Raw genomic sequence first — 72,089 nt, forward strand, 5'->3', positions numbered from 1 at the left:
TCAGAAAACAATAACTTCACCACTCATGTCACTCTGAGTACCCACTTCTACAAGTGGGGACATACAATTAATATATGTCCATGGGGGGATTTTGTATCTATAAACTACAGAGGAAAGTGCTTCCAGAATGCAAAACAAGTCCTCTAAGTCCCATCAAATTATAGTGGCAATGATAATTAGCATTTGATTTGGTGAAAAATTACTTTATGCACTCAACGCCTGAAGTACTGCCAAAATGAGAGAGAATCAACAAAACAACACAGGCAAGCTAGATTCAATCCACAGTACATATTATAGAAGAGGCACTTAATGAGCTCGGCAAAGGGTGCTGCTTGCTCACCAGGTGAAGCTAATGAAAGACCCTTTGCCCAAGCTTGCCATGACAATGCTCTGCTAATTTTCTCGAGCAAAATCTGCTCTTGTGGTGAGTCACTGCCCTTTTACTGGCATTATTTTAATGATATGAGATAGAAGAAAAGGTCACAATTTAGATCAATGCCATCTTTGGATGACAGAGTGAGTGAGTCACCAAATGAAATTAACGCTGAAGCGTGGTTACCATTTTTGCTGTCCATACTCTCCCCTGATACTCTCCACAAACAACACATCCAATGAGATATTTCAGGAGAGCTGGTTGCTAGGTTTCAGCTTCATCCAAAACTCTGCATTTAAGCACAGGACAAGACATATGGAAAAATTTCAAAATACACTATATTTACCAGAAGGCAATCAAAGGACTTCAATGTCCACATGTTGACAGTGGTCATTCTAGTGACACATGAAATACAAAAACAAAAGAAAACCAGAACTTTAGAAATTCATAAACTTTAGAAATCATCTTAGCCATTCTCCTTAATTTATAGAAACACTGAAGTTCAGAAAGGAAAGTGACTTGCTTAAAAGATCACACACTTGGGGCCAGCACTATGGCACAACGGGTAAAGCCGCCGCCTGCAGTGCCAGCATACCATATGGGCACCAGTTCAAGTCTTGGTTGCTCCACTTCCAGTCCAGCTCTCTGCTATGGCCTGGGAAAGCAGTGAAACATGGCCCAAGTCCTTGGGCCCTGCACCCACGTGGGAGACCTGGAAGAAGCTCCTGGCTCCTGGCTTCAGATTGGTGCAGCTCTGGCCGTTGCAGCCAGTAGGGGAGTGAACCAGCGTATGGAAGACCTCTCTCTCTCTCTCTCTCTCTCTCTCTCTCTGTGTGTGTGTGTGTAAAACTCTTTCAAACAAAATAAATGAATCTTAAAAAAAAAATCACACACTTAGAAAGAAAATGAGACCAGAACCCCAGATCCTCCATCTTCTTAATTCATAAGTTTGGTTTTAGGGCTTTCAATTTCACAAAATATTCCTTACTACTGGAAATGGGAAGCAGCAGCCAAAACAAAAAATAAGACTTTTAAAAAACACTTGAAAGGAGCAGGCATTGTGGCGTGGTGGGTAAAGGCGCTGCTTGTGATACTGGTATCCCATATGGGTGCCGGTTCAAGTCCTGGCTGCTCCACTTCTGATTCGGCTCCCGCTAATGTGCCTGGGAAAGTAGAGGAAGCTGGCCCAAGAGCTTGGGTCCCTGCACCCACATGGGAGACCTGGAGGAAGCTCCTGGCTTCATCCTGACCCAGCCCTGGGCATTGCAGAGCCATCTTGGGAATGAACCAGCAAATGGAAGGTCTCTCTCTCTCCTTCCTTCCTTCTCTCTCTATAACACTGATTTTCAAAGAAATAAATCTGTACAAAAAATTTGAAGTTTGTCAGGTTTTTTATCTTTTCTAAAATACTTGTTAAATTATGCTGTAACATCTCAACAAAAAAGATATACAGGCAAAAATAACAAGCATATGAAATGATGATCCACACCGTATGTCATCAAGGAATTGTAAATTAAAACAAGGAGCTACCACTACACATCTACTAGGATGGCAAAAGTCCAGAATCCTGACAATACCAAATGCTGGTGAGAATATGGAGCAGCAGGAATTGGGTGGGGATGCAAAATGGCACAGCCTCTTTGCTCCTTGGTACATATCTAAATGAATCGAAAACTTCTGTTCACACAAGAACCTGCACATGAATGTTTATACTAGCTTTATTCATTATCACAAGCCAGGAGCAACTGAGATGTCCTTTGGTAGGTGAAGAGATAAACGGTAGTACATTCAGACAATGGAATAATGACACAATTAAAAGAAATGAGCTATTGAGCCATGAAAAGACATGGAAGCCTAAATGTACATTGCTAAGTAACAGCAGTCTATCTGAAAAGGCTATATACTGTTTGAGTCCAATTATATGTGAGTCAGGAAAAGTTTAGCTTTCTCCAGAGATTGTACAAAGATCTGTGGTTTCCAGGAACTTGGGGGTGTAGGGAGATAAGTAGTTTGAGCACAGGAGATTTTTAGAACAATAAAATTGCTCTGTGTGATACTGTAACGGTGGCGAGGTGTAATTACCCATTTTTCAAAACTCATAGAATATACAATGCCAAGAGTGAACTTAATGTAAGCTATGGGCTTTGGGTAGCAATGATGTGTTAGTGTAGGCTCATGCTGATGGTGGGGGAAGCTGAGGGTGGGAATGAGGGAGATATATGGGAACTCTGCCATTTCGGCTGAATTTTGCAATAAACTTAAAATTCCTCTAAAAATACATTATTTTTAAAAATGCTTAAGCTTTATTTTAAGACCTTTTACAACTCAAAGATTTTGGAATTTTGGCGGTAAACAGTCTATTGTGCTTACAAGTGACAGTCTGATAGAGTTCTAGAAATTTTAGTAAACATTGTTTAGAACATGAAAGATAATCACTTTACCTGCAAAGAAGTTTAGTAGAGAGATATCTCATTAAGCACCAAAAACCACATGACATGTTCATGTTGAAAACAAATATTCAACATACCAATATTTATTTTCTTTAAACAATTGTGTGTATTTTAACATGTGACCAGAGTGCAGGAATCTTACTCCTTAAGTTCAATGTGATAATCAAAGCATCTTTTTTTTTAAAAGATTTATTTATTTATCTGAAAGGTAGAGCCACAGAGAGGCAGAGGCAGAAGCAGGGGGGGGGGGGTCTTCCATCCACTGGTTCACTCCCCAGATGCACAATGGCCAGAGCTATGCTGATCCTAAGCCAGAAGCTTCTTCCAGATCTCCCATGCTGGTGCAGGGACCCAAGCACTTGGGCCATCTTCTACTGCTTTCCCAGGGCATAGCAGAGAGCTGGATCAAAAGTGGAGCAGCCGGGACTCAAATGTTGCCCATATGGGATGCCGGCACTGCAGGTGGAGGCGTTACCAGCTACGCCACAGCACCGGCCCCACATCTGTTGTTTCTGGTTAGAAAGGTCCTACTGAAACAGTGAGTGCAGTGGTCTGCACTTGAATTAAAGATAATCCTAAAGTTACACAAAGGATATTATAAAGAGAAAACACATTATTAGTAGTAACTATCAAAAAATGGTACAGATAACAGGAACATTGAATTATCACTTGTTATTATGGAACAGCTACAGATTAAATTTTTAAAGCCCATTGTAGTAACAGAAAAAAAATACATCAGGACTTCAAAAACATTCATGGAAAATGTAAATTATGAAAAAAATGCATGATTTCAAGTTTTTGCATCAAATTAACTCATCTTTTTTTAAAAAAATATTTACTTATTTGAAAGGTAGGGTTACAGAGAGTCAGTGGCAGAAGAGAGAGAGAGAGAGAGAGAGCGAGAGAGAGGTCTTCCATCCACTGATTCACTCTCCAGACGGCCACAATGGCTGGAGCTGTGCTGATCCAAAGCCAGGAGCCAGGAGCTTCTTCAGGGTCTGCCACATGGATACAGGGGCCCAAGGATTTGGGCCATCTTCCACTGCCTTTCCAGGCCATAGCAGAGAGCTGGATCAGAAGAGGAACAGCCTGGATTCGAACCGGCGCCCATATGGGATGCCAGCACTGCAGGCGGCGGCTTTACCAGCTATGCCACAGCGACAGCCCCAAACTTACCTTTTTAAAAAACTTTGAGAGGTGGAGAAAGAGACAGAGACTGTGAGAGGAAAAGAGAGAATTCTCTCATCTGGTGGTCCACTCCCCAAATTTCCACACTGGTCAGGGCTGGGCCAGGTTGAAGCTTGAGCCCAGGCACTCCAAACTGGGATGTGGGCATTCCACTAGGTATTTTAACCAGGAGGCAACTAGGCCAAATGCCTGCTCCATGTCTTTTAACTCCATTTTCCATGAGCATGACTGTTATGGGCTGAATTGTGTCCCCCTCAGTCATATGCTTAAGTCGTAGTGTCTAGGGCCTCAGAATGTAACATGTAACAGGGAAGACTGTGTGAGGATGTTGGGGAGGGCCGCCATCTACAAACCCCGGAGAGAGGCCTCACAAGGAACCAAGCCCACCCACGTGCAGATCTCAGACTTCAGCCCCCAGAAACCGGAAATGATACATTTTTCTTGCTTAAACCACCCAGTCTGTGGTCCTTTGTTGTGGCAACCCCCGGAAATTCATAGCCATGAGATCAAGAGAGCTACTGTCCCATCCTGTCTCTAGGTTCTGCCAATGTTCAAGGAGAGAGGAGCAGACTTTGGGGAGTTTGGAGGCATTTTAGAATTCTGTCTACCACAGACAGCAATCCCCATCACACCCTTTGGCCAAGTCATTTGGAAGAACTAGTTTAACTGGAACCAATCCCCTATGCATACACAGGGACAACTGTACTAGAAAAAAAAAAAAGCCTGGTGTTGTTGACTTGTTTCACATTGGATTTTTTTTATTTTTAATAAAAAACTTTTATTTAATAAATATAAATTTTAAAATTACAACTTTTGGATTATAGCAGTTCTTCCCCCCATACCCACCCTCCTACTCCCTCTCCCATCCCATTCTTCACTAAGATTCATTTTTAATTATCTTTATATACAGAATATTAACACTATACTAAATAAAGATTTCAACAGTTTGTACCCAAAGTATAAAGTACTGTTTGAGTATAGTTTTACCGTTAATTCTCATAGTACAACTCATTAAGGACAGAGGTCCTACATGGGGAGCAGGTGCACAGTGACTCCTGTTGTTGATTTAACAATTGACACTCTTAATTATGATGTCAGTAATTACCCAAGGCTCTTGACATGAGCTGCCAAGGCTACGGAAGCCTCTTGAATTCACAAACTCCAACATTATTTAGACAAGGCCGTAATCAAAGTGGAAGTTCTCTCCTCCCTTCAGAGAAAGCTTCCTTCTTTGATGGCCCTTTCTCTCCACCAGGATCTCACTCACAGAGATCTTTCATTTAGGTCATTTTTTGCCAGTGTCTTAGCTTTCCATGCCTGACACGCTCTCACTCACATTGGATTTTTAGGAAAGAAATGGAATGTAGAAATATGAACAGACTTCATTTTTCACAGCCCCCATTTTCATTTTCTGTTGTGAATATTTTAAAGCCACAAAAATCTGGCTCTATTTCTCTTCAAAATACATATTTCTAGAGTTTACACATAGCTAAGAAGATCAAATTCTGTTTGTCTTCTATTTCATTCTGTTTATGTGCATGTTAATAGGCCAGCACTAAACTTGGTAACTGGCTGCTAATTGCAGAATCACATAGCGGAGACAGCAAGGAAGAGACCTGCAGGTCCCACGTCTGTGGGGCATGTCCTGAGTGGGATGCTAGCTGAACAAGCACTGCTGTGGTCTACGAGAGCTCACTGACCATGAGAGCCCTGGGACATTGTACCACAGAGGGCGCCTCTTGCTGCCTGGCTGCTTTGCAAAGCAGATGCGGTGGTGGCTGGGAAAGGCGGCTGCATATTAGGGCTTCAGAGCACAGAGTCCTGGGAATAGAGAGCCAGAGATACAGAACCTTCTTCCTAAGGCAGCGCTGGCAAAGTCTGGTACAGGGGGACTGTGTGGGTGTCCTCGCACTTGCAGCTGTAAGGTCCTTCAGAGGAGGGCCCTGTCCTGTCCTCACACTGATGTGTGTACTACGCTTCTACTTACATGAATGGCCATACTCACATCCACAGCCCAACGGGTTTGTTCAGAAGTTGGACAAGGGTGTGCAGTATACTGACTAGAGCTCCCAGATGGCTGCATTTTGTCATCACGAGGGAGGAAAGCCTGCAGATGTCGCCAACACATGGAGGGTGCAGGGAGAATCATCAGAGCGGGAACTGCAAACGAGTCTACAGCTCAGCCCACCTCTGGCTCTCTGTCACGTCAGCCAGGTTAAACTGCATTTTCAGTTATTTGCAGTTGTTCAAGAACATCCCAAGACAAGTGCTAGGCGTGTTACCGGAGAAATTGCAGGGTTCTTGTCTTCGCGCAAGAAAGAATTCAGGCGTGAGACAGAGAGTAGTGGGAGGTAAAAGTAGCAAAGTTTATTAGGGTAGGGACATCCGTACAAACGGATGGGCACCTCTCCAGACAGGACCTGAGAGAGTGTGCCCAGTCGCTCAGACTCGGGGAGAGCGGGGCTGCATGGGTGAGTGGAGAGTACACCTGGCCAGGCCAGGCCAGCAAAGATGCAGAGAGCTGAGCGTGCAGTCCAGTTGAGGCTGGGGGTTTTTAAGGAGATGGGTCTTGCTTCCCCACCTCTGCTCCTCTTGGAACAAAGGGCTTTTTGGATGTAAATAGAAAAACTTCTCTTGAAGGTCTGAAACAAAGGACTTTATGGATGCAAATGTTATCAGACCTGAGGAAGCGAGCAGGGTGTTTGAGATGCAGATACTGGGCTGCACCTGGGAGATTGTGGAAGATTTATCAGGCAGGAAGCAGGAGGGGTGAAGGCCTCCACCTGGCAGGTTATCAGGTAGAAGGGGGCAGGGCAGGCAGGATGCGAAATCTGGGCTTCCCCTGAAACATTGTTAGGATGACTTTGAGATGCAGATGCATATAGATGTCTTCTCTTTAGGCCTGTCACACACACATAAGCTCATAACTGACTTCCTACCTAACAGGCACACTTACCTTTCCGTGGAAGCAATTAGGTAATAAACAAGGTAATTTCTTCCAGCAGTTAGTGCTGTGATTGTGAAGGAGGACTCGGAGAGGACGTGAGAGTTGAGACTTGAAGTGAGAAAGAACCAGCCACAGGAAGACCTGGGCGGCAGGGTAGTAGGCAAGGGGGATAGCTAACAGCTCCTGGGAGTGGCCGTGGGAGGCTTGGGGAACTGAAAGGAGTCTAGCAGCAGGCTGGCAGAGCAAAGAACAGAGAAAGAAAATAGGTCAGTGGCCTGGCTGGTAGGCAGCACATCTCACTAAGGACGTCTCAATCTCCTTAGTGCGACAGAGGGCTAGCAGGGGATTGTGAGCAGAGGCACGCCATAGTTGGTCTACTATTTTTGAAGGAACCTTCCAGCTGCCATGTGGCAAAGTGACAACAGGAGCAAGAAGGGCAACGGAAGCCAGTCAGAGGTTCCAGTTCAGATGCAAAGCAGTTTGGCCCCAGGTAGGAGCAGGAAAGTGGTAAGAGGTGCATAGATACAGGGTGCATAATTTACCATGTCCATTCCCTCAGGGCAGCTGGATGCTCCTCTGCAGGGCAGAAGCAATTGAGTTGCCAGGGTGTGAGCACTGCGGTTCACCTTCCTCCTGGGTTTTCTTTCTTTCTTTCTTTTTTTTTTTTTTTTTTTGACAGGCAGAGTGGATAGTGAGAGAGAGACAGAGAGGAAGGTCTTCCTTTTGCCGTTGGTTCACCCTCCAATGGCCGCTGCGGCCGGCACATCGTGCTGATCCGAAGGCAGGAGCCAGGTGTTTCTCCTGGTCTCCCATGCAGGTACAGGGCCCAAGCACTTGGGCCATCCTCCACTGCCTTCCCAGGCCATAGCAGAGAGCTGGCCTGGAAGAGGGGCAACCAGGATAGAATCCGGCGCTCCAACCGGGACTAGAACCCGGTGTGCCGGCGCCGCAAGGCGGAGGATTAGCCTGTTAAGCCACGGCGCCAGCCGCTCCTGGGTTTTCTAAGACGGTTAAATTAAGTGTATCTTTAGTGGGGGAAACAGCAGGGCATATGAAAAATGAAGTCCGAAGTTGCAAGCAGTGAGAGGAAAGGGATTTAGGGGCAGGTGAGCTGCTGTTAATAGAATGCATATGCCTAGGAAACCATTTCTGGTTTTCTCCATTACTTCCTTTACTTGTGAAGCCACAGATTTATGCAAATTCCTATCAGGTTTTCTCTAACACCACAGATCACAACAGCAAGGTTTCAAAACGAGGGGAAGGATCACAGGAGCTGCACAGCTCATTTTGATGCACAGTTCAGTTGTTTCTAAGTTGGTTGTTCCCTGTACTAAAATTTTCATTCAAGGTAATGCATATAACAGTGAAGCACAGTCGGTATCAATCATCCCGGCTCCAGAAGAGATCTCCGAATTATAAACTACACCATCAATACAGCATCACTCAGGCTTCTACTTTTGCCTAACAAAGTACGTGCCTATTTCAGGCTTTCTTCGGATGTCTTCAAGTCCAGCATTAAACTCACACATGTAGAAGCACAACTCAGCCTCCAGCACACGGTTTCTTAACCTGGCTGCACGTGGGATCACTGCCTCTTCCAAAGAGATTTCCAAGTCCCACTTCCAGAGGTTCTGATTCGGGTCTCAGTTAAGTTCTAGCAATGTGTATTTTTACAGAATTCTACAAGATTATTCCAACCAAATTTTAGAATCACTATTCTGGGTTTCTGCAATGTGAGCACCTGTATAACAAGTTCCCTGGACATTGCATAATTTGTATTTTTAATGCCAACATATCTCCAGTGGTATATGGGTGGTGATATTAGTGAGAGTTAGCTGGAATTCTCAGATGCACAGAAGGGAGCTATCAAGAGGGAGTGTGGGGCAGAGGATACGTGGCACTGGACAGCAGGGGGTGGCACGCTGGACATCAGGAAGAATTTTCTCTCTCCATATTCAATTAATTAGCCACAAGTATTTTCTCAACCTCACTCCTTCAGTGATGTTTAAAACCCATTTTCCCTCAAAAGAATTTAAAAGAAAAAAAAAACTTATGGAATAAGGAACTTTCTAGTCCTCACTGCCACACCAATGTGACAAGCTCATTCCTTTTTTTTTAGAAAGCTTTTATTTAATAAATATAAATTTCATAGATACAGCTCTTTTGGATTATAGCGGTTCTTCCACCCATTCCCGTCCCACCTCCTACTCCCTTTCCCATCCCATTCTTCACTAAGATTCATTTTTAATTATCTTTATATACAGAAAATCAACTCTATACTGAGTAAAGGTTTCAACAGTTTGCACCCACACAGACACACAAAGTATAAAGTACTGTTTGAAGACAAGTTTTGCCGTTAATTCTCATAGTACAACTCATTAAGGACAGAGGGCCTACCTGGGGAGTAAGTACACAGTGGCTCCTGTTGTTGATTTAACAATTCACACTCTTATGTATGACATCAGTGATCACCTGAGGCTCTTGACATGAGCTGCCAAGGCTATGGAAGCCTTTTGAGTCCACAAACTCTGTCAGTATTTACACAGGGCCATAAGCAAAGTAGAAGTTCTCTCCTCCCTCAGAGAAAAGTACATCCTTCTTTGATGGCCCTTTCTTTCCACTGGGATCTCATTCACATAGATCCTTCATGTAGGATATTTTTGCCACAGTGTCTTGGCTTCCCATGCCTCACTGCTCTCATGGGCTTTTCAGCCACATCCGAATGCCTTAAGGGGTGATTCTGAGGCCCGAGTGACAAGTTCACTCTTGATGGAGTACAACCAGCCATTCCTGTCTCAGCACATGCCTCTCCCCACCACCACCACCCACCCACCCACCCACCCACTCTCTCTCTCTCTCAATAAGTCTGAACCTCTCTGGCCTACAATTTCTCCACAGCTTTGCACACATTCTACATGGTACAGAGAGGCAAATAAACACATTTTTTAAATGAGCTCGACACATATTCTACATGTTACAGAGAGGCAAGCGAACAAATAAAAAAGAGAGATGTTAATAAAATGGCCTATTAATTGAATCAAGACACATCAAAGACACACTAGGGACACTTTTTTAATGACAACAGATGGTAAATTTATATAAATCACAGGCTAGAATATAATGGATACAAAAATTCATCCAGATAACAGTTAGAAAAGCATCACTTACAAAAGTAAATCTGATCCAAGTGGCTAAAGAACTCAAGCCCATCATTTGGATAATTACACATGGCCTGAAATGTAGCGCATCTAAATTCTCCCGCTAGTCAGGGCACTACTCAACACAATAGCATATTCAATGACAACAGTCATTTAAAGATTCTACCACTTTTAGCATTGACGTCAAGAGACATCTCGTAACAGGTTCACTATGCAAAACTCAAACGAGAATGTGTGAACGTTCTTTGCAAATTGTAAGGTGCTGTGCAGATGTTGTTAGCTATTGCTATTCTTACTGTTCAGCTCACTGAACATGAGAGAAAGGAAGACTAGTCTTGATAAATGACAAATATGACTTACAGAACATCTTAAAAGGAATGCAGCTATCACTTTCAAGTACACATAGCAACAACACAGGCAAGCAAAGTGTGGCCTGGAGTGATGTTGAAGAATTCCAGGCTGTTTTAAGAAATACATAAAAGGTGAAGACATTCATCGATTATGTGTAGTATTTACAGTTAGGTTCCCAAGGTCTCTGAAAACTTTTTTTAGGTGGCCCTTTCCTCTTGAAAAAGGCAGAACAGATCTCGTCAAGTGACTAACGTGCACTTTGAATCAGCTCTTATAAAAATTATCTTAGGTAGGAGCTGGCATTATGGAGTAGAGGGTAAAGCTGCTGCTTTTGACACCAGCATCCCATATGGGCACCAGCTCATGTCCAGGCTGCTCCATTTCCAATCCAGCTCCCTGCTAATGCCCTGGGAAAAGCAGCAGAGGATGGCCCAAGTCCTTGAGACCCTGCACCCATGAGGGAGACCTGGATGAAGCTCCTGGCTTCGGCCTGACCCAGCCCTGGCCATTGCAGTCATCCAGATAGTGAACCAGCCAATTGAAGATTCATTCTCTCTCTCTCTCTCTCTCTCTGTATGTGTGTGTGTGTGTGTGTGTAACTTTTTCAAATAAATAAGTCAATCTTTAAAAGAGTTGTTTATCTTACACCTGGAGGCAGCAAAGTCTGAATTAATGGACATTCTAATCCAGTGGGCAACACAAAGTACTTGACAGCAAGGAAATCTGCCACTGACCTAAAGGAGTGACAAATTCTGTACCACAGTTGAGTCATATCAAATGGGCCTAACAACAGCCTACAGCTTCACTTGGGCATAAATTACACAACATAAGCCTGTCTGGAGACAAGAAATACACACTAGACACATAGGAGCAGGATTTAAATCCTGCATTTCTTGTCCTTGCAGCCTTAATCTTTCTTTGGGTATACCTTACTTAACTGTTCGTACTGGTCTCTTTGGGTATGCTAACTGTATACATAAAATTAACATGACAATGGAAAATAAATACCAAACAAATCGATCAGTTGCTTCTTTCAGCAAAGTCAATGATATTTTTATGATAAATATTTTAGTGGGGCTGGCACAGTGCCATAGAGAGTAAAGCTGCCGCCTGCAGTGCCAGCATCCTATATGGGCACCGGTTTGAGTCCTGGCTGCTCCACTTCTGATCCCGCTCTCTGCTGTGGCCTGGGAAAGCAGTAGAAGATGGCCCAAGTCCTTGGGCCCCTGCACCCGTGTGGGAGACCTGAAAGAAGCTTCTGGCTCCTGGCTTCAGACCAGTGCAGCTCTGGCCATTGTGGCCAATTAGGGAGTGAACCAGCAGATGGAAGACCTCTCTCTCTTTTTCTCTGCCTCTCCTCTCTCTGTGTAACTCTTTCAAGTAAATAAATAAATCTTTTAAAAAAAGAAAACATTCTAGTTATTATTATCTATTAGTTACATATGCATGAAATACAGGCAGATTTTTATTTATGGCAATTTTAAATTTCTTCACTAACAAATCAAATTCGACTGATGGGTAAAATGGTATCCATTTGAAGAGCTTCTGACATCAGACGCATTCTACAGCAGACTTTTCATTTCCCGGCACACGAAGGAAAGAATGACATCATGGGGGCAAACTGGGAGTAAGGAAGGTGATGTGATACAGTCAATAGGTTAAATCAGTAGCTCAGACTGTAGCTCACTTCCAATTACACTTCCTAACTGAGGTTATTCTTTACAGTCCGATTTTAAACATTTTTAACATTTATAAGGGCTCAAATGTAACTTCCCTTTCCATACATCTTCAAGTATATACATTATGCAAGAGGAAACCAGTGTCATGGCTTGAAAAATAAATCTATTTCCAAATAGTATACATTATTTAACATAAGTAACAGCAGCAAACTAGTGAGTTAACAGATAAAACCTCAGGTAAAAAAAAAGTTTTGAAAACAAGTCTAAATATCAATCATGGCATCTGATTGTAACTTTCAAACACTTGGTACTTTTTCCAAGAAAAAAATTACAACCGCTTTTGCATGCATGCCTAGTCTATATATACTTGCTGAAAAATGTTCATATCATTATCTATTCAGCAAGTATATAAAATCCATCAGAACAATCTAATATCAGGTAGTAATATTTTACAAACATTATAAGATTCCAAAAGTATGGGTCTGGCATTGTGGTACAGAAGGGTAAGGTACCACTTGCAACACTAGCATCCTCTATCTGAGTGCAGGTTCTAGTTCCAGCTGCTCTGCTTTCTATCCGGTCCCCCTGCTAATGCACCTGGGAAGGCAGTGGATGATGGCTGAAGTGTTGGGGCCCCTGCCGCCCATGTGAGAGACCCACATGTAGTTCCTGGCCCAGCCCTGGCTGTTACAGGCATTTGGGGAGTGACTCAATGGATGGAAGATCTCTCCCTCTCTGTCTCTGTCTCTTTCTCTGTAACTCTTCAACTAAAAAAGAATATATTCCATTTGTCGATTTAAAAAAATCTCAAAAGTACAAGAAAAACTTTGCCCATTATAGAAAAAAGAAATTAAGTGGCTAATTCTAAACACAGCAGGCCATCTCAGGATGGCGGCATCTAGGAATCTACCACACACTGCCCCAGAGTCAAATGTCATCTTACTAAAATTGTACCATTTGCACACACAAAATAAAACAAGTTTTACATTTAGAATAACAGCTTACAGACGTTTAAATTGTAGACAATATTTAACCAGGAGCAAGAATTCAAAACAACCCTACAATTTTCCTACTAGTCTAGTGTTTTTCTTAGCAATTAAATAAATGAAAACGCACACTTAACTTTTATACTAAATCATCTCTCTTTCTCCAGCTCTGCAACATAAAAAATACTAAGTGTGAACAAACTGGTAATAGCAAAAACTTAAGCAAGGGACATTTTGTTCATGTTTCAGTAACAGGAAATGTAAATTTTCAAAGAGTTTAGGTAGAATGTGCTTTTTAAGAAAATGGACAATAGTCACTTATCTGAAAAAAAATTCAAGTCGCTACCAGCTATAGCTGACAGAATTTTAAGTGAAAACAAACTTTTACCATGTATCCAATTAACATTAAGAAATGGTTTTAAAAAAAAAAAAACAAAACACAGGCTCTAAACCAAAATAGTGGTTATCTCCAGGTGGCACTATTATGGGCAATTTTAACTGTTTACCTGTTTGAATATTAATTTTTCCAGTTTTCTATAGAGAACATCTATTATGGTTTATAATAAAAAATATACATTTGGGGGACTATTTTTAGATTGTACACAAATAATACCAAATGGTGAGAAAGAACACAAACTAAGGATACTAAAATAAAATCATGGGGTTTTTGGTTTTTCTTCCATCAGAAAGGACCTCAAGGATTATCTAACTACTATATATTTATAGTAGTTAGACATAGATTTTATATATATTTATATATATATGTTATACTTTCAAATATACAGACACACGGATATAACTTAGTTCTGACTAAAACAACCTGTAGATTGGAAATCACAAGAATACTTTTTGAGTAACAAAAATAATCTGTCTTCAGATTTGTGTATATTCCCAATATATGCAAAAATGAACACTTTTAAATGTAAATTCCTATCATATCATACAATATAATTTTTAAAAATCAAAAAAAGCAATCTTCAATAGAATTTCCACAAGCCTTGCAATTGAAGCCTACCATGAATGTTGAATGTAGGAGCAAAATTGACTATGAAAAAATTGGTCTGTAAAGCACACAGCTTCCTGCCTTCGGAAGGCAAGCTACGTGCCTGTGCCTGAAACACAGCAAGCTCTTCCCTTTGCTCCCTGGGTCCTTCAGGAAACCCAAGTTCTTTTACATGAATGGCTGCGATTTAGTCTAATCCCTGCCCCCTTCCCAATACGATAATACAATGACAGTGTCCTATTGACTAGGATTGATGCTTCATCCAAAATTCCTCAGGGTATTCAGATTAATTCCACTGTCCACAGTTTGAGCAATTTTCCATACAGAAATAAAAATTCCAAATCCAAAGACCAGGTATTTCCATAATTGCTAGGCAAAGTGTTCCAGTCTAAGGTGAAGGTAAGGTTTGCTTTGCTGTACACATCTTAATACATCCAGCAGTAAAACTCAAAAACTATAAGGCAAAATGTTATGAAAAGTTTTCTTTGTAAAGAATCAAATTCTTTCCTGGAACAATGTGTAACTAATGTAACATACTCATTTGGAGTTAATTTAGCTTTTCCAAACTTTCATTTGAAAATAAGAGAACCATACAGTTAAATTACACAAGCCATTGTATTAGAAGGATCAAAATTTATAATAGTCAAATGTGACTCCTTAAGATTGATTTCATGTGTTCTGTCAATTTTATTGAAATTCATCAATGCCCCCGCAGCATTTACCATATAAAAATGAAGTTAATGCTATCAAAAAGTGATGTTGACTTAATCCTGTTTGCCTTCACGCCACTGTCTTGAGCCTTCATTCCAGGCCACATACACAAAGAGGGCCAGCACCACATGGACTGCAACCACTGCAACAATAGCAGCGTAAAAGTAGCTATCCCTATTGGACATCCCAAGGGCACCTAGCAAGAGAAAAAAGTGGCCATTTTATTTCAAAGTTACCCATGTGCAAAGAACAAAGCATACTAATTTTATGAGCTACAGATGTATTTGACAATCAGGAACTAGAAAGTAACATTTTGGATGGTAATGAATCAAGCACCCATTAAAAGATTGAGTATCTTCTATACACTAAGAACATTGTTTTAAAAGAAACCATAATTACAACTCTGTTTAAGGACTTCAACACGAAAAACGGGACCTCCCTTTCTCTTCTTTCTAATGTTTGACACCAAAAGTCCATTCCCCCAAATTCCTTATCCCATGTCAGCCAGCCGGTGTACTCACAGGGATCCTAAAAGATTTGAAAGCTATTTCACAGAAATCATAAATAAGATGTCAAACCAATAAAAACTACAGGTGACGAAAACCTTTGCCACATGAGGACTCATAAGCAACATGATTTTTGAAAAGCAAAACAGAAGAAAAAAATAAAGATAAAAAGAGGACAAAAATGCACGGAACTTAAGTTAGTAAGGGGGAGAATGTCTTAAGGGTCTAAAATTACCTTCAAATATATAAGATTTTGTTGTGAAGTATAACCCAATAGGAACAGTGATCATTAAAGCTGTGAAGAACAGGAGTGTCTTCAGGGTAGATGCTAGCGAATTTTCACTTCTGGAATAGAGTAAACAGAGAATTAAAACTGACAGAGCCACACCCACATAGTCTTATGTCCCTAATGTTATAAGTATCCCCAGGTGAGACGCTGGAAAACCCACCCCTGCCTTAGGAACATAGGTCAGAGGAGGAGCAACAGAGGCAGGGAGACAGCTGTCTGTAGCTGAAACATGGGAATTACATTGTCATTCAGATGTAGTGTAACTAATTCAGAGCAGGCAGAGCTGTCTTAATAATGGAGGTCAGTTCTGCACACGATGCACAGTACCCTGCCACTGTCCCAGGACCTCCGGAAGAGCAGTCAGCACAGCCCCAGTGGCAGGGACATCCTACTGAGGTCAAGCCCATGAGGGCAAAGTGCCTTGCCAGTGTATCCAGAGATGAGCCCACATGGTGCCCTCAGCGTGAGCAGAGCTGCCTCTCTGCTCTCAGCCAACAGCAGCATGTACCCAGCTATGCCTTCATCTCCTGAACCAACCAGGGGACTCATCTCCCCCAGCTAGAGCTTTGTCGCTGGGGAGCAGATGGAGCGCTCAGCACTGGAGCCCATGTGCTCCGGCATGCTCCAGCCTAGCAGAGCACCTATACAGCCCAATGCCTCACAAGCACCCCTGAGCTCATGTGCTGCCCTTCCCCCGCAGGAAACAAACCAGTGGCCAGGCGCTGCCACACAGCCACAGGGCCCTGCCTCCCGTATCTGCCCAGCTCTCTGGAGTCTCAGTTGCTAAGACACCTCAGCCCTGGAGCCCGAGGCACAGTTGTGCCCACCCATTCTGGGGTCCTGATTGCCACTGTACCCAGCCTCAGAGAGCCTGGGCCATGCTATGTTGTACCACTCCAAGGTCGAGGGTCATGACTATGCAGAGTTCCCTCTCCTTGTGCCCGAGCTGCCACTGTGCTCTGTTGGCTCCAGCATCTGCACTGCAGCTATGCCCTGCTCCTCAGGGCCCAAGCCTCTGGGATGCCCCTTCCTCCCCAGAGTCATGTCAATGCTGCACCTTGGACTCTAGGGTCACAGTCATAGCTACATTCCTGCCCTTTGTGCCTTAGGTCCCATGGAGTGAGTGCCTCAGAGTTAGACTCCTCAGCTTGGCAAAACAGCTGTGTTTACGAAACAGCTGTGTGTTTTTTTTTTTTTTTTTTGAAAATCACTTTATTTTTTCATTGTTAAAGTAACATACAAAAGATATAAAGCAACATGCAAATATAGAGAATTGGAAAAACAGGAAAATAGAATACAGCATAGAAGAAAATAATAAGAGCTAGGACCAATACAAACTTAGCAGACATGGTTCCAAGTCCTTTACTGCATAACTCTTTGAGGTCGATAACTGTCACTCCACATTACCGACATGGAGGAAGGCCTGGAGCTCTTAGGTGGCATGCTCCAGGGAACACAGCTAGTCAGGACAAAGGAAAAATGTGGATGCACAGAGTATGCCCAACATCAGAGATGTACAGTTCGTTAGGTAAGCTGCATTCGAGGACTCACTGCCAATTGCTATGGTGACAACGTCAGTCTGAGTTGTCAATCATTCATTTATTTCGTAGATTTATGGGAACTGTGTTTTGCATATCATTCCAGGCTTGATTATCAAGACATTGAATCGTATATAAAGACTACCTGTTTATTTATCTCAACAGAATAACACATGTATAAATATCATAAACCTAGTAAGATTAGAAATGCTGAAGCCGCCGCCTGCAATGCCAGCATCCCATCTGGGTGCTGGTTCGAGTCTCAGCTGCTCTACCTCTGATCCAGCTCTCCGCTATAGCCTAGGAAAGCAGTGGAAGATGACCCAATTCCCCAGGCCTCTGCATCCTCGTGGGAGACCTGGAAGAAGCTCCTGGCTCCTAGCTTTGGACTGGCCCAGCTCCCGCTGTTGCAGCCATTTGGAAAGTGAACCAGCGGATGGAAGATCTCTCTCTCTACCTTTACCTCTGCCTCTCTGTATCTCTGCCTTTCAAATAAATAAATCTTTAAAAAAAAAAAGTTCTCTTTATGACAAAATCCAAAACCAATGCTTCAAAACTTATGGAATGTAACTTATTAATTGGAGAATTTAGCGGCCCTGCACCCACATGACAAGTGCCACAAGAGTTCAATAAGGCACAGAGGCCAGAACCCCAGCTCTACAGCCTCTCTAAGCACTGGGCTCTGGAACATCAGACCCTTCACCACGAGGGATCCCTTCAGCTAAGTATCAGCAAGGTGAGGAAAATGAGAACAGAGGGTCCCCAAAGGTCTTGACATTAATCAAGGATGCTAAGGAGCTACCCCGCCACCACTGCTGCCACAAACTCCTGCAGCCTGGGCCACCAAAAACCCACAGTCATGGCTGACATTCGTCACAGCTGAAGCAGTTACATGGCGACTACACTACTGTGCCCAGTCAGAGCCAGACACAATCCAGCCTGCATAATCACACCTCATAAGCCATCTGCAGGTAAAAAGCTTCTGCTACAGAAGCCACTGTATAAAACTCCGAGGCTGGGCCTGGCGCTCTGGTGTAGCGGGTAAAGCCACCGTCTGCAGTGCCGGCATCCCGTATGGGCGCTGGTTCAAGTCCCGGCTGCTCCACTTCCCATCCAGCTCTCTGCTGTGGCCTGGGAAAGCAGTAGAAGATGGCCCAAGTCCTTGGGCCCCTGCACCCACATGGGAGACCCAGAAGAAGCTCCTGGCTCCTGGCTTAGGATCGACCCAACTCCAGCTATTGTGGCCATTTGGGGAGTGAACCAGCAGATGGAAGACCTTTCTCTCTGACTCTCTGTCTATAACTCTGCCTCTCAAATAAATATTTTTTAAAAATAACACTCCAAGGCAACTATTCAGCCAAATGTGCAGACATCAGCATAGGGACATTATCTACCATAACCATAAGACACTTTATGTAAGCCCCATGGTAACCACAGAGCAAAAAACGACAAACGAGAGAGTGTATCAAGCATCAATCCAATGTTCAGCACTACAGAAAATCACCAAAATCACAATGGTAGTGAATGGGGAAAAGAAATGAATAAAGGACCTACAGGATAACTATAAAACCCTGAACAAAATGATAGGAATAAGTCCTTACCTGCCAATAATAATCTTTGCTGGAAATGGATTAAATTCTCGGTCAAAAGACAAAGAGTAGTTGAATGGATTAAAAAAAGATCCCCCTATATGCTATCTATAAGAGACCCATTTTAATGAAAGACACACATAGGCTGAAAAATGAAGGAATGTTAGATACTTCACGCAAATAGAAGCCACAAAAAATGAGGGGTAGCTATACTTAGATCGGATTAATCAGACTTCAAGTCAAAGACTGTTATAATAAACATGTGATTATTTAATGACAAAGGATTCAATCATCAAGAAAACATAACTGTAAATACAAATGCTACTTCAAAAAGTTTATGTAACTAAAAGATTTTGGTGTAAAGTCTGTGAAATACATGTATAGTTTTTCACACTATGCATAGTACACATTTCCATGAATTTTTTGAAGACCTCTCATATATTTGCACCCAATACCAGAGCACCTAAATACATAAAGCAAATATTAACAGATATGAAGGAAGAAGTATATAGAAATATAATAACAGTAGGGAACTTCAATGTTTCACTTTCAATAATGGATAGGTCAACCAGGCAGAAAATTAAGAAGGAAATACTGGGCCTGAACTATACTTTAGAACAAATGGACCTACAGACATATATAGAACTTTCTATCCAACAGCAGCATTATACACATTCTTCTCTAGTACCCATGGAACATTCTCCAAGATACAACATGTAGCAGGCTACAGAACAAGTCAACAAATTCAAGCAGATTGAAATCACATCTAGTATTTTTCAGACCACAATGGTCTTAAACTAGAAATCAACATTAGGTAGAAGTTTAGAAAACCCACAAATATGTGAAAATTAAACAACTTGCTCCTTAGCAATGAATAAGTCAAACAAGAAAGCAAAAGAGAAAATGTAAAAGTATCTTGAAACAAGAAGATAAACACAACACACCAAAACCTATGGTATGCAGAAAAAGCAGTTCTAAGAAAAAAGGTTATAGCAATAAATGGCTACATCAAAAAAGAACGATCGCAAATAAATATTCTAATATTGGGCCTCAAGGAGGTAAAAACCTAAACCCGAGGTTAGCAGTATGTTTTAGGTATGCAACTTACAGGTTATCTAACTTGATAAAGAATCCAGAGAAAGGGATAGCAACCTATTATTTTGTTGGATTATCTCTCTTGAGTATCTACTATCTTGTCTGTTTTTTACAAAAGTTTATTATTGAAAAGATGATCTGACACCTTCAAAACATTTCAAGCAAAACCACTTTACAACCCTACCACCAACACATAACCTTCATTTCTAGTCTCCCTACCCCCACTCTCCACACAGCATACCTTAGTGAGTTGTAGCCTATCTTCAGTTCCTTCTAACTGCTCACTTTCACGTACACTTCAACAATTTGACTACTTTTCTTGGTTATGCAGTCACTAATATGAAGCTAAGTACAGTCATGTGTACATGTTCTGAGAAATGAAACTGTTATGTGTGGGACAGCATTGTAGCATGCTGGATTAATCTGCCTATGAAGCTGGCATCCTATATGAGCATGGGTTGGTGTCCCAGCTGCCCCACTTCCAATCCAGCTACCTGTGAATGCACCTGGGAATGCAGTGGAAGATGGCCAAAGTGCTTGGCCCCCTGCCACCCGTGTGGGAGGCCTGGATGAAGTCCCAGGCGCCTGACTTCAGCCTGGCCCAGCCCTGGCCACCGTAGCCATTTTTAGGAGTGAACCAGCGAATGGAAGATCTCTCTTTCTTCATCTAACTCTGCCTTTCAAACAAATAAAATAAATCTTTAAAAAATAATTAAGTGTGAACATCACACAAACTAAGATGACTAAACATCACTAGGTAATATAATCTTATGAGACCACCTTCATATATGCAGCTTATCATTGATCAAAATGTCTCTATGTGGCTCACAACTGTATAAGATCAAAGCATACAAATTTGAAAACTAGCAAACTTCCTCTAAGTGTGTATAGAGCATTTTCTCCTTGGCTTGCAGCCCTGGCCACTGCTGCTGTTAGTTCTTCTGGCACAAACCGGCCTGGGTAGAATCAGTACTTTATTCCAAAACAAAGCAACTCATTTATTTGACTTATTTTGTATATCTGATTGAGTGTTACCACAACCTGTTACAAATGAAAATTGGGGAAGATGGGAATTCAAGTCATCCTCACACAAAGGAAAAAAATCAGGATGAATCTTAGTGTGCCCACAATCATTGCACCACCTAGAGTTTCCCCGTTTCATAAAGCCTCTGCAGCTCGTCTAGGGGCAAGCAAGACTCACAGCAGAAGTCTTACAGGGCAAGATTCCACTGTGGTTTCCAACAGGAAACACTATTAACCCTCTAGTAGAGCCACACTGTATTTTGTAAAGATGTATTTAATGTATTTGAAAGGCAGAGTTAGAGAGAGAGAGAGAGAGGGAAAGAGAATCTCCATTCACTGGTTTACTACCTAAATAGTTGCAACAGCCTAGGCTGGGCCAGGCTGAAGCCAGAATCAGGAATTTCATGTGGGTCTCCAAGGTGGGTAGCAGGGGCCCAAGTACTGGGCCATCTTCTGCAGCCTTCCCAGGCACATTAGCAAGGAGTTGGATCCGAAGGGGAGCAGCCAGCAGTACTGGCATTGCAAGCGGCACCACAACAGTGGTCTGGAGGGCTACACTGCATTCTAAGTGGGTTTAATAAAAATTTCTGTTGCTACCATGGGCTTAATCAAACGCCAGTTCACATTAATTGTACGAGCTAAATCTGATCTTTGGGTAAGTCACTTATTCTGAGTCAACTTCCTCCTCTTTGAAATTGGGAAACTAAGCAGTTAGAGGGACGAAGTCTCAAGCACTCAGATAACGCATGTAGAGCGTCTGTACAGAGCCTTGCACACAGATCTCAACGAGTGGTAGCTAATTCCTTGTTCACTCCATAGCCTGCTGAGGTGGGCCAGAAACACCTGCTTTCTATCGGATTCCTTCTGCTCAGCCGCCGATCCCCAGCCTACTGATTGACTACTCAGGTGAAGTAATCCCACATGAAGGCTAGCCCCTACGCGCTTGCGTTCGTTCATTCATACAGCAAACATTTATTAAGCCTCGGCCATGCAAGCCCTGGAGGGGACCTGGAGATGAAGGATGCCGAATCCCTGTCCTCAGGAAGCTAACCCTGCAGTGGGGAGACAAACTGTGCTCTGAGGATCTCAATGTGGATGAAAAAAAGAGAGGAAGTGTTAGAAGCACGAGCAAAGGCCGTTACCCCACACTGACCGACAGCACACGACCTGGGATCCGGTTCCAGGCGAAAGGCTGGGGTCGGGGGTGGCAGACACGGTGTACTCCAATCTGCTCCCCCGCTCCGCTATCCTGCAGCAGGACCCAGAGGTTCCGGGGCCCACACCCACCCCATGCTGCTCGGGCTTCCCTTAGGGCCCACTCCAGGCGGAGGCCGGCCACCTCCAAGAGCGGGCCTCCCTCAGGGCTACCTGAACTCGGGCGGCTGCAGCGCGTTCAGCGCCGCTTTATCAAGGCGCTCCATGGCGTCGCGGTGCCGGCAGCGGGCACTCGGCTGGGAGCTGGGCGCTGGGCGCTGAAGTCGGCGGCCGCTGGGCTGGGACAGATCTAGGTTGGCCGGGCCGGAAGCGCTTCTGCGCTCCGGACAGCAGCGCGCAGGCGCGGCGCGGCGCGGTGACGCAAGGCTGCAGACTCGAGCACTGGGGCCGGGTGGAGTGTCACGTGACTTACCGACGGGGGCTCCGCGGCGTGCGCCCTGCCAGGGGCGGCCTGTGCTCCAGGAGCTGGCCGGGCGAGTAGCCCAGCCACTCCACATTGAGCCGGGACTTGCCGCGCAGCATGGTCCTCCCTGGCGGGCGGCGTCGCCGCTGGCCCCTGAGTTCGCGCGAACACCTCTTGTCCCCGTCTCGGTCGCTGTCGCCCCAAGGCGACCCGAGCAGATGAACGGCGAGGAGAGACGAGCAGGCTGTGGTGCTAGGCAACGGAGCAGTTCCCGAGATCGACAACAACACACACAAAAGCAATGTACATTATTCCACCAGCCGGTGAGCAAACGCCTCATTAATTACTGCCCGCACTGGAAGTCCAGCCGTGGGAAGCGGGGAGGAGGTAGTTTTAACACTCACCGGAGTCGGTAAAACTAGAGACGGCAGAGCTGAAAGAGCCCTTGCTGAGAGTGACCGCTCCAGCCGCCTGGCCGGTGACCCCAACTTCCACTTAAAGTTAAAAACATATTTTGCAGCTGCTCAGAAAGCCGCCAATGAGACAACAGGGACTCAAATAGTAAGGAGAGATGGGCCTCCCGAGCCTGCGCAAGCGGAGAGAGGGATCCTCAAAAAGGGTGTGTAAGGCTCGGGTCAGGCTTGACAAATTTAGGTTTCCACTGGCTGCTGCGAAGAGGACAGCCCTTACAAGGGCGTCGCCGGGAAAGGGTTGCTGACCACACATCTATTTTCTGCATCACACGGCAACAAAGACCACATGTGAAATCGGGACTAAACCAGCAGCTGAGAGCGGCGCAAAGGGCTGTGGACGGGGCAGCAAGAAGCCTAGTTTTAGTACGAATTTTCCAATTCCTCCCCGGTCTCGTGCAGACCCTGAGGTGGATAAGAAGTCACTGCTGTAAGAATTCGGGCCAGAACCAGAGAGAATTTCGCTCCGGAGTCCACTGTGACCGGCAGACCAAATACAGGCTGCCAGCTGGTTTTAAGCTGAGAGTTTTTTTCCCCTCCCCATTTTTAAGGAGCTGAAAATCAAAAGGAGAAAAACATCTCACTGACATGAAAAAATAATATGAGAGTCAAATTTCAAAATCCATAAATAAAATTTTATTAGAACTCAGCCATGCTTATTCAATTTATATTGTCTACCATGGCAGTGTTAACTATTTATGACAAGATGTTACAGTTCCCAAAGCTCAAAATGTTTACTCTTTTGTTCCTTTACAGGAAAAGTTTGCTAACCTTGCTGGAGCTAGTCATCCAACAATGCCATCCTTAAGCCCCTAGGGAACCCATAAATGTAGTAATGCAGGCTTGGAAAACACTTGCCAGTACTTTAAAAGACCTAATGAAATTATTGTATTTATTGCACACCATCCAAAGGTACATAAAACATCACCTTTGTTGGATTTTCAATACTAATTACTGAAATAAACCATAGTGAAGCTGGTAGACTAAATCGTTGAAAACAGAATGAACACAAAGGGAGGGATCATGTATCCCCAATGCCTACAATACCGTCTGGTACATGGTAGGCATTCAATAAATGTTGAACTGAAGAATTAGGTCCACAAGAGGATGAAGAGCAAAAAATGTTCTTGGTAATAAAGTTTGGAAGCCACTCATGACGTTATTGCATTGTCTTGTGGTGCTGCCGTAGCAAAGTATAACAAACCACAATGGAAACTAATCCTCTCCCGGTTTGGGAGCTGAATGTCTGAGACCAAGGTATGGGCAAGGTTGGTTCCTTTTGAGGGCTATGAGAGAAGGGGCTGGTCTGTGCCTCTCCCCAGTTTCTGGTGATTTGATCACAGTCTGGTGCGTTCTTTCACTTGCAGAACAATCACTCTGATCTCTGCCTATCTCCCCATGTTGCATTCTCCCAGCATCTGAATCTGTGTCTAAATTCCCCTATTTATAACCCCAGTCACCCATATGACTTTGTCTTAATTACATCTGCAACAATGCTATTTCCAAATAACCTCACAGCCCAAGATACTGGGGGTTAGAGTGTCAGCATATGAATTTTATAGAGGGACACAATTCAACTAGTAGCAGTGCCAACGAGGAGACTGTGGCTCAGACAGGGGAATGCATCTATCTACCCAGTAAGGCCTTGCTCAACTCCTGACTCCCAGCCCAGCACTTTTACATTACACTCTCACATTAGCAGCCTGTGTGACAATTGTGTAATAATGCAAAGAAATGAGATAAGTGAGATTGGACGTGGGACAAACATTATCTAGTCTAATCTTTTTTTTATAAACTAAAGCTCTCATACCTCTTGCTGGCAGACTTACACACTGTACTGATGTTTACTTCACAGAAGTAGAGATGAAACTTTTAGAATAAATTCAGACGCTGTAAAGAAAGAATTTAGCCAGCACTCTGCCTCTCAAGAAAGCCTTGAATCTTCCTACCTACAGCAGCTGCTATAGAATTAGAAGCAAGTGGAGCCCAAACAGAGCCGTTGTCATGGGAAGGAAATAGCATGTCAGGGGTTATGGTCAATACAGAGGAAACCATGGTAATGCTGTGGTTATTCCCCCAATAATCAGAAAATGACTCTCAGGCTGAAAGAGCCCCAGTATGGCAGTTTGAGTTTAGTTGAGAAAACTGAGAGCTAATAATGGGAAGCAACTTGCTGCAGATTCCCTGGGTCAGTGATAAGACTAGAGAATGGATAGTCCCTGGCTCTCACTCTATTGTCTTCACCACCATTTTGTTGTCAACTGCTGTACCTTCAGGCTGCTAACATAGAAAGTACACACCTGAAGTCGGGTTTCACAGCACCCTCTGATTTGCTTTACTGACCCATGAAACCGTAGTCCTCCAAAGTGCTCTTTCTGGTGGCTGGTTGGCCATGAGGCTAGACGGAATAGCTTTGTACTGAGACAACAACTGCTACTTTCTGAAGCTTGTTCCTTCATAGCATGCTGTTTTATAAAGTAAGATCTAAGAAAATAGGCTCCACTATAGAATCAATGAAACTCCTGCTGAGAGGGAGAGAGGAAGTGGCTTTATAATGGAGAGTGTGGGGCTGGAGGCATTGTGGCATAGCCCATATAGCCTATGCCTGCAATGCCAGGATTCCATATGGGCTCCGGTTTGAGGCTTGGCTGCTCCACTTCTGATCCAGCTCCCTCCTAATGTCCTGGGAAAGCAGCAGAAGATGGACCAAGGACCTGGACCCCTGCACCCATGTGGGAGACCTGAAAGAAGCTCCCGGCTCCTGGCTTTGGCCTGGCCCAGCCCTGCTCATTGGAAGCTGTTTGGGGAGTAAACCAGTGGGTGGAAGATCTCACTCTTTCTGTTTCTCCCTCTCTCTGTAACTCTGTGTTTTAAATAAATAAATAAATAAATCTTTAAAAAAAATACAAGTTGATAAAATATGCCCCCTGGCAAAACAAACTAGTACAACCAGTTCAGCTTCTAGAAGAAAACAACAAAACTAAGGGGTTTGAGCTAGGTGTTATTATAGTAAAAACCTCCACTGTGGGAATGTAAACTGGTGCAGCCACTGTGGAAGACAGTATGGAGATCCCTCAGAAATCTGAATAGAGACCTACCATACGACCCAGCCATCCCACTCCTGGGATTTTACCCAAGGGAAATGAAATAAGCATATGAAAGAGCTATCTGTACTCTATGTTCATCACAGCTCAATTCACAATAGCTAAGACATGGAATCAACCCAGATGTCCATCAACTGTGACTGGACAGAGATTATAGTATATATACACTATGAAATACTACACAGTAGTAAAAAAAATGAAATTTTGTCATTTGCAACAAAATGGATGCGACTGGAAACCTTTATACTTAATGAAATTGGCCTGTCACCAAAGGACAAATACCATATGGCCTCTCTGATCCGTGCTAACTTACAGAGTACTCAAAATGTGATCTATAGTAGTGAAACTGACACTTTGAGATCCTATGATTTTGAACAATCCTAGCCTTGACTGTAGGGGAACAATGTTTTCTTTGTTTGCTTGTTTTTATTCTTATTTTTTTCTTCATATTAATTGGTGAACTCTCTACTTGGTGTAGGGCTAATCTATGAGTATAAAAATTAACTGAAAATTGATCTTTGTACAAAACAAGAATGGGAAGAGAAAGAGGAAGTATGGGCAGGAATGTGGGTAGGAGGTGGGTACGGGGGAAAGAAACATCATGTTCCCAAATCTGTATGTATGAAATGCATGAAGTTGTATTTCTTTTTTTTTTTTTTTTGACAGGCAGAGTGGACAGTGAGAGAGAGACAGAGAGAAAGAGAGAGAAAGGTCTTCCTTTTGCCGTTGGTTCACCCTCCAATGGCCGCTGCGGTAGTGCGCTGCGGCCGGCGCACCGCGCTGATCCGATGGCAGGAGCTAGGTGTTTATCCTGGTCTCCCATGGGGTGCAGGGCCCAAGGGCTTGGGCCATCCTCCACTGCACTCCCTGGCCACAGCAGAGAGCTGGCCTGGAAGAGGGGCAACCGGGACAGGATCGGTGCCCCGACCGGGACTAGAACTCGGTGTGCCGGCGCCGCTAGGCGGAGGATTAGCCTAGTGAGCCGCGGCACCGGCCGAAGTTGTATTTCTTAAACAAAATAAATTACAAAAAAATTAAAAGCAGAAACAGTAAAAAAAAAAAAAAAAAAAAAAGACTCCACTGTCATCACACACACCACCTCCCAGCCAGCCACAGTGAATTCCAATTTTTTTAAAAGATTTATTTATTCGAAAGGCAGAGTTACGGAGAGAGAGAGAGAGAGAGAGAGAGAGAGAGAGAGAGGTCTTCCATCCACTGGTTCACTCCCCAAATGACCACAACAGCCAGAGCTGTGCTGATCCAAAGCCAGGAGCCAGGAGCTTCTTCCAGGTCTCCCGCACAGGGCAGGGGCCATACTGCTTTCCCAGGCCATAGCTGAGAGCTAGATCGAAAGTGCAGCAACCAGGACTCAAACCAGCACCCATATGGGATGCTGGCACTGCAGGCGGCAGCTTTACCTGCTACACCACAGGGGCCTCCTGCAGTGGCCCCACCACTGTAAAGTATGAGTGTGAAGCTTCATTTTACAGAGCATATTCACAATCTGTACCATTTATATAACATGCCTATTTCACAGGTGGTAAAACTGGGCCAAGGAAGATGTTGGAGTTTGGGGATGGCCTCATGGCTCCTGGTGTTTCCTGACTCCAATCCACTGCTCTCAGTTTTACCTCAGGTGGCTTCTTGCAGCTCTACCTACAGACCTAAGCTGGGATGGAAGAGCCAGTAAGCGGACATGGCTTAGGTGCATGGGTCAGGACTGTCCTTACCCAGCTGACCTGCCTGTAGCACACCAGTAGAGCCCATGACAAGAGAAAGTAAGCCCTGGGATGTTGTGAGACTGGTCCTACTGCCAGCCCAGTGTGATACTGTTATGCCCAGTTCAGTTGTCCCCAAAGACCACCAAGGAGCCGATACTGCTGTAAAGCACACAAGAGTTTTATTGCAGGTCCGGGCCTGGACTCTCAATCAACACCAATGCAGCAGGTCTGAATTGAGAGCTCCGACCCTTCAGTTCACAGGGTTTTTATAGGGTTTTCAGAGACATTCTATACATTATGGTACCATTTAGCAAATCATCTCATCTCGCGGGAAATTTAAAGGACATCTCTTAGAATTGATTAGTGCATCCAGTGGCGGGAACGGGCCTACTAAAGGTGGTTGGATGGCTTTGGGGTTGATGCCTTTTGAATTGATTGGCCGAAGCACAGGGTCCGAGCTGCTGGGGTGTACGTGCCGCCTGCAGGGTCTCGGGTAGCTATCAACCACCTTATCTGCCCTGAGAAGACACCAGGGACTCTAGGTATTTCTCTGTTATCTGTTAATCGGCTGTTGCTAGGAGAGTTTATTGCAAGGGGGGGGGGTTATTTATTTACTTTTAGGAGTTTCTGGCTCAGAGTTCAGGGCCTGGTCAGGCCCAAGTTACAAGATGGAGGCCTAATTAAAAATAGTTACACCTTGATCCAGGCTCAGGTCTCACAATACCAGCTCAGCCTAGGAGCCCATGTCCTCTGGTACACTAGGGGCTTCATAGCAGAGGAACCCTTCGTGCAGGGCAGGACTGTAGCTGTGAACCCAGAGGAGGATTCTGGCCCAAGTGCTTTCTTCACAAGTTACCTCACTGGAAGAGATGGGGCAAGGACACCTTTAGGACTGTGTGACAATCTAAGATATATGCATTTTATGCCAAACGAGGGCCAGGCTTGGAGGATGTGCAAGCGACCAGTGGCCAGATGGGAAGGTGAGCCCCGGGGCTTGCCCAGAGGCAGAGCCTGGAGGTTGGGGAAATAGTGCTCAGGGCAGGGGTGTGAAATGTAAGGATGTCAGTCTCCTGTCCATAGGGTCTCCCTGAGCACCAAGTGGGTGGGGCTAGGAAAGCAGAGCGATTCCTGGCTCCAATTCAGGCCACTCTGGTTCTGTGTGGCTTTCTCCGGCAAGGGCCAGCCCCATAGGCAGCCCCACCCACCTATAGCCCATCTGGGAGGGTCAGAGTCTGGGGCAGGCTACAGGATTAAATCTTGATCTCCAGCCAACCATCCCTTAAGTTGGTGCAGCCAGACTAAGCTGCAGTCCCACTGTACATTGAATCAAATAACTACATAATTGATGAATGAGTGAGAGAAACCCAATGGAGTGTGTGTGTGTGTGTGTGTGTCCACCTGTCCCTGAGTTTGTGTACATTGTTAGCAGGAATGTGATAAAAAAACAAAACCACCACACTTCTCAGATGGTTGTTTTATTGTTCTCCATTTTTACTTTTTCCATTATTGGGTTGAAAATTAGAAACACAGGAGAGAGAAATGCAGTTGCATTGAAAAAATGAAACCCACAAAAAGCAAGGCAAGGAGAGGCTGGTGACTTGGGTACATATAATACTTATAAAGGACCTAGTAAAAGACATAATAAAAGATGAAAAAACACCCCGGGGCCTGGACAACCGTAGGGTTCTCTGTACGTGTATGTGTGACTTTTTGTACATTTCTGGGGGAAATGTGATTAAAAACAAAATCCCCCATTCCATAGAGGTAGAACAGAGAATATTTTATTGCATAGATTCAAACCAGAATGTCATGGGCATACAGGCTACTGGCTAAGAGGGTTGCAGAGTCCAAAAGACATCTCAGATAGCTAAGCGACTACACACCACCACATTTGAGAGGTTTTGCTACTTGGAGTCAGGTGGCAGGAGTAGTTAGTTCCATCTCCTCCCAGGACACTGTGAGAACAGACATTAGCTTGCTTGATGATTACACTTCAATCAGATGGCTCTCAGTCCATCAGAAAATATTCCTGTCCCATGAGAACAGCAAAAGGCTTATTTACTGATAGAAAGGATTTATAGGAGCCTGCATAGTGGATTAAGCCACTGCTTACATGTGGGTGCTGGTTCGAGTCCTGGCTGCTCCACTTCTGATCTAGCTCCCTGTTAATATCCTGGGAAAGAAGCAAAAAATGGCTCAAGTACTTGGGGTGCTTCATGCATGTGGGAAACCCAGGTGAAGCTCCTGACTCCTGGCTTTGGCCAGGCCCAGCTGTTGCAGCCATTTGGATAGTGGACCATTGGATAGAAGATCTCTCTCTCTCTCTCTCTCTCTCTCTCTCTCTCTTTCTCTTTCTCTCCCTCTCTCTCTAACTCTGTCTTTCAAATAAGCAAATAAATCTTAAAAAAAAAGAAGAAAGGGTGTGTAGATAATGTCACTGCAAAAATGTAATGGAAAATGGTATTACTAGATATGTTGATTTTGTTGCCAAAAAACCCCTTTAAAATCCATGCATATGAGGAGTCCTCCAAAAGTTCCTGGAAAATGTATATATTGAAAAATTATGCAGGTATTTCACAGTTTTTGTACCAAAATAAACATCTTTTACTTCCCTTTTTCATGAACTTTTTCAAGTACCATTGTACAATTTGAAGAGAACAGAGAAAAAAAATGAAAGGAAAAGGAAAGGAGGCATACCCTTTCATATTTGTCGGCAGGAAGAATTACGTCTTTTAGGTTGTGTTTGCCTTTGCAACATAGTTGGCGTGCTGAAAGCCGAGAAATGGAGAGGGGCCTCGCGTGCGTGATGCCTCCTTTTGCTCCCAGATCAGATCCTACCCAGTGTGGCCACACCATTCCCAGCTCCCCAGGGTGCTCTTTTCACACCCTCTTTTTCTCTTCGCTGCATGCTCCAAACTGCCCTTCACCACACACACATCATGGATGACTTTGTAGGACAGACAGAAGAACATGCTGGTCCTGAATGGTCTCAACCTGCATCTCAGCTGAAGTTGTCACCCCCATTTCTGCCACTTCTCAAGGGCCATCCCCTTTGTAGCTTCTCCCGTGGCACTTAGAGCCTTTGAGTCAATGTTTCATCTCTTTAAGAAAAATTTTATTTATTTTGAAGGACCCTTATGGGGGAGAGGGACAAGAAACTAGGCCTGGGCAAATATCAGGGGCTTCTTAAGAGGATAGATGTTCCCCAGAGTCTAGCGGGCAGGACATTCTCTGGGAAGGAAAAGTCAATCCCCTTCAGAGAACCTCTAGGCACGCCCAGAGCAAAACTGCCCCTCCCCTCTGGGAAACCTCTGGGCGCGCCCAGAGCAGAGCTGCCCCTCCCCTTCGGAGAGTCTCTAGGCGCACACTTATGATGTCACTGCGACCGGCCAATCCTGTAACACCTCAGCACTCTCCCTCAGCATTCTCCGGTATGCTAATTGTCCCTCCGAACCAACCAATCCCGTGCCACCTCTGCATTTTATACCAGCACTCTCCACCAGCATTCTTCGCCAGCATTCTCCCATATGCTAACGGTCCCTCTGAACTGACCAATCCTATGCATGCGTTAGGAATATGCTAATTCGTTGCCTATATAACCTGTGTAAAACTGCCGCTCAGGGCTCCTCCTCACTGCCTGAGGTGGGGGCCCGTTTGCGCAAACGTACAATAAATACCTCATGCTTTTTGCATCAGCTGGTTTGGAGTCTGGATTTTTGGGCGTCCTCTCGAGCAAGTGGGCATCTCTACTACTGAGAGGTCCTACAATTTATTTGAAGGCAGAGTTACAGAGAGAGAGAGAGAGAGAGAGGTCTTCCATCCGCTGGTTCACTCCTCAAATGACCACAACTGCTCGAACTGGGCAGATCTGAAGCCAGGGGCCAGGAGCTTCCCCTGGATCTCCCACACAAGTGCAGGGGCCCAAGGACTTGGGCCATCTTCTACTGCTTTTCCAGGCCATAACAGAGAGCTGGATCAGAAGTGGAGCAGCCAGGACTAGAACCAGCACCCATATGGGATGCCGGTGCTTCAGGTGGAAACAACTTACTATACCACAGTGCCAGCCCCAATGCTTAATATAATGTTTAACATAGCTGGTGGCTTTTTCATCTTTACTGCCCTTAACACAGGCTTGAGCATTCGCCCTCAGCCAAAGTTGTGTGTGGGGCTGCATTGAGAATCTTTCTAGGGCTACTTCTCTGGGTCCCATCCCTCATTCCCTTCTGTTCCTCTGCTCCTCGAACTCTACTGTGAGAATGTTGAAGCCAGAAGAATGAAGATTTACAAGACCTGTTCTGACTGCAGTTCCCCCAAGAATCCCAAGGGTACATATCTGGTCTAACACACTTAAAATGGAAATGGGCCAAACTTCATGCATCCGCACCTTGCCACATATACTCCAGATTCTGAGGAACCCATGGTGTGAAGCCCTAGGGAATCCAGGTTTCTGCCCAAAGAACTATGTCTAGCACCCCCTTGTGGTAGACAGGTGGACACTTCCAGCCCGAAGAAGCTAGAGTAGGAGGGTAAGAAGGGACCCGGCTTCCTGGAGCAGCCTATCCAAGCTGGCTGGGTCACGGGCATTTGTCAACCACAAATGCCAACATTTGCAGCACAAAGTAGCTGATCTGTGGCTGGCGCTGTGGCATAGCAGGTAGAGCTGCCACCTGCAGTGCCGACATCCCATATGGGTGCCGGTTCAAGTCCCGGCTGCTCCACTTTCAATCCAGCTCTCTGCTGTGACCTGGGAAAGCAGTAGAAGATGTCCCAAGTCCTTGGGCCCCCACCACCCTCGTGGGAGACCTGGAAGAAGCTCCTGGCTCCTGATCAGCACAGCTCCATCCATTGTGGCCAATTGGGGAGTGAACCAGCAGATGAAAGACCTTCACCCATGCCTCTTCTTCTCTCTCTGTGTAACTCTGACTTTCAAATAAATAAATAAATCTTTAAAAAAAAGTAGCTGATCTTTTGGAAATTCCAATTTGGAGAAATTGTGTGATCAGTCCGATTCTAGATCTCGCTGAGATCTGGCTGCTGAAAGTTCAGTGCCAAGAGGCAGCCTTGTCACTCCATATTGCTGCTCACCTGCCGCCCGTTTTGCCTAAGGAATGTCACCTTCACTTCGGTGCCTCACACTCCATTTGAGCATATAGCACAGGCATCTGACTTGCCTCATGTCTGTGGGCCAGCTTCAGATAGCCTGCATTCCCTGGTCTCCCTTCAGAAAGGCCCTGAGCCCTAAAAGACAAGCTGGAGCAAGTGTTGCCTCCAGGAATGTGTGGGCTCAAAGAAACCTTCCCTAGAATTGCAGACTACCAAGTGGACAGCCAGTCTCTATTTCCCCCAAGGAGTTCAGCACCTCCCAAGACAACCCAGTAGTTTGTCATGCCTCCATGGCTTGACATGAGTAACCTGTCAGCAATGGAGTTCAGCTGAACTCTGTTTACTTTCCCCAACACTTGCTGGTGAGCACTTACCCATGGCATTGACCTGTGGTATCTCACCCATGTGTCCACAAGGCAAACGCACAGGAGGCAGTGGTGAACAGTGGGGTTACAGCGGGAAGAACTACAAGTGCTGAAGACCTGGATTTGAATCTGGGTCCCTCCATCATTTTGTAGCTGTGAAATCCCAGATAGGTCAATGTCCCCTTCTGAAGGTTCACTTTCCTCATCTGGCAATTGTGTTTTTTTTTTTTTTTTTTTTATGAGGGCCTGACAACCTAATAGGTACAGTGGTCACTGGATAAAGTGCAAAGTTCTGGTGGAAGAGGCAGCAAGGCCATAGGAGAAAAAGACCTGAAACAGGGGTTAAAAGATGTGGACACAAGTGTCTGGGCTGCTGTGTGACCTTGAGCAAGCCTCTGCACTTGTCCCTCTGGCAAATGGCAGGAATAGATTTGAATGGGACGGCGGCAGTGATCTAAAGGTCACCTTCCATCCATAGACTTTTAGACCTGCCGTACAATAATGGCCTCTGCCCCCTTGGTGGGTAGGGGGTGGAGACGAGGGGTTCTCAGCCTAGGGTAGGCTACGACGGTGGATTATGCTAGATGGCTGGGCTTGTCCTCCAAAAATCAGATGAGTTTGTGTTCTCCAAGCCTGTGGGTGAGATCAGGCATATTTTTATAGCACCTAGTATAGGTTTGTGTACACAGTTGGACTTCGCTGAACGAGTGAATGAATCTTTCTTTCTTCGTATAACAGGGAAGGCCTGTAATGGGGTGTTATCCTTGGCCCCTGACATCAGGCTAATGATGGAGTCCCACAGTCAAACATTTTTGTGTGTAAATATCACTTAAGTCTGCACAGCCGTTGTCAAACACTGAGGTCCTGACAGAAGCCAGTGCACCAACCTGGAAACATTTTTATGGTAATCATTTTCCTACAGAGCTAGGAGCTTCAAAAGGAGGGCTTTCAAATACTCCCCTAGAATGCTGCAGCTGGAAGGGACTTCTAACGTTACAGAATCCAGCCCTTTCAGTTCCCAGATGGTGAAGCTGGGGCACCGACTGCAGGGAGCTACGAGGCAAGGCAGGAGGTGCCTTTCTTTGCCTGAGGCCTGGCACATAGTAGGAGCCCACCAGAGGCTAGCGGCTGCTGGTGCCTGCTCGACCATGGTGGGGACTGGGGGACAGTCATTGGAAAGCAGGTACCATGCTGGTGAGGTGAGATTAACAGGGCCCAGATTAGACCTAAGGGTAGCTACAAACAAGAAAGTGATAAAGACTGCAGATGAAAATGAGCTCTTGTGGGCAGAAAGGGAGAAAGAAAGAGGAGAGCAAATGAGGAGGGAGGCCTACTTGGGCAGGATGGGATAGTGAGCCCTGAGCACGTATGCCGCTGGAAGCTCAAGGAAAGACACTTCCACTGGGGAACACTGCATGGTCCCACACTTCTACAACTTAGGGCAGACCCTGGGTCCCCCCTCTCTGGCTTACAGCCATGGTGCTGAAAGCCTACTCCATAGCCTCCATGGGGAAAGTCCCTTCCAAGGACACTCTGCCCCAAATTCTCAGTTCCTACAGACTCCAGTATTCTTTAATTTTCTTTTCACTTGGAATGCATTTTATTTGATATCTTTTGAAATCTTGTCCAAACTTAATAACCCAATTAAAATATCATCTCTTCCATGAAGCATTTTTAATGTCCAAGACCTAATTCCTCGTGCCTATGACTCTAGTTGTCACTCTTTGGCACTCATCAGTGTGCCTTGTGTCAGAGCATTAGTTTATTGCACTTTGAGAATTTGTCTCATGCATTTTTGTGGCTCTATTCCCTGTTATCGTAGGTGCTCTGAGACCATCCATGGCCCAGGCAAGAATGTGTGGAGAGGGCAGCCAGCATCAAGGAGGGCAAAGAAAGGAGGGATCAGGGAAGGAAGGAAGAAGAAAGGCAGTAAAGAAAGGAAAGAGGAGGATGAGATGTTGGAGAAACCCAGGGCCTGCTAGGGAGAGACGTGTTGGGGTGGGGGCGGGGGTGTGGGACTAGCGGACTGGATTCCCCACATGGGGTCGGGGGAGTTGCTTCACAATTCCTTTTATCGATTTGGCATTGCATTCACTTATTGAGTGCCTACTGTGTGCTAGACACTGTTTTCTTTTGGTTTTTGGTAGTATATCCTACTGATTAAGGGTAAGCCTTGGTTCAAATTCCAATTCTATCCTTTGCTAGCTATTTGACTTTGGACATGTTATTTAATTCTCCGGGCTTCAGATTCTCTGTCTGCAAAATGAATATCATGATAGTACCTACTTCAGAAATTATCGTGAGGATTAAGTAAGTTAATTGATGCAAAGCACATAAAACAGTGCCTGTATTAAGCTCTATATTAACTCTGATGATGATTTTAGGCACTAAGAATAGTTATTTTGTTGACATCAGTGAGCAAGACCGACAGAAAGCTTTGTCCTCATTGAGCTCAAATTGTCATGGACGAGACGGACAACTAACAGCAGCAGCTTGTTAGGAGATGAGAAATGATGTGGGGAACACGGAGCCAGAAAGGGGCGTTGGGAACCAGAAGAGGGTGTTTCCATTTTAGATGTGATGGTCAGAGTCGGCCAAATGGAGCAGAGACTGTGCATTGACTGCATCAGCTTGAATACGCAGCCTAGGACTGGCAGCTCAATGCCTCTTCAGCTTTCACTAAGCCCTCCAAGGTGGCTTTTGCTCGTAATCATCCTTCAGAGAGAGAGGGAGATCCAGAGAGAGAGACAGAGCGAGAGAGAAACTCTTAGGGGCCAGGTGCCTTGAGAGCGAAAAGCTGTTTGCTGTTGAGTTAGAGAAGGTGTAGAAGTTGGCAATGAGCCAGGGCCTTTGCCAGTACAGCAGGGTAAACACTTGTGGCCACGTCTGGCAGCTGCAGGACCTCTGCGGAGCAAACACGACCATTGCAGCTGGCACAGAGGCATGTTGGGGAGCCAAAGCCCTTTGGCAGTGTTAGTTAATGAGGGCTTGCAGGATAAAGCTCTCCTACCTTTCCGCTCCACGAGACCACATCACTTTTTTCCTAATCTGGGCTTCCTCTTCCCTGGGAAGCTTTCGTGGCACAGACTGGGAGTGCCCTGAATTTGTAATGAAGCATCAAGTACAGATGCTCTTGCCATGAGACATTCAGTGAGTCTTTTGCTGCGTTTCTTGGGAGATGACTCCAGGACATATTGTGAGAAGATCCAAGAGCTCCAAGAGCAAAGCATATCCCAGTCTGTGCCCCCAGGGCACCAGGCATACAAAAGCTATATTTAAAAGTCACTTTCTGGGGCTGGCACTGTGGTGCAGTGCGTTAAAACCCCAGCCTGCAGTACCAGCATCCCATATGGGCACCAGTTCAAGCCCCAGATGCTCCACTTCTGATCCAACTCTCTGCTATGGCCTGGGAAAGCAGTAGAAGATGGCCCAGGTCCCTGGGCTCCTGCACCCATGTGGTAGACCCGAAAGAAGCTCCTGGTTCCTGGCTTCAGATCGGCTCAGCTCTGGCTGTTGTGGTCATTGGGGGAGTGAACCAGTGGATGGAAGACCTCTCTCTCTCTCTCTCTATCTATCTCTCTCTCTTTCTCTCTCTGTAACTCTTTTTTTTTTTTTTGACAGGCAGAGTGGACAGTGAGAGAGAGACAGAGAGAAAAGTCTTCCTTTTGCCATTGGTTCACCCTCCAATGGCTGCTGCGGCTGATGCGCTGCAGACGGCGTACCGTGCTGATCCGAAGCCAGGAGCCAGGTGCTTCTCCTGGTCTCCCATGAGGGTGCGGGGCCCAAGAACTTGGGCCATCCTCCATTGCACTCCCAGGCCACAGCAGAGAGCTGGCCTGGAAGAGGAGCAACTGGGACAGAATCCGGCACCCCAACCGGGACTAGAACCCGGGGTGCCGGCGCCACAGGCAGAGGGTTAGCCTATTGAGCCACGGCGCCGGCCTGTAACTCTGTCTTTCAAGTAAAAAAAAAGTCACTTTCTAATCCAAACACCCCACCCCTTTGCTTCTAGACTTGACCCCCCACTTCTTTTCCTGTTCTATTTGTACTGACTGCAATGGTAGCTGTGTGATTTTTGGATTGGGTTCCTCAAGAACTCAACTTGTACATGAGTAAAGTGACAACACTCGGCTGACCCATCTCTGTTGCAAGGCCTTTGTATTTGCCATTCCCTTGCTATTCTCTTTGCCTGGAACATTGCTTAGCCCATAGCTTCACACAGTTTTGGCTGAAGTAGCTCCACTTTGGAGAGTTCTCCGTCTACCGCAACTAAAATGGTCCCCCATTAACCTTGGTCCCTTTATCTTTCTTTACTTTGAAGTCACAGCAATTTAATAAAAATACCATGTTGTCTGATTGTTCTACTAGAAGATAAACTCTCTAAGGACTGAGATCCTGACAACCATGGATAACAATTGTTAATATTTTTATGTATTTTCTTCCAGATATGTAAACATGTGTGCATGTAAGTGTATGCTTGTATGTGTGTGTATAAATAGACACTGCTTTAGCCCATCCTGGCTGCTGTCATCGACCACCAGGAACCTTTATCGCTGGAAGTCTGAAATCAAGGTGCCAGTTTGACTGAGTTCTTGGTGAGAGTCCTCCTCCAGTCACAGACAGCTGTCTTCTGCTGTATCCTCATGTGCTAAAGAAAGAAAACCGTCTCCCTCCCACCTCCTCTTATTAAGGCACTCATCCCATTGATGATGCCTCCACCCTCACGGCCTGATACCCTCACACTGGGAGTTAAGATTTCAACACACGAAATTTGGAGCGACACAAATATATTCAACGCAGAGCAAGCACACATAACATAATTGTTTTTTCCTTAACTGCTGTTTCGCATTTTTCCACTTAACCATATTCAAGGAGAGTTTCTAATATCAATCAATATTGATCTTCATTGTCATTTTTCAACTTAGTGTTTGTACAAATTTAGAATTTCTTTTTGTTTATTGGAGTGTAGTTTACTTATAATAAAAATCATACTGTTTAGGTATACAGTTCTATAACTTTTGATAACTTATACAGTTACCACCATAATTAAGAGAGTGAATTTTTCTATTATTTTTCCCAAATATTGTCTTCAAACACTTGCCCCGTTGTGGCCAATTGCCCAGCCTCTACATTAGATCTCTGGTAGCCAATGATCTGCTTTCTGTCCCAATACTTTTAGTTTTTGTAAAATTTCCATGTGAATGGAACCCAGTTAGTAAGTAGATTTTTGTGTCTATCTTGTTCACTTAAGATGGTTTTTGAAATTCATCTACATTATTACATATAGGCTGGACACTTAGATTATTTCTTGTTCTATGTGTGTGATCATGAATAAAGCTATTATAAATACATACAGATGTTTGTTTGTTTGTTTGTTTTGATGGACGTGTCTTTATTTCTCTGGGGTAAATACCTAGAGGTGGAATTGCAAGATTGTATGGTAAATGTGTGTTTAACTTTCAATAAATTGTCACACTGATGTCCCTCATGATTGTACCATTTTACATTCCCACCAGTAAAGGATAAAAATTCAAGGGGCTGGCATTGTGACATAGTGGGTAAAGCCGCAGCCTGCAGTGCTGGCATCTCATATGGGCGCCGGTTTCTGTCCCGGCTGCTCCACTTCCAATCCAGCTCTCTGCTAATGGCTTGGGAAAAGCAGTGGAGGATGACCCACTTCTCCTGGGTCTCCATTGTGTGTGCCCAGACCATAACAGAGAGCAGAGAGCTGGATAAGAAGTGGGGCAGCTGGGACTCGAACCAGTGTCTATATGGGATGCTGGCACTGCAGGTGGCGGCTTTACCCACTATGCCACAGATCCGGCCCCTTATTGAGGTTTTGATTTGCTTTGCCCTAATGACCCGCGATATTGAACATCTTTACCACTCTTGTCATCTCATTGGTGAAATGTCAGTTAAAATCTTTGCTTATTTTCTAACTGCACTGCTTACTACTGAGCTATATTAGGTCCCTAAGGCTGCTATAAAAAATTACCACAGATTTAGTGGCTTAAAACAACAGAAACTTTTTTTTGTAGTTCTGAAAGCCGAAGTCAGAAATGAGTCTTATGGAGTGTCAATGAAGGTGTCAGTTAAGCTGTGAGTAGGACTGGTTCCTTTTAGAGATTCCATGGGAGAACCCAAACCTTGGCTCTTCCAGCTTCCAGTGGTGGTTGCTGGTACTCCCTGGCTTGTGGCCACGTTGTCCCAATCTCTGCTTCCGTGGTCACATTGTCTTTTTCTTTTCTGTAATCAAAACTCCTTCTGGCTGGCGCTGCAGCTCAATAGGCTAATCCTCCACCTGTGGCGCCGACACCCCGGGTTCTAGTCCCAGTCGGGGCGCTGGATTCTATCCCGGTTGCCCCTCTTCCAGGCCAGCTCTCTGCTGTGGCCCGGGAAGGCAGTGGAGGATGGCTCAAGTGCTTGGGCCCTGCACCCCATGGGAGACCAGGATAGGCACCTGGCTCCTGCCATCGGATCAGCGCGGTGTGCCGGCCGCAGCGCGCCAGCCGCGGCGGCCATTGGAGGGTGAACCAACGGCAAAGGAAGACCTTTCTCTCTGTCTCTCTCTCTCTCACTGTCCACTCTGCCTGTCAAAAAAAAAAAAAAGAGAGAAACTCCTTCTGCCTCCCTATAATTGGGGATTTTGTGATCACATTTAGGAACTGCTTGGATAATCCAGGATAATCTCTCCATCTCAAAATCTTTGATTAAATCACATTTGCTGAACCTCTGGCATATAAAGCAACATTCATAGATACCAGGGGCTAGGACCTGGATAATTTTGGGGGACGTTATTCAGCCTCCCACATGAGCTTAGAGAGTTCTGCACTGGCCATCAATCCTTTGTAAGACAACTGATTTGCAAATATTTTCTTACTCTCTGTGGTGCTATTTTCATTTTCTTAACACTATCTCTTGAAGAGCCCAATTTTAAACTTTTTATTTTGATGAAATTCAATTTGTAGGTTTTCCCATTTTTTTCCAGTTTGTTTTGTACTTTGTGTGTCCTGTCTAAACAATTTTTTTGCATAAGGCAAGTTCAGAAAGAGTTTCTTATATGGTAAATTTTATAATTTGGGGGTCATACATTTAACTGTATGGACAATTTTGAGTTAGCTTTTTGTAAATGGTGTAGGATATGGATCCAAGTACATTACTTTGTGCCATCTGTTAAGAAGACTATACCTTCTTTGTTTAGTTGCCTTTGCAGTGTGTCAAAAGTCAGTTGACTATGTTTGTTTATTTCTGGACTTTGTTATGTTCAATTGATTTATGTGTCAGTCCTTTTAGCAATACTACCTTGTCTTGTTTACGCTAGCATTATAGTAAATCTTGAAATTTGATAGCCTGAGTCCTCCAAAATTGTTTTTATTACTGATACCTTTTAAAAAATCTCAACTTGCAATTGTTTTTGCTAGTGTATAGAAATGCAATTGACTTTTTCCATATTGTACATTGGCCTGACACCCTGTTGTATGAGTTTTTAAAAATAGATTCCTTGAGACTATTTTTTTACATAGACACTGATATTGATTGTCACAGAATTTTGTTTTTCTGTTCCAATTCAAAATACTATTTCTTTTCCTTACTTTGTTGCATTGATTAAGAGCCTCAGTGTGATGTTACATGGCAGTAATGAGTGTAGGGGAAGCATCCAGTGTTTTATCATCACCTATGATGCTTGGAGCATATTTTTTGGTAGATGACCTTTTTCAAAACAAAGAAGTTCCCTTTTCTTGTTTGCTGAAAGGTTTACTATGAATAAATGTGTGATCATGCGATTTTCCTTCTTTGGACTGTAAATAGAATGGATTACAACGATTTATTTTTTAATGTTGATTGCATTCCCTAAACATCACTTGTTCACGATATATTATTCTTTTTTATATTCCTTGATAAATTAGCTAATATTTTGTTAAAGATCTTGACACTATGTTTGTGAGAGATATTCATTTTTAGGTTTTTGGTTTTGTTCTTTATATTGCCTTTGTCTGGTTTAGATGCTAAGGTAATGCTGGTATCTAAGAAGTATGCTTTTATCTCCTGTCTTCTGGAAACTTTTGTAGAGTTGTATTATATTTATTAGAAATGAATCACTAAGTCTAGCTCAAGGAGAGAGGACAGCACAAGAACAGAAATTTGAGGAGGTGAGGATTTTTAGAAGGCATTTTAGAGACTGCCTAGAGAGGAATGTTGCTGAGAGACATGAAGAACCCTGCCATTGCTTATAAAGAATTATGATTATGGGTTCACTTCTACTCTTTTGTCCCTGTTCTTCAGCTGTCTAATTTTCCTTAGATTTATAAAATAGCGAGCAAATAGAAAATATTTATAAAATATGTGTAACATGAAGAATAACAACTCAGCCAACACACACAAAACTACCACTTAGTTTATTTTTTTAAAAATATGGGCTTGCGCTGTGATGTAACGGGTAAAATCACGGCCTGCAGTGCCGGCAACCCATATGGACACTGGTTCAAGTCCCAGCCCCTCCACTTCCAATCCAGCTCTGCTAATGGCCTAGGAAGGCAGTAGAAGATGGTCCAAATGCTTGGGCCCCTGCACCCATGTAGGAAACCTGGAAGAAGCTCCTGGCTCCTGGCTTCGGATCTGCACAGCTCCGGCTTTTGTGGTCATTTGGGGGAGAGAACCAGTGGATAGAAGACCTCTCTCTCTCTTTCTGCCTCTGCCTCTACCTCTCTGTAACTCTGCCTTTCAAATAAATAATCTTTCAAAAATATATATCCCTTTCTCTCTCTCTCTCTCTCTCTCTCTCTCTCTCACTCTCTCTCTCTCTCTCTCTCCCTCTCAGGAATAATCACTATTCTATGGGGTTTTTTCAATCCTTTTTTAAAATGAACCCAGAATATTTTCACATATTTATTGGATAGAGTGCGATATTTAAATGTGTGTATACAATGTATAATGATCAAATCAGGATCATTAGCATACCCATCATCTCAAAAATTTATTATTTCTTTGTGTTTGGAACGTTCACAATCTCTTCTAGCTATTTTGAAGCTATTTTGAAATATACAGTAAATCATTGTTAATTACAGTCATCCTACTGTGCTTCAGAACAATAGAACTCATTCTTCCTATCTAACTATATTTTTGTACCTGATAGCCTCATATTTCCCTCTCCAAGCTCTGTTAACCATTATCCTATGCTCTACTTAATGAAATCCACTTAATTAACTTCCTTAGGTGAGAACATACAGTATTTCTTTCTGTGGTCTTTCTGTGCCTGGCTCACTGCACTTAACATAATGTTCTGCAGGCTCATCCATGGTGCTGGAGAAAAACAGGGTTTCATTCTTTTTTGTGAATGACTAATATTTCATTGTGTATATGTACCACATTTGCTTTAGTCACTCACCTGTTGATGGATACCTCGCAGTAGTGAAAACACACTCAGCATCCCTAGTTATCAGGGAAATGCAAACCAAAACCATAATGAGATACTAACTCATTTCAGTTAGAATGGCTATGATCAAGACAAAAACTCATAAATGCTAGTGAGGATAGAGAGAAAGGGCATCCTGTATACATTGTCGTTGGTAATGTAGCTTTGTACAGCCATTGTGGAAACAGTGTGGAGGGTCCTCAAAAAACTAAAAATATGACTACCATATAATCCAGTAATCCACTATTGGATATATACTCAAGGGAAATGAAATCTACACTTGCATGTTTGCTGCAGTACTATTCACAATAGCCAACAAACTGAATTATCCTGAATGTCTATTGAGCTATTTTTGTTATTCCCTTGAATTTTCTTAAATTTCATGCACATATGTGCTTTTTAAAACATTTTTATTTATTTATTTGAGAGGCAGAGCTACAGACAGATGGAGAGACAGAGAAAGGTCTTCTATCCACTGGTTCACTCCCCAGATGGCCACAACAGCTGGAGCTGAGCTGATCTGAAGCCAGGATCCAGGAGCTTACTCCGGGTCTCCCACGTGGGTGCAGGGGCCCAAGCAATTGGGCCATCATCCACTGCTTTCCCAGGCTGTAGTAGAGAGCTGGATTGGAAGTGGAGCAGCCGGGACACAAACCGGTGCCCATACGGGATGCTGGTACTCAAGCAGAGGGCTAGCCTACTATGCCACAGCACCCCTCATATGTGTTTTTAAACTTCATATTGCTTAGTTTTGTTTACTTTCATATTTTATATTTTACCACATGTATTATTGACTTGCTTTTTGTTTTGCCAAAAGTGGTACTGCTGAGATTCATCTATATTGTTGCATAGAACTGTATTTCATTTATTGCCTTAGCTAGGTAGAATACCATTGAATGCATTTCCTGTAACTTACTAAGGCTTTCTAACTAGCAATGCACATTTGCTACAGCCAACGTGCACTCATGAATATTCTTGCACATTTACATGTCTCCAGGTGCACAAGTTTCTCTTGGAGATAAACATTTATTCTGATGGATGCGTGTGAAGGGCTAAACTGCATTCCTTCCAAATTCATATGAGGGAGTCCTAACACCCAGTACCTCAAAATGTGACTGTCATTTAAAGTATTTAAGAGGTAGTTAGGGTAAAACAACAGGAAAGTATGGGTGGGTCCTGATCCATTGTGACAGGTGCCCTTATGAAAAGAGGCGATTGGGGACAGTCACTATAGCACAGCCAGTTAAATCCTATCACTTGGGATTTTTTTGTCCCATATTGGAGTACCTGGTTCAAGTACTGGTTAGACAACCACACTTCTGATCCAGCTTCCTGCTAATGCACCTAGAAGAATCTGGGAGGCTGCTGATGGTAGCCCAAGTACTTAGGTTCCTGCCACTCATGTGGGGGACCTGGATAGAGTTCCAGGCTCCTGGCTTCAGCCTAGCCTAGCCCCGGCTGTTGGTCAACCGACAAGTGGAAATTTTTCTTTGTCTGTGTGTGTGTGTGTCCCTCTCCGTGTCAATCTGTCTTTCAAATAAATAAACTTTGTTTTTTAAAAAAGAGATTAGGACACACACACACACACACACATATCACACACAGAGCTAAACATCTGCAAGCCAAGCAGAGAGGCCTCAAAAGACACCAAACCTGTCAACATTAGGATCTTGGACTTGTAGCCCCAGATTATGAAAAAAGACACATTCCTGTGGTTTGATATCCACTCAGTAGTATTGTGCCATGACAACCCTAGCAAACCCTAACAAAATGTGCCTATTATGCTGTGATTTTAATTTGCCTTTATTGAGTGTGAGCGTTATAGATGACTTGGGCTTCACCCTCCATGAAATGCTCTGGAATGTCATTTGCCCATTTGTTGTCATTGTCACTGTTGGATTCTTTGCTTTTTCCTTGTTAGTTTTTCTACCATATTTCTTTTTCGTTTTTTTTTTTTTAAAGATTTTACTTATTTATTTGAGAGGTAGAGTTACAGACAGTGAGAGGGAGAGACAGAGAGAGAGGTCTCCCATCTGCTGATTCACTCCCCAAATGGCCAAAACGGCCACAACTGCACTGATCCAAAGCCAGGAGCCAGGAGCTTCTTGCAGGTCTCCCACGTGGGTGCAGGGGCTCAAGCGCTTGGGCCATCTTCTACTGTTTTCCCATGCCATAGCAGAGACCTGATTGGAAGAAGAGCAGCCGAGATTATAACTGGCACTCATATGGCATGCTGGTGCTACAGGTGGAGGATGAACCTACTGCGCCACAGTGCTGGCCCCACCATCTTTCTTTATATATCCTAGACTTTAATTATATGGCAATGCATGTATTACAAACTATATCTTCTCCAATGTGTGGCTTGTCTTTTCACTCTCTTAATTCTTCACCTTCCTCACTGCTCCATGCTAAAATACCTTGTGTTTTTAAAATTTTAATAACAATAATTATGCTGGAACCCACTGAAAATACAAGAACTAAAGCATTAGTGATAATTTAAATTCATCTATGGTTTTATCATCTATTCGATCTCTCTACCATTCATTTCCTCAAAATAATAATAGCAGCTAATGCTTCTATAGATGTCACTTATGCCAGGCAATGCTTTACGTGCTTTGTGTGTTTCAACTCATTTTAGCCTTACCATAACCCTGTGAGTTACCTATGCTATACACACAAGGCCACTGAAGAACAGAGAAGGCAAGTAACTTAGCAAGGTCACAGAAGCATTCAGTGACAAAGTCAAAGTTGGAACCCAATCTGTCTCCTCGTTAACCATTTGACTACATTCTGTGTTTTTCATTTAATTGCTTCTAAAAACTTTTCCTTATTTATGTACGCCTTACTTATATACTCTTTAATCTTGCTTAGTTTATTAACTTTATTAGAAAAGCACTATGCCATATGCCATCCCAGGAGACAACATATGGAGTTACTCTAATGAACAGAAGTTCTTAATAGTAGCCTACATTAAATTATCAGTCTTTTCCCTTGTGGTTTATGCTTTTGTGGTCTTGTTTGTTTAAGACATCTTTCCTCAATACAAAGCTAGAAATATATGGCCATGTATTATCTTCTATAAAAGCTCTAACTTTGTCTTTCACTTTTGTGCTTTTAAATTTTTTTTTATTTTGAAGTAGTTTTAGGTTCACAAAAAATGGGGGGGGGGAGATCATACTGTATGCTGCACCCAGCTTCCATGAATGTGATTCACCTAGAGTATAGTGATCAAAACTGGAAAATGACATTGGTATGGTACTATTACCTTTAGATGTTACTCAGATTTCACTAGTTTTACATACAGATTTTTCTTTAAATGAGTTTGTTTCTTTATTTGAAAGTCAGTGTTAGAGAGAGAGAGAGAGACATCTTTCATCTGCTAGTTCGTGCCCCAGATGGCCATAACAACCAGAGCTGGGCCAGACTGAAGCAAGGATCCAGGAGTTTCCTGCAGGTCTCCCATATGGACAGCAGCGGTCCAAGCACTTGGGCCAACCTTCGCTGTTTTTCCTAGGCCGTTAGTAGGGAGCTAGATGAGAAGTGGAGCAGCCTGGTTACAAACTGGCACCCATATAGGATGCTAGCATTGCAGGTGGCAGCTCTACCCACTATGCCACAATGGCAGCCCCACATACAGACTTTTTCATTTGGGTGTACAGTTCTGTGAAATTTGACCCCATCTCAATCTGCATCCTCTCTTGTCCTACCTTGCCCTCACCTCTAACTTCTGACAGTCACTGACATCATCTCCATTATTATTGTTTTATTACATTGAGAATGTAATATAAATACAATGATACAATATGTAATCTTTAACACTGACTCTTTTCCTTAACATAATTCCACTGAAATCCATCCAATTGTTGCATATATAAATAGCTAGCAAGTAGTATTTCACTGTACGGATGGACCACATTCTCTTTATCAGCATTTGCGCTGACTCCAGCTTTTGACTATCAATCACAAGTAAAGCTACTCTGAGTACTCATGTGCAGGTTTGTGTGTGAATAAAATGTTCATTTCTTGGGGGTAAAGAAATAGCCTTTAATACACACAGGTTTCATTTTTGTATATGGTGAGAGGTAGAGATCCCATTTCATTTTTTCAATATACTTTATCAGTTGTTTTAATCCCATTTTAAAAGTAGTCCATTTCTCACCCTCCACCCCACTAGTCCAGTGATCTACAAAGATAGATATGATACCTGGTAATGTTAGGCCCCTCAGCTTGTTCCTCTTATACCTTGGCATTTCTTAGATATTTGTGCTTCCATATAAAATTGTAATCTGCTTGTCAAATGTCATGAAAAATGTGCCTGTATTTTTATTAGAAATTTATTGAAACTGTGGATCAGCTTGGAAAAGAGTGAACATCTTTACACCGTTGCTCTTTCCAAATGATGAACACAATATATTTCTTAATTTATTTAGACCTTCCTTAACACCTTCATATATCTCTGATTTATTCTTACTCATATTTTTGATGCTGGAAGAGGCCACTGGAAAAAAAATATCGGCACCAATACAAGAACTCAGTAAAATAAAATGACTGGGCACAAACCAAAATTTGCAAAACCCAAAGCTTGCTGATATAATTTGGCAATAATTAGTTTGACTACATAATGGAAAGGAAAAGCTCCCATTCACAGTCACAATATATATATTAAATAGAAATGAAACTAAGCTGAGAGATATAATTATTGCAACAGACTTTATAGACCAAGGGATAATATCCTTAAGATAAAACAGCAGTACAAGTCAGGAAGAACAACAATGACTTCCCTAGAGGAAAATGGGTAAAAGATTGGAATACAATAATCACACACAAAGTCACAGAAATAGTCAAGAAGAAAAGTTGGCCCCTGTAAAGTGAAGAAAGAGGTTAAACAAGATATTTTCACCCACAAGTCTGACAAGTTTTCTAAAATTTGTTTCTTCACAATGGGACAACGGAGAAGAAACATCTGTCCCTTCTATTGCTGCTGGGGTATAAATCTGCTAGTTTCTGTAGGACGCTCAGCCGGTGTGTGTGCCAAATAGCTCTGCCTTTAGACATCTAGTCTAAGGAGTCATCAAACTAACATGTCTCACTTTCCTCATTTGCCTTCATCACAGTCGGGTTTTGAGCATTAATGACAAAGTCCTCTTAAAGATGCTAACCTGTATGATGCTTTGAGAAAATTCAAAAAAGGTGTCTCTGCTCTGCTGATAAATTGCTCCTCCTAGAGGCAGATGTCCAGAGCTTGTGCAAAGAAAAGGTTCTGCCCCCTTATTCCAGGCTACTGCAGTCCAGAATGAGCTTGATTTAAACAACCACTTTGTCCCTCGTTGAATGCATCTACATGGTGGCTCTGAATCCTTGTGAAGTTTTTAACAAAATGACTGGTATTTGATCACTAAATTTATCTGGTATTATGGTCAAGGACATTCAATATGGTAATATTCATAATGGTGAAAATTTAGAAACTAAATGCACAATGATATGGGATTAGTTCCATTGATTTTGCACATTCATGTAATGGAGGTGTTTTAATTTATGTTTCAAAAGACTAATGAATGACATTGGAAAGATCTAAATATTAATCTTTTAAGAACTCAAGAAATACATTGGGACCAGTGTTGTGGACCAGAGGGCTAATCTGGTGCCTGTGACACTGGCATCTTGTATGAGCACCAGTTTAAATTCTAGCTGTTCCATTTCCGATCCAGCTCCTTGCTAATGTGCCTGGGAAAGCAATAGATGGCTCACATGCTTGGGCCCCTGCCACCCAAGTGGGAAACCTGGATGAAACTCCTGGCTTCCAGCTTTGGCCTGGCCCTGCCTCAGCCATTGTAGCCATTTTGGGGGTGAACCAGCAGATGGAAGATCTCTATCTCTCCCCCACACCCATAACTCTTTCAAATAAATAATCTTTAAAAACATTTTTAAAAATTCAAGAAATGCACATCAAAACCACGATGAGATAGATATCACCTCATCCCTGTGAGAATGGCTATTATCAAGAAAGTAACATGCTGATGAGGATGTGGAGAAAGGGGAGCTTATATACTGTTGGTGGGAATGTAAATTATTGCAGGCACTGAAGAAAACAGTATGAAGATTTCTTTAAAAACTAGAAATATACCTGCCATATATCCAGCAATCTCACTTCTGTGTATATACCCAAAAGACTTGAACACATTGTATCAAAGAGATACCTGCACCACCATGTTTATACCAGCACTGTTCACAATAGCCAAAATATGGAATCAATCAAGGTGTCCAACATCAGATGACTGGATAAAGAAAATGTGATACACACACACACACACATACACATATACATACTGGAATATTATTCAGCTATAAAAAAGAAATTATACCATTCACAGAAAATGGGTGCAACTGGAGGACATGATGTTGAGTGTAATAAACTAGACCCAGAAACACAAATACCACGTGTTCTCCCTCATAAGTGGGAGCTAAAAATAAAGACTCAATCTCAACACAGAATGGTGATTACTAGGAGATGAGAGAGGTGGGAAGAATAGAGGGAGATTGGATTAAAACAAAATATGGGAAGGGGCCAGCACGTTGTGCAGTAGGCTAAACCTTCACCTGTGGCACCAGCATTCCCATATGGGCACCGGTTCAAATCCCAGCTGCTCCTCTTCCAATCCAGCTCTCTGCTATGGCCTGGGAAAGCAGTAGAAGATGGCCCAAGTGCTTGGGCCCCTGCACCCACATGGGAAACCTGGAAGAAACTCCTGGCTCCTGGCTTCTGATTGGCATAGTTCCAGCCATTGCGGCCATTTGGGGAGTGAACCAGCATCCAGATGGAAGAGATCTCTCTCTGTCTCTCCCTCTCTCTGTCTGTAACTCTACCTCTCAAATAAATACATAAAATATTTAAACAAATATGGCTCATCTAATATCAGATGTTAATAACGGGAAGCTGGGTGTGGGGTGTGTGCAAACTCCACATAACTTCACAATTTTTGTTTCTTAAATTTAAAACTATTCTGAAATAAAAAGTTTATTTAAAAAAAATCAACCACAAAAAAACCCAAACTAGGTAGTGAGTTTGATGACAATTTTGTAGAAATGCCAGGAGCATGTTTACAATATGTGTGTGCGCATTAGCATGTGTACATAATGTATATAGGTAGACAAAGGGTGGGAGGGTGAGAGGTGATTTTGAGTCTTATTTTACCCTTTCTCATGGTTTTGCAATTTGTCTGCAATGTGCATACATTAGCCTTCCAAGTGGGAAAAGCCTTTGGCCTGTCTCTCCTGTCCATAGGCTTGGCTATGGAGTGGGGAAGACCCTCCCAGAAGGCAGATGCTCTGTGAGCGCACCACCAAGGCTGCAGTGGCCGATGCGCTTGACTCAGTCTAACAAGCCTAGGACAGAACTTCCCAGGTCACAGGGAAGCAAGGAGTAGAGAGCATGGGCACCGGCTTGGCAATGGGATGGGGCCTGGGGAGGTGGCCACTTGGCTCCACCCTGCCATCCTCCCCTCCAGACTCCTCTGGTACCATAAACAGGAGAAAAAAGCTAAACTGAACCCAAATGTTTTATTTCTTAGCAAAGCAAGTATCTTTGTCTTACTCTAGGTACTCCTTGTGAAATGCACTCAGGGAAAAATGGGTAAAAATCCACTCATGCACCAGTGCTGTCCCTAATCTTCTCTATGGAGAGAGACAAAACCCACCGGATACTGTCTGGCATGTAAGGGGAGCGAGATCTTGGAGGAACAAAAGGCTGCATTGGGGCAGCTGCCCTAGTGACAGCTGCTTTGCTCATTTCAGTCTCCACCTTAGGATTCACATATTTATTTTTGAAAGGTTTATTTATTTATTTGAAATGCAGAGAGAGAGAGAGAGAGAGAGAGAGAGAGAGATCTTTTATCTGCTGGTTCACTCCCCAGATGACTGCCACGGCCAGGTCTGAGCCAAGCCAAAACCGGGAACCTGGAATCCATTTGAATCTCCCATGTGGGTACAGGGAACCAAGTATTTGAGCCATCTTCTGCTGCTATCACAGGCAATGAGCAGGAAGCTGGATCAGAAGTGGAGCAGCCAGGACTGAAAGCGGCACTCATACGGGATGCTGGCTCACAGGCGGACCTCAACGCCTGCCCCAGGGTTTGCTTATTCTAATCCCTTTGATACCCTCACAGAGGAAACCCTTGGAAGACTCCATTTCTGACCAAGTGAAGGAACAATTTTCCAATAATTGGTGGGTGGGCTGAAACAATGGCCCAGCTCAAACAAGATGATTGCAATAAATCCAGTTAACTTCTTCTCTGAAAATTCACTAGTGCGAAAGCAGGTCTACACAGCAGGCAATAAAACAAAGATTTGTAGATGACATTATTGGAATCAGACCAGCTGGGTTCAAATCTCAGCTTGCTGGCTGTGCAACCTTGGGTGAGATACCTCCCCTTTCAGTGCTTCCACATGCCCACCTGTGAAATGAGCAGACCAATGGAGCCTACCTACCCCAGGAGTCGACATGAGTGACGTGTACTCCTTTGCATCATGTAGTGCCCGTTCACAATGGGCACAGTGGGCTGGGGGCAATCCGTGGTGTGTGTTTGCACTGGGACAGAGTGCCCTCTTCCTCCACAGCACGCAGCTTCCCAGTGCCTTAAAAACACTGCTTCTGATTGGAGGCGTGCTCATCTCAGATCTGAACTGTAGGAGGCAGACTTCCTGGTGGAGGCACAGGCCTGAGGGATGGGAAGGTCCCAGCCCTGGTTCTAGGCCCAGCTGTGCTGCCCGCTTCTCTTGCTGTTGCAGTTTCGCTCACCACAGCAATTTGCTCATCTCACAAGTGAGGATAATCGGTTCTACCCTTTGTCCCTCATTGTGCTGCTGTGGGCAGCAAATGAGGTAATGGAAGAGAAATCATTTTGTAAATAGGGGTGATTAGTCTCTGAAAGGCCCAGTGAATATTTTTGCATAAAAGTGCCTTAATTGTGTACTTACAGGGGTTTTTATCTGTGTAATCTTTCTGAGTGCTTCTCTGATTCTGAAGCTCTGTAATACCTAGTCACATGGATCTGCACCATCTCCAAGTCTCTCACTCTTTTTTAAATGGAGACAGGGTGCTTTCTAGAACTAAAGCATTGTTGAATTCAGCCTTTAGTTATGCCCCAAATCTTTCTGTCCTTGAAATCATCCAGCCAGGGGCCTTCTTCTCCTGGCCTGGAAGATGTGCATCAGCCCTAGGCTATTTTAAGAGTGAAATTGTGACGAGTCAGATGGGTTGGTGGGTGGTCAGGGTGGTCCCAGTGGAGTTTAGGGGGCACAAAATGTTTTATTTCTCCCAAAAGTTGTCTTTAGCAAGATCAAAACCATCTGCCCAATTCTTGAATGCATCCAGCCTTGTCAAGCGAATAGCAAGGGAATAGGGATTCCTTCTGAGTTCCCAGTTTACTGTAAAGTAAATTAGGTATCGCACCCTTCTGATGGATCTTTGTTTTATCACCCACAAGCCAGACAGGATAAAGGATTGCAAAGCAGGTCTTTTGATAGGTTTGTCCCAGCCTTGTAACTGAATGTCAAGCTGATAAGTATTTTCCTTCCCCAAAATTGTGCTTAAAAACCCCAGTACCACAGGCCACTTCCAGGTTTTCCCCTCTCTTGGAGTCCCCCTCCATGCCGCTCTGGCTGGAAGTCTCTGACTAATAAATCTTGCTTTTAAATCTCTCTGCTTGTCTGCTTGGAAACTCTTCTTCCATGTGAGACAAAGAACCAAGGTAATAATATTTTCTCTGCTGCCATTTCACCAGTAACAAACTGAGGGAGTGGAGGCAGCAGTTGCTGGCACCAAGCAGAAATGCAGGAATGACCGAATGCCAGCAGAAAAAGGCAATGCGATGGGCCCATGCAGGTGTGGCGCTCCGTGCATTTTCTCTCCTGACTGAGTTGTCTTTTGGCTAGTTGTTGTATCCTGTATGCTCTGCAGCTGAACTGCCATCTCCTTAAATTCACCATGGACAGCTACTTTTAAAGACATTTGTCTTTAGTGAATATCTGAGGCCAAGGCTGTAAGCTTCCTTTCTAGACCTTCTCTTCCCAAAGGGCTTCTTACTTTTCATTTTTTTATTAAAGATTTATTGTTTATTTGAAAGTTCAAGTTAGAGAGAGAGAGAGAGAGAGAGATCTTCTATCTGTTGGTTTACTCCCCAAATGCCCGAAGCAGTCCAGGCTGGGCCAACTTGAAACCATGAGCCAGAAACTCCATCCAGGTCTCCTACATGGGTGGCAGGAGCTCAAATACTTGGACCATCTTTGCTGCTTTCCCAGGCACATTACAGGGAGCTGAATCAGAAGTGGAGCAGTGGAAACACAAACTGGCACGCATGTGAGATGCCAGTGTCGCAGGACAAGGCCAGCCCTGGCTTCTTATTTTTACTAGGAATTGTATTGGGGGCATCTTTCACATGAAAGTAAAGTGGCCTTGCTATTATAAAACAGGAAGGCAGCCCCACCCAGGACCCACCGGAGTGAGGTATGGCATGGCACTGGATCACTGGGTATGACTTTTCCAACAATCTATACTCAGGAGCAGAAGTACAGCCTGGGCCACATGGGCCTATCTCCATAACAGAGGTGACTGCAGGTGTGGGGACGTGAGCTGCTTCCAGGTGGGGACATTTTTGGGGCGGGCCATCACAGGAAGACAGTCACTAAGCAGATAGACCACTTATTTTTTATGGAACTTGATAAATTGGGTGGTAGAACCTGTTGGTTGTACCAACTTTGATGTTTTATTTAGCAAACACTTATGTGCTTATGGTGAGCAGAGGCTGTTCAGGGTACCCTATAGCCATTAACTGCCCATTCATTCAGAGTCCTCTTAACCTTGGAAGTGCGAGCAGGTGCCCTGCCCAATAGGCAAAAGACTTAGTGCAACTGTAGGAGGTCCTGGGACAGCCACAGTGGTAGGGTTCTCCCTTCGCTAAAGATGCTGGGTGGAGCTGACATGGGAGCTATTCTTGTCCAGAGTCCATACCCTCGGAACTAAGTCCAAAAAGTAAGCAAAACTAAAATGTCCAATGCTTCCACGTAACACTTGGGCCCAAAGCTGAGCGACAAATCTCTTGATTAAAAAATGCATGCAATTTCTGGCCTAAAGATAGTGAACTGCACACACTGCAGTATATTCCTACCTGCTCTGAATCCACAGATGTGAGAGACCAAAATGAAAATTACATATATGCACATATAGGTGTGCCAGAAATAAGAATAGACACTCGCAGTGGATCTGAAACTGTGCAAAAGGAGTGAAATCCCCAGACAGATAAAAGTCAGGAGGTACAGAGAGACACAGGAAAACTGTGCCATAGAAAGGTAGTGGACTGTGTCTCTTTCTTCCTTCGACTTTCATATTTACTGTTCAAATTTTTCATAATCAATAATGGAAAAATAAGTTTTATTCCTGAGATAGTCTTTGTAAATAGAAAAATAAAAGAAGGAAAGGGAAGGAGAGGGATTGGTGATCAGGAATCAGATTCTCCGAGTCCAAGGCCTTTTTTCTGTCATCGACTCCCTGCTGGCCTTAGTCCTCTCTGGGCCCACTTTTCATCATCCATAAGAGAAGGCAGAGGAATTGATCATCTCGAAGCCAGATTCAGGAGGTCGTACTCGGAGAGCAGGTCATTTGAGTGGGGAGGAGGACATTACAGGGAAATTCCGTCAAAGCTGAAGACGGCAAGCGTCCTAATTTGAAATTACATAACAAAGATATAGTAATCAAAGCACGACAGAACTGCCGTAAAAATAGACACCTGGACCCATGGGACAGAACCCAAAGTCTCTAAAAATACACAACGGGGAAGGGCAATCCTCTTACTAAATAATGTATACTGAATGGCCACATGACAAAGAAAGGAATTAGTTAATAAATGTTTATGATAAGTTTTTAAAAAGACAGCTTCTTTCACTGCCACGACACTTGCTGTGATCGATTTTATTTTAGTTCTATTTTTTTTTCTTCTCTAAATGTCATTGGCATCTCAGACAGAATTCTGCTCTGATAGCGGTCTCCTCTCCAAGTCTGGAGACCTGGACAGGACAAACGCACCAGAGATCCCCAATCCCTGGCCTGCTTTTCTTTAATCATGGAGTGAGCCATTTTTATTAATATAAAGAGAACAGATTTCATGTGCTTCATAGCTGCAATTCTAAGCAGATGACCATACTTCCCTCCCCTCCTCCCTCCCTCAATCCCTCTCCTTCCTCCCTTTCTTTTTTCCTTTAATTTTGACAATCACATACTTTCGATTTACTTTATAATCACAGGCTTAATGCACAGAGTGAGCCATTTTTCTGGACCTCATCAAACCCTGACAGCCCTCTAGAATCAATCAGAAAATAAGGATGGGGATGTATCTGCGCAAGGTAATAATATGCAGCTGTTGGAAAGCATACATGTTTTTTTCAAACCATAAGGTAGATCTATATGTACTGACATGGGAAGATGGCCTTGACATATTGTTTAGTGAACAAAGCAAGTTAAAGCACAAAGCTTTTAGTGTGACCTCATTTATATCAAAATATACATGTGTGTATATGTTTATAAGTGCACACAAATGTCTGGAAATGCATACACACCCACCTGTCCATAGTATTCCTCTCTGGGGAATGGAATGGTGAGAGGGAAAGCTTCTGTGTATATACTGGTTTGAATTTTTCACAACAGGCCTGTATTACTGTTGTAATTATCACATGATTCCCCATAAATCTGTAAAATTTTTGTCAGTTATAAAGAAAAAAAAAGGAAAAGAAAAGACAAAATCTAAGGAAGTACAAGAATGAAGGTCCAGTAAAGGTATTTCTGTGCTGAAATGAAAATATCCAGAAGTCAGAATAAAAAGCCAAACAGTCACATATGTATCCCTTATTTTGCCTTCCCCTGTTGATGTAGTCACTGTATTTTGTTACATAACCTAATCTGTTTTTAATCCATGTAACATACATCATTTTTACTTACATAAAGCTTGCAATTTTCTTGTAAGCTGCTTTTCTCGCCTAACAAAATAGCATGACACCTTTCCAAGTTGACAAAAATATAACTATATTTTAAAATTATTTATTTTTTTTTACTTATTTGAAAGGCAGACAGAGACAGAGATCTTCCATTCCCTGGTTTACTCCTTAGGTGCCTACAACAGCCAGAGCTGGGCCATCCCAAAGCCAGGAGCTGGAAACTCAGCCTGGATCTCCCGGTGGGTGATAGGGGCCCACCTCTGAGATCAGCTGCCGCCTCACAGAACATGTGTTACAAGGAGCTAGAATTAGAAGTGGAACCAGGACACAAACCCACGCAGAATACAGGATGCCCATTCCCTAAAGGTCTACCTTTATCTTATTTTTTTTAAAGATTTATGTATTTATTTGAAAATAAGAGTTACACAGAGAGAGAAGGAGAGGCAGAGAGAGAGAGAGAGGTCTTCCATCAGCTGGTTCACTCCCCAACTGGCCGCAATGGCCAGAGCTGTGCAGATTTGAAACCAGGAGCTATTTATGGGTCTCCCACGCTGGTGCAGGGACCCAAGGACTTGGAGCCATCTTCTACTGCCTTCCCAGGCCATAGGAGAGAGCTGGATCGTAAGTGGAGCAGCCAGGACTCGAATCGGCATCCACTGCAGATGGAGGCTTTACCTGCTACTCCACAGCGCCAACCCCCTTCTATCTTATTTTTTAAAGTTTATTTATTTACTGATTTGAAAGGCAGAGTGACAGAGACAGGAGAGAGAGATGGGGGTGGGGGAGAGAACATCCTCCATCTTCTGGTCCACTTACCAAATGCCTGCAATAGCTGGGGCTGGGCCAAGTCAAAGCCTAGATCTGGGAATTCAATCCAGGTCTCCTATTTGGGTGGCGGGGACCCAAGTCCTTGGGCCATCCCCTGATGCCCCCTAGGATGCATGGATCAGGAGGACAAGAACCAGGACTTGAACCAGCACTGTGATACAGGATACAGGCATCGCAAGCAGCAGCTTAACTCGTTGCACCACAACACCCTTGTTTTATTTTAAATGGTTGTAAACTTACTTGAGTCATTTCCTTTCTGCACTCCTGTTAACAATAAGGCTACTGCAAGTATTCCCGGGTGGTTAAACCTTTGCACACATGATGTCCTTAGAATAAAGTCCAAAAAGTGACACCAGTGGGCACAAGGATGTGCAATGTTTCTGAAGGCTTTTACTCTGTGACACTGAATTGCCATCCAGCAAGGCCTTGCCAGAGTTCCCATGCTGCTTCCTCCCTGGGTTAGTTCTGCTCTGAGGTTTTTGTCCACTGGGGGAGTCAGAAACAATGATCATTCCCTTGATTACTGCTAAGGCTAAATGTTTCGTAAGATTTCTCAGTAACATGTCCTTTGTTGAGTTGCTTTGTATGTATTTTTCCAACTTTCCCAATGGAGTGTTTGTCTTTTTGCTATTGATTTGTAACAGTTCCTTATATAGTAAGGGCATTAATGGCTGTCTTTTTTATATGTGGTGGTTTTACCAGTATGTTATTTTGGTTGTATGTTTACGTACGAATTTTTTTTTTTATTTGACAGGCAGAGTTAGTGAGAGAGAGAGAAAGAGAAAAAGATCTTCCTTCCGTTGGCTCAGCCCCCAAATGGCCGCCACAGCTGGTGCACTGTGCTGATCCGAAGCCAGGAGCCAGGTGCTTCCTCCGGGTCTCCCATGCGGGCACAGGGGCCCAAGGGCTTGGGCCATCTTCTACTGCTTTCCCAGGCCATAGCAGAGAGCAGGATTGGAAGTGGAGCAGCCGGGACTCGAACTGGCGCCCATATGGGATGCCGGCAGCGCAGGCGGCGGCTTTACCCACTATGCCACAGCGCCGGCCCCGCTACTGCATTTAGAATGAGCTGCCCACTGCAAGCATGCACAAGCAGTTACTGGTGTGGTATGGCACTCTTTATCCCTCAGGGTGTGATTGGAGTTCAAACCTAGCCATCTGTCCCAATGCCCGCACTGATGACCCCACCGCTTTGCTTCCCTAAGGAATGTTATCTTTATCTCCTCTACTGAACGGCTCCTGTGCCTGGGTACGTGACAGGACTTACTCTGCTGTGTAAACCCTTGCCTTATACTAAAGGTTTCTGGTGGTTCCAGGGTTTTTCTAGAACTTTCTGAGTTGGAGTGTGTGAGCCCCGCAGGGAGGCAGCTACCGGAGACAGGCTCCGGACGGACTGAATGTTTAACCACACACCCAGAAATGACCTGCAAGTACAGCTGAGCCTACTGTCCTTCCCAGCCTGTCAAGTCCCAGCCAGAGCCCAGAAATCCCCGCAAGGCTGCGTTCAGACAAAAAAATGTTCTCTGCCGCCTGGCACTGGCAGCCTCTGGGTGGCACTGCAGAGCTGTTCTGTGCTGCCCGAGGGTGCCGGCTGGGGAAAGACAAGCAGGGGCTCTCTGGGCACCCAGGTCCTCGTGGGGCGCCAGGAGCCTGGGCATTGGGATGCAGGGAGAGGCCGCTGATCCCCAAAGCCACCAGCGTGCCCCATCATCTGCACGCTGATCTCGAGAACCAGGCCGGATAGGGGAAAGGTGGAGATCTGAAACCATCTCCACTTTCACCGTGACACAGTGCAAGGAAAGCTGATGGAAAATGAACGTGTGGAAACACACTGCTGAGAACTCCAGCAAGTGCGCGTCCCTGTGTGATGTCTTTTCTCACTAGACAACTATAAAGTTGTGGCCAATGTGAAGATTTGCCAACGTTACCGTGCTGTGCGTTGGTGCAGCTGAGACAGGGAAGACCGCAATGCATGAGAAGATCTGGCACGCTCTCAGGAGTGCACCAGCTGCAGGCTGCCGGTGTAGCATGCGTGCTAGTAAGGATGGAAAGGGGTCCAGGAGAAGAAGGCTGGAATCTGACCTGTGGCTGGATGCCCCTCCACCTGCAGGTCCTCAGATGAATGGGCTTGCAACAGGGACGAGCGGGTCAGCGTTGTCTTTGAGAACTGCTCTGAAAAGTTTCCTCTGGCTGCCGGCAAAGAGTGCACGGGGAGGCACAGGAATTGAGTGAGTGAGAGCAAGTAGGAGGCTGTTGCTGCCATCCAGGCAAGTCATGAACACAGCCGAGGTTGGTTGCACTTGCTATACACTTTGGAAGTAGCCCTAAGACTTACTGATGAATGGGATTTATAGAGTGAGGAAAAAGAGAAGCATCAAGGATGGAGTGTAAGTTTTGTTATGAGTATAGCCAAGGAATGCCTGAACAGGGGTGGCTTTGGGGGCGCTATTGGGAAAAAATACATAGTATTCCCCCTGTGCTAGGCAGTGTTTAAGTGCTTTGTGTACATGAATGGATTTAAGCATCCTAACAAACCAGTGAGGTAGGTACCACTATTATCAATGCCCATTTTTCCAGTGGGAAATTAAGGCATAAAGACCGAGTTGCCAAAGTCATGGTAAAGTGACAAACCCAGGCTATCTGCCGCAAGGTCGGAGTTCTTCACTGCCACTCCAGACAAATGTGCTTGGCACTGAGGACATGGGTTTTGGCCTGGTTTAACTTGAGATGCCTATTAGACATCCACCTGGGGAGCTGAGATGGTGGCTGTAGCGGCCATGTGTGGCTTCCGGATTCCCAAGAGGCCACAGTAAATTTGATTTGCTATGTGTTATTTGTTATGTGTAAAGTACACAGAACATCACAGGCCTAAAGATAGCTTATTGTCATCACTGGGATGTTCCATGGGCACCTCAGGCTCAGCGTGTCCAAATGGAATTCATTGTCCTTAAATATGGCCTCCTTGGGGCCAACGCTGTGGCACAGCGGGTTAACACCCTGGCCTGAAGCACCGGCATCCCATATGGGTGCCGGTTCTAGTCCCAGCTGCTCCTCTTCCAATCCAGCTCTCTGCTATGGTCTGGGAAAGCAGTAGAGGATGGCCCAAGTCCTTGGGCCCCTGCACCCATGTGGGAAACCTGGAAGAAGCTCCTGGCTCCTGGCTTCAGATTGGCGCAGCTCCGGCCGTTGCAGCCATCTGGGGAATGAACCATCGGACGGAAGACCTCTCTCTCTCTCTCTCTTTCTCTCTGCCTCTCCTCTCTCTGTGTAACTCTGACTTTCAAATAAATAAATAAATCTTTAAAAAAATGGCCTCATTCTCCTCCTACTCTCTCCTTCAGTTGGTCAAACAGAAAAACGGAATCAGCCTCAATTCTCCCATCTTGCTCAGGTGCACACCCAACCATCCCTAAGTCTATGTGGAATTTCAAAATGAATCCCAAATTGTTATCGTCCTCCTCCCTATCCCCACTGCTATTTTTCCGAACGGCAGCTCATTCCTTTTCTGGGCACTGGCTCCCTCTAGTCCTTCCACACACAGTCCCAAAACCCCAGTCTGAAGCAGAGCCCTAAGTGTGTCATTGCTCTGCCGAAAGCCCTTTGAGGCCCTTCTGCAGTCGGCACAGCCCCTGCTTTCCACTAGGTCATAGTCCAGTGGGGGGGAGGAGCTTTTGAGAAGCCACTGTCCCTGCGTGCAGGGGTGGGTTCTGTGATCAGGAGAGTCCCAGGAGTCGTGACAGCAACAAACCTTGGCTGGGGAAGGACAGTGGCTGCGAATAGGTGTCAGCTGAACTGAGTCCTTCAGAGTCAGTGGGAAGCCAGCAAAGAAAGGGAGAAAGGGATTCCAGCATATAAGGAAGACAGAGAGAGAGAGAGAGAGAGAGAGAGAGAGAGAGAGAGAGAGAGAGAGAGAGAGCCAGCTCAGGCAGCATAGTGAGCAAAGGATTGACAGTGTAAGTTCGCAGCCAGTCTTTTAGCCCTCGATGAGGAGGTGGGATTTCATCCTGAGGGCCACAAAAATCGCACAGAATTTCTGACAGGTCAGGTTTGTGCTTCAAAAAGGCTTGTGTTTAAATGGCATAGTATCTATGTAGAAGAATTTAGTGATATCTAGCAACATTGCATATTCACGTACCTTTTGAGTTAACAATTCTGTGTCTGTGAATGTATCCAGAAAATATGCAGCTGAATATGCAAGGCTCTTTGTTGCAGCACTATCTGCAACAGCAAATGTTTGGAAACAACCTAATGTCCATCAGTAAGGAGTTGGTTGAATAAACTGAAGTCTAGCTATATAATGTTGAACTGAAAGATAAATGAGGAGGGTCTTGATGATGATATCTACTGAAGATATACGGCCAAGTAAGAAGGCAAGATGCAGAAGATGAAGAAGAATATAAGAGGAAAGCTTTTGTGTGAAGAAGTGTGGATGTATACATACAAAGGTGTGTGTGTCTTTTCAAAATTTAATAGTGAAAGAACCAAAAGCAACAGAAAGCAGTTGCCTGTAGGTGAACAGAGGGAAAATAAAGAATGGAGAGAGAAGACACAGATGAAAGCTAAATCTCAAAATCTTTTTGTGTTTTTGACTTATACCTGTTAATATTTTATATAATTTTAAAGCAAAATTAAATCAAAGAAAAAATCCCCCTAACTTTGTATTCAACTTTAAGGTTGAATACAAATTTAAATAAGCAAACCTATCTGCATATCAAGTTGATGGCATAATCGTACAGAATAGAATAATTTGAAGATTTTTGAAACAGTGTTTGGATTGCATATCCCTGGTGGAATACATGCTGAAGACAAAGAAACAGAAAGAAGTATTAAATTACATGCAGTCTTTTGAAATCAGCTTTGATGGTATTATTATTATTTTAACACACAGAGAATAAAACAAATTATGAATATGTGCATAGGCATACACATTAGAATACATCAAGTAAATAATAATGTAAATGTTATTAGGAATATTCTCAGCACAAGAGAAAAGAGATATTATAAAATAAAAAGGCATTCAGCAAAATGTATTACATTCTTTCTCATTCATTCAAACGTTCAGTTTGAACCCTTCAGTTTTGGAGTTCTAAAAGGCCCATGTTTCCTAGCTGTGTGCACCACAAAGACAAAGAGACAGTGCAGCCTGGTAGCAAAGGACATTCCTACTGCACAGCCTGTGGTCTGTGGATGCTAATTCTCACCCAGGCCTGCCCGAGCTTCTTGGAGAAGTGGTTTACTCCAAGTCTCTGGCAGAAAATAGTCAAGATGAGCTGAAGGAAGACCTCTTGTGTTTCGTAAAATCACCGAAGATTACTGGGATCAAGTGAAAAGGACATAGGAAGCTCTTCACTTCGGAGAATGCCAGAATGGCTTGTTGATCAGTCTTCCAGCTGAGAACAACTGGAAGAGCTGGGGACAAAAGGGGAAAACATCTGCTTAACAACACTGCAGAGCTACCAATCTGGCAAGCACTTAAGAGACCGGAATGCCAAAGAGAAGGGGGACACAGAGAGATAAACCTGACAATTGGCACCACTATTTTATTTTAAAGATTTATGACTTTATTGGAAGTTGGCCGTTGTCACTGCAGCCACCAATTCACCTGTACACACAGTATACACAGCCCAACCAGTACCCAGGTCCTCGCAGCCTTCTACAGTACACAGAATGCAAAAGAACCATGCAAAACAGGGGGCTCCCCCCAGGATGGTGCCTAGCGGCTGCTTTGCAACCTAACTCCCTGGCTAGGAACACTCAGGTCCTACGAGCTATCCTCAGCTCCATTCGGTCCCCCGACTCCAGCATGACAAGGTCTGGAAGCCAGTGTTGGGGTTGGATGCCTTCAAGCAATGCAGGAGATGAGCAAAGGAGGCTTGGAAAGCCTGAGCCCAAAGCCATGTGGGTTCACAGGCCACTGAAGAAGTTGCTGGAGGCCCCCAAATGTCCCTGGTTTTTCAGTTGGTACCACTTTTGTCCTCAAGGCCTATGCCAATTCCAAGCAGTGGCTAAGAGGCTGAGCAGGGTTCTGATTGTCTTTGAGGCTGGAGAAACTAACATTGGCAATCAGGGCCAATCGAGAGGAGATCTGGTAAATAGGTTTTCAGTTGAGATCCCCAAAGGGCTACAACTAGATTTAGATTGAAGCCCAGTTTTTCATTGGTTCAAGCACTCCTTAGATTTAGATCACCTGCTCCTACCCGTACTACATGTGAGAATTCAAGTAAATTCTCTATTTTTTTCTCTTTGAAAAATTTGAAAGGCAGAGTTACAGAGAGGCAGAGGCAGAGAGAGAGAGAGAGAGAGAGAGAGAGAGAGAATCTTCTATCTGCTGGTTCACTCCCTAAATGGCCACAAAGGCCAGAGCTGGGCTGATCCAAAGCCAGGGAGCCAGGAGCTTTATCCAGGTCTCCCACACAAGGGCAGAGGCCTAAGCACTTGGGCCATCTTCTCCTGCTTTCCCAGGTGCATTAGCAGGAACATGGATTGGAAGTGGAGAAACTAGGCCCCAAATTCCGTCTTTAAGAATACCAGTCAGCCAGCTCCTCAGATTACTTCTTCATATATTCATAAACAATGTTCAGTATTTAATAAGAAATTATCAATGGGCAGGCATTTAGCATGGCAGTTAGAGATGCCACTTAGGCTGCCTGCATCAGGTTCCTGCTAATGCATGCCCTGGGAGGCAGCAGGTGATGGTCAAGTACTTGGGTCCCTGCCACCCATGTGGGAGACTCAGAGTTCCTGTCTTCTGGGTTTGGCCTAGCACAGTCCTAGCTGTTTTGGGCATTTGGGGAGGAAACCACTAGTTGTAAGATCTCTGTCTACTCTCTCTCTCTCTCTCTCTCTCTCTGTGGCTGCCTTTCAAATAAATAAAACATAAAGAGTATCAAGCGCAGCAGAAAACAAAATCAGGACAAGAGACAGCAGACATGGTCTTTAAAAATAACCATGATTAACAGACCCAAGAAGTCACATGGCAAAATAGAGGCTATGAGCAGAGAGCCGAGAATCATACGGAAGAATTAAATGGATATTCTAAGATTGAAAAATACAGTTCCTGAAAATGAACAGCCTAACGTGTCAGTTTAGCAGCAAATTATACATCCCTGAGGGAACGTCAGTAAGCTGGAAGACGCTGAAGTCTGGGTGAACAAGTGAAAGCGTGATGGATGCAGAAAAGCGTGTATATCTGTCACATTGTGAAGAAGTAGTACCCACGTTCCCACACTGCTGGACCGACCATGGGGATTCCTGGAAGGATTCCAGATTGTGCTCGCCATGCACTGCCTTGCAGGAAAATGTCATCCATGAACTCCTAAGATCATTTCCTCATACCATGGTGTAAGAGGACAGCAGCCTGCGCGAATAGGAAGGAAATAAGGAAGAAATTACTTTTTTATTTGTATGTATCTCATAAATACATTAGGAACACAGTGATTCTTCCCATTGTACCTGTCCTCCCACCCACTCTCCCACCCCCCCTCCTCCTCCCTCTCCTGTTCAGTCTGAGAAAGAAAAAGAATGGAGTGAAAAAAAGTTAGAAAACTGGGAACCTGGCTGGCGCCGTGGCTCACTAGGCTAATCCTCCGCCTTGCGGCACCGGCACACCGGGTTCTACTCCTGGTCGGGGCACCGGATTCTGTCCCGGTTGCCCCTCTTCCAGGCCAGCTCTCTGCTGTGGCCAGGGAGTGCAGTGGAGGATGGCCCAAATGCTTGGGCCCTGCACCCCATGGGAGACCAGGAGGAAGCACCTGGCTCCTGCCATCGGATCAGCGCGGTGCGCCGGCCGCAGCGCGCCAACCGCGGCGGCCATTGGAGGGTGAACCAACGGCAAAAGGAAGACCTTTCTCTCTGTCTCTCTCTCACTGTCCACTCTGCCTGTCAAAAAAAAAAATTAAAAATAAATTAAAAAAAAAACTGGGAACCAATTATTGACATTCAGTGGAAATACTCATAGGTGAAAAGAGAAGGAGAAGGAAGAAGAAAAGAGAGGGGGAGTGAGGGAAGAAGGGAGAAAAGATGGGAAGCAGGAAGGAAATTAGCAAAGCAATTTGCTGCAGGTACCAGCTGGGACACAAGAGATAGGCTGATGAGGACATTCATATTATCACCAGCCACACCGCGCAAGTTCTGGGAACTCGAAACCCTGAAAACATTTCCAAATGGCAGATATGTCCAGTTTACAGATGGAAAACTTGTGGATAGCACTCCAGTTTTCGTTACCAGATAGATTTTTTTCTCTGGATGAAACCCCAGGCATTAGGCCAGCAGCACGCCCAGGGGACTGATGAGCGGTGGGGAGTCAGGCCCTCAAGGTATAAGTAAACCTTAAAGCCAGCACCCAATCTTCTAATTTCCTGCCTGCTCAGCCCTGTTTGCTCCCATGTTCAACGAATGAAAAGGACAAAAACAAGCACGCAGTATTAGACAGAAAAGGCTCAAGAAGTGAGATCTCAAGGGACTTAAGGCCTAAGCCACACAAGAATCCCCCCATTTATCTAATTGCTGCCAGAATCCCTGTTTCAGTTTGTGTGTGGCCCTGAAAAAAGGCTACCTAATAATCACTGTACAGGTGGCCCTGATTATAAGCTTGATTTTGAGATTTTCACAAGTGCACAATTGATTGTTCGAAACTACCGTGGTCTTAGAACTGTACTGTCTGAGGTAACAAAAAATCACTCCCTTTGGATGTTCAGATGCTCAAATGTCCTCATCAAGTCCTTACCATGTAGTTATCTAGGCTGGCTTGAACTCTTTGACAACAGGCAGTTTTCCACCCCCTGGAGTAGCTAACCAAGCTAAATCTAGCCTGTGGGTATGGTAAGGTACAGGTGGAGCACTGAAATAATTTGTTGTGTACTTATCCAACAGTGACAGCACTGATCTTTTCCTCTTGGAAGAAATGCCATGGACTTTCTCTGCCTCTGCATCTTCTCTGTCTTTGAAACATCAGTGTACCTCTAAGAATTACTGGTCTGTCCCACTAACCAACGGGCCAGCTCTTTGCAAAGTGCTAGATAGTGTGGTTGAATTCAAACAGTTCGAAAATACTTGTGGGACTTTGTTACGGCACAGTGAGTTAAACTGCTGCCTACATGAGGGCATCCCATATCAGAGTACCAGTTTGAGTCTGAGCTGCTCTACTTCCAATCTAGCTCCTTGCTAATGTGCCTAGAAAAGCAGCAGAAGATGGCCACAGTGTTTGGGCCCCTGCATCCACCTGGGAGACCTAGATGGAGCTCCAGGCTTCTGACTTGAACCTGGCCCAGCCCCAGTCCCAGATGTTGTGGCCATTTGGGGAGCGAACCAGCAGGTGGAAGATCTCTCTTCTCTCTCTCTCTCTCTCTCCTTCAAATAAATAAATAAATCTTACCACTTCACACTTGCAAGTGACTTCTGCATGTACTGTTAGGATCAGTTGTTTGCTGCTGTACCTGAGGCCATAACATCATTGTAAGAGGGTGGGCATCTTTGGTACTTATTCAGCAAGCAGTAAACAATCATGGTTATCACTCGGGCTGTCTGCCTCTCACTTTACAGGTGAAGTGTTTTCATTGAAATAAAACTCAGTTTCCATGTTTATTTCTTTCAAAATGGAGTCCCTCATATCAACAAGTGCCATCTGTAGATGATATTGCACATTCATTCGTTTATTCCACGGAGCCTGGTGAGCATAAGAAGCATTAAGAGCTTCTTCATGGAGACAAGTCCTCACTATTTATTTTGGTGTCATTAGACCAGGTGGGATTGTGGCCGTGTGGCCTGTGGTTGAACATGGAGCCATCTATGAGATCCTTAGGCTGGGAACCACAGCTGGGGAGGAACTAGTTAATTCCAGTCTGGCTCCAGACATCCCAGGGCAAGACTGGGATGATTTTCTGCAACTTTCACTCATCCCGATGTGAAGAAGTCATCGGAAGCTGGGGATTTACTAGGGAGTGAGACAACATTATGAAAGAAGACTGGAAGATCCAGAAACACACCTGGCTCACTGCGGTCTACCCTGAAGCTCCCCTGCCTCCATGCATTGGTCTTTCACTTGACTGCTTCCCCTCTCCTCTCAACATTGAATTGAAATCATACCCTTACTTAAAGGCTTGACTCACACAACTTTCTCCTTGAAGCCTCCTTCAGTTGTCTCAGAGAATAAGTAAAATTTTCCCTATGATTGCAATCTCCTTGAGAATGTTCACTGCATCTCAACCTGACATATGTTTAAGGGACATATGAGGCCAGATAAGCAGAAAACAGCTGAGTATACGAACCCGAATACTCAGGCCAGAGGTCTAGACTGAAAACAAAGATCTGAGAGTCCGAGAATATAGATGACAGTTGAAACCATGAGAGAGGATGAGACAGATCATACAAAGAGAGTACTCATAGGGAAGCAAAGAAAAGGAGTGCATGGCATGTGAAAGTTGTATTGCTAGTGCAAAAAAATGTCTGTTGGCTATGTTGCCATGTGGGAATTCAATAAGTAAAGGTTCAGGTAGCTACGCTCCAAGTCTTGAATGATCCTCATGACAGCACTATGTTGTACATACTGGGTATTATGCACCCTACTATGGATTTTACACGAGTCTTAGCAAATTTTCCAAAGATTGCCTGATATAAACACTGATGTCTCCACTTCACGGATGAGGAAAATGAGTCAGAGACGTCAACTAATTTACCCAAGGTCAAGGAATGGAGCTGGGATCTGTGTCTAGTTAGGTGAAGCTCAAAAGCCCATCTCTTGATAGCCATGCCGTACTGGCTTCTCACCATTCCAGTTACCCATTGACGTACTAAATATATTTTAGAATTTATTTTATTTATTGAAAGGCAGAGTTAGAGAGAGAGAGAGAGAGAGAAAATCTTCTATCCACTTGTTCATTCCCCAAATGGCTAGGGCTGGGCCAGGCTGAAGCCAGGAGCTAGAACTCCATGTGGGTCTCCATGTGGGTACAGGGGCCCAAGAACTTGGTCCATATTCACCTGCTTTCCCAGTAGCATTAGCAGGGAGCTGAATCCAAAATGGAGCAGCTGGACTTGAAGTGGCACTCATACGGCATGCTGACATCACAGGTGGCAGCTTAACCTGCTGCACCACAAGGCTGGCCCCACCAAATATATTCTTATTTCATCTGAGCTGGAAAAGCACCTGCCACTAGGGTCCCCTCAAGGACAAGACAATGACAAGAGACGAAGTCTACAGGTGCTACTTGATAGATAAGTAACAGAGTGAGAAGTTCCATTCTAAAGATTCTCCCTGTAACAAGGCTTCAACTGCCCTGATAGTCCCCTCCAGTTCCCCCCAGAGCCCACTCACAGGAACCGCTATGAAAAGGTGGCTCTGTGTTTCTCAATCCCTGAAGTTTACTTGATTTCTATGTGTAGGCTGGAGAGGGTAAGGTGGCAGCAGGAGCTAAGTTAAACAACAGTGTTGCCATAGAAAGAGCAACAGACGCTTTCTCAAATCAAGTACACTTTTCTATTTCTTCAAGCCTTTGATTAAACTGTGGGAAAATATATTGCAGTATCAAAAGAACAAGCTGAGATACCTCATAGGCGATGAGCTTCTCATAGTCCTCCAGGCGGAATGAACCTCTGTTTTCCCTGGGTTCCTGTGGCACACTGTCCCAGGGACCCCTGTTGCGTATGTCCCTGCTAATCTCTCTCAAGAGGTCTGAGCCCTGAGAAGGCAGGACTCTGCCTTGCTCATCCTGGGAATTCCCACAGAGGTTACCACTGTGCCCTTCCCACGGCGATCAGAAGCGGACACTGATAGGGTGAACAGTTGGGGACGGCTTTCGTGCTTACTCCATAGCCTGCTTGGTGGGGATCCCTAGCCTCATCTTTCCCTTAACCCTTAATCTGCTCTTTACCAATTCCTTCTGCTTTGCCAGAGCACACCATTACAATATCATAGCATCACTGTCTATTTGCTCGTGCGTTTCACCTGTAGTCTGAGAGCAAATTAATAGCATGGCTCTGCCTGATCTCCGTGCGCCTGCAATATAATGCCTAACATGTGCATGATGAATGGATAAAACAAAAGAAAAGAGTAGACAGGGACAGGAGGACAGAGCGAACGAGGCAAACAGAGAGTGAGGAAGGGAAAGAGGGATGAAAGGAGACAGAAAAGATGATGCAGAGATTCTACATTTTTGAACTGGGACAAGGGTAGTGCCTATCCTTCCCCACAATAGGAAGCTAAGAAAAGAAACTAGTGTGCACGGGAGAAGGGGGAGGGGGTCCATTTTCCTCACCTTTGGAAGAAATTAAAAGAGTATCAGCATAAAAGTAGAAATAACTGTGACACCTTGATTATATAGCAGGAAAATCATGCACCGTGGATTGCTGTCCATTTCTCTCCTCTCCAACTTTGTCCAACTGAGGCTCCTCGATGTGCCAGGAGGTGTTCACCCCCTCAGTCTACTTGGGATTGATGTGGCGTACATGGTGGCATATATGCTACCACTTTGCTAAAACTTCATGCCACACTGAACACTAAGTTGATTGCTGCTTTTAGGAATGTGACTTGTAAGGCAAATTTCAGAAATATTTAATGATTGATCGATGTGCAAAAATTGCTCCAAGTCGAAAGCTGTCAAATACCAAATCTAGAAAAAGATGACAAGGGAGAAGAGGGCCTAAAGAGTCAGTTTTAAAGTACAGATTGAAAGGGGTGAAAAGCAATGATTTGGCAAAATAAACTATAGATTTGAGAGCATCTATGCTCTGTTTTTCCTAAATCAGATGGATGCAATGGGACAGTAAAAGGAGGATTCTGATAAAGGTATTGTCTTTCTTCATGAACAATTAAATGAGAGGGAATAAACTTTGGCTGAAGCAGTCTTTGTTTTGATTGGTTATAAGGGAGAACTGTGTGACTTGCAAGAACTCTAAAAAGATCCATTTAAAAGGCTATGATTCCATGGCCAGCACTGTGGCACAGCAGGTTAAAGCCATGACCTGCAGTGCCAGCATCCCATATGGGTGCTGGTTCGAGTCCTGGTTGCTCCACTTCCGATCCGGCTCCCTGCTAATGCAGCTGGGAAAAGCAGCAGAAAATGGTCCAAGTGTTTGGGCCCCTACACCCCTGTGGCAGACTCAGATGAAGCTTCTGACTCCTGGATTCGGCCTGGCCCAGCCCAGGTAGTTGCAACCATTTGGGGAGTGAACCACTGGATGGAAAATCTCTCTCTGTTTCTCTCAATCTCTCTGTAACTCTGCCTTTCAAATAAATAAATAAATCTCTAAAAAAGAGGTATGGTTTTTTCAGCAAAAGACATCTTCAGAGGAGATACAATCCTTCTCGTCTTCTTGCTAGGTCAACCGTCACTTTCATGGAGCAAGTATTGTGCTGCAGCAGGCAACGTGACATCCAGGCAGTGCACTGCACTGGGTGTCCAAAGTACCAGAGGCCTTCTACTTATAAATCACATGTTTTTGACCAAATCCTTTAACCCTGTCGAACCTCTGTTTATGTAATTTGAGAAAGGGTCTCTATACCTGGCAGGGGTGCTGAGAACATCAAATAAGAGCCTGTGTATGCAGTGCTTTGCAAACTGTAAAGCAAAGTGTGTGTGAATGTTCATTATTAATGTGAACTCCAGAGGTTGGGAATTCTATTTGTGGTACGCTGAGATGGGGAGGTTGCTTTTGAATAATGAGTTGGATTTTCCACGTGCTTTTTCTGAATTTATTGAGTTTATTGGGTTTTTTTCCTTTATTTCATTAATGTGATTTACATTGATTGATTTTTGAATATTAAAGTAGTCTTACATTTCTGACATAAATCCCACTTGGTCATAGTATATTATCATTTTTATATATTGTGTTTTTATTGAAGTTTATTTGATTGAGAATATATTTATTTTTGCTCTAGTTTTGAATTATAATTTAATTGAATATGAGATTCAGGGTTGACAATTTTTCCCCTTAATACACTGAAGATATTCGCCTATGTTTCAGCATCAATTTTTAGGTGACATGTCTTTATTCAGTCTAATTATCATTTCTTTGAGGGTAATATTTATTATTTTTATATATAATAAAATCCCCCTGGCTTGCTATTTAGATATGTTGGCTGTTGGCTGTTCTTATTCAACACTCTAAATTTCTTTTTTTTAATATTTATTTATTTGAAAGAGCCACAGCGAGAGAGAGGGGAGAGAGAGAGAGAGAGAGAGAGAGAGAGAAGTGAGAGAGATCTTCCATCCACTGGTTCACTCCCCAAATATCCACAACAACCAGGGCTGGGCCAGGCTGAAGCCAGAAGCCAGAAGCTTCATCCAGGTCTCCAACGTTGGTGCAGTGGCCCAAGCACCAGGGCCATCTTCCACTGACCTACCAGGCATACTAGCAGGGAGGTGGATGGAAGTGAAGCAGCCAGGACTCTAACCGATGCCCATATGGGATGCTAGCTCCACATACAGTAGCTTAACTTGTTGAGCCACAGCACCAACCCCAACTCTCTAAATGTCTTAATAACACTTTTACACGGCCCGCTTCTTCATATTTCTTCTTACACTCTGGGTAATTTAATTAGTTCTGTCTTTCTGTTGACTCTGTTTTTTCAGCAGTGTCCCATCCCTTATCTCATCTGCTGAGTTTTTAAATGTAATAGCTACACGTTTCATTTTGAGGAGAACTGGGGTTCTTTTTCAATTCTTTGATCAGATTGGCCTACTCTTTCACTGTGACCTATTTTTATCTCTGTACTTACTGTGTACACATTTGTAATGCAGTTTCTATTTCTTTCAGATTCTTCTGTTATCCCCAGATTTTAGGGTGATGGTCCTGTTGTGTCTGCTGATTATCCCTCATGAATATTTATTTCCATGTGTGGTCTGAAACTTTTATTTTAGAGTGAGGGCATCTTTAGTGAGGGTCATTTACCATGCTGGAGGACAGTGTGCCCTGCTTGGTGAGAGTCACTGCAGACTGCCCTGGTGCTTTCTTTTGCCGAGGAGCCCAGCGGTTTCAATGGTTCTAGACCAGATTTTATAAGCATGTCTCGACTTGTGTTCGTCCCCCAAGCAATTAGTACAAATTCTGCCCCTATGCCCATGAGGAGTTTGGAATTTCTCAAGGAAAAACATATCTCACAGCATCCATCTAAAGCCTGGATGGACATTAAGCTTCCTCATCTCTTCTCATAGAGGTTTGAGTGTTTTCGAGTTTGTGAAGAAAAGGATCTGACCTTGAAGCAAGGGACTCAGTTCTCACTCCCCTGCCTATGGATATGTGATTGTAAAATGGCTCTTTGCTATGCCTGGTGCCCAGTGCTTAGCCCCTGGGACTTATATCAGGTTCACATTCCCTAAGTGTTTCTCCAGCATTAAGTTATACTTATTGCTCTGGCCTTACTATTTCTCTGAATTTAGGGTCCTGGGGAATCCCTTGTGTGTTTTTTCTTGGAGTTTAGAAAATATATGTGTGTGTATTTTATATATGTATATATATATACATGTATATAATATATATATGTAATTTGTAAGACTGTTTTTTAGAAATACAGGGAAAGTTTTATAATAGGTATGCAAATACCCATACCCTAGATTTAGGTATTAGTGATGGGGCTTTTAAAAACCACACTTATTTCCTCTATTAG

At 44.1% G+C, this 72,089-nt stretch overlaps 1 protein-coding gene across 1 annotated transcript; it reads right to left on the reverse strand.

The window, feature by feature from the left end:
- Window positions 1-11,914: 11,914 nt before the first annotated feature.
- Window positions 11,915-22,398, reverse strand: VMA21 (vacuolar ATPase assembly factor VMA21). Its single transcript, XM_062183613.1, has 3 exons — window positions 22,255-22,398; window positions 15,588-15,697; window positions 11,915-15,042 (listed from the first exon to the last, which is right to left on the reverse strand). The coding sequence occupies exons 1-3, from the start codon at window positions 22,305-22,307 to the stop codon at window positions 14,900-14,902; spliced, it is 306 nt and encodes a 101-aa protein (XP_062039597.1). The 5' UTR covers window positions 22,308-22,398; the 3' UTR covers window positions 11,915-14,899.
- Between the last annotated feature and the right edge of the window lie 49,691 nt (window positions 22,399-72,089).

The sequence above is a fragment of the Lepus europaeus genome, chromosome X (assembly GCF_033115175.1).
Source record: "Lepus europaeus isolate LE1 chromosome X, mLepTim1.pri, whole genome shotgun sequence".
NCBI lineage: Eukaryota > Metazoa > Chordata > Mammalia > Lagomorpha > Leporidae > Lepus > Lepus europaeus.

Coding starts and splice junctions, on each gene's coding strand:
- VMA21 (XM_062183613.1), bottom strand. CDS start 22,307: ATGGAGCGCCTTGATAAAGCGGCGCTGAACGCGCTGCAGCCGCCCGAG. Junction 15,698..22,254: donor CTGCAGCCGCCCGAGTTCAG/GTAGCCCTGAGG, acceptor ACTCTATTCCAG/AAGTGAAAATTCGCTAGCAT. Junction 15,043..15,587: donor AAAATCTTATATATTTGAAG/GTAATTTTAGAC, acceptor TTCTCTTGCTAG/GTGCCCTTGGGATGTCCAAT.